Raw genomic sequence first — 54,747 nt, 5'->3', positions numbered from 1 at the left:
GGATAAGTGAGGCAGAAGAAGAAATCCAACATAAACATTCCATTTAGATTGCCTAAAATGAAGATATTCTTTGTGTGGAACAGCAAAGTGACTGAAAGACCTTTTCACCTCGTATCATTTCTGTTTTGGGGAGAGCTCTCTGAAGATTGTTCAGGTCTTGCTATAGAAAAAAACTGTGACAGTAATTATAAGCCATGTAACGCTCCAGATATGTATTTCTATCCTTGAAATAGCATGCTGGTTTTCATAGGCTCCTTACATCTGCCACCAGCCCAGCAGCCTGTGCTAGAAGGGGCAGGTGCTGGGATGGGCAGAACCAGTCAAGTTCAGCTTGTGCTGTACTGTCATCATGCTGTCAGGTGATGCAATTCATTTCACCTGTCCAAATTTCCATAGTCTTGAGGTTGTGCTGGAGTTGCCTCATTTAAGACTTGACATTTATCAGATGTGGCAATTTTTAACTCCAGACCCAAGCAATTGTTAGTAATAGGCTAGAAAATAGCTGCAGTTAGAACTGTCTCGGGCTGTTCATTAATTTTACTTAAGCCATCACCCATTTTTAAAAACAACTTGTTTGCCAGTCTTCAGTCAGATTTCTTCATCCAGTATAATGCTATCAGGCTTTTATTTTAAATGGTATAAATACGAGGTACCACTAACTAAGCAATAAGTCATCCCAGATACATTCTGCCTTTGCACTGAAAATGGTAACAGTAATATTATCCCTTTTTACTTCATCATGTCCTGAAATTAAATCTTAAAAATTATGGTGTGCTATAAGCATGTGTGACCTGTATGGTAGTGCCCTGTACATGAACCCCATCTGCATGTGGAGTCATTGCTACCATCACAGAAAAATCTAGCAAGAAAAAATTTAAAGAACAGAGTAGGTTTTTTTTTTTAAAGTGACTCACAGCAGAAATACACATGGAAAGAAACAGGTTACCAAATAAAGCAGAATTAATTTTACTGAATTTAGTAATAGTAGAAATAAAAATAAATTCATTACAAGCAGATTAATGCTACTGTTTGTATATTGCTGTGTAATCTTTATCCAGATTAAACTGGAGATCTGCCTGGGATTGAAGTTAACAAGATTTAGTCTGGACTCAAAAGCCAATCTGCACTGTCCTGCTGTCTGCTTGTAAATACATCCTGAAATAAGTTACCATTCTTTCCCCAGCATGAGAAATGTGAACAGTTCAACATAGCTTTCCCTTCTGTTTCTCATGTCATAGTGTTTGCATCACTCTGTGTACATCCAGTCAAGAGCAGAGTGCCACCTTTAGCCATAACACACTAGGGAAAGAGTAACACTTAAATAATGACAATCAGCCTTGCATCACCATACCCTGAAGATATGGTAGTGAACAGGCTGGTGACAGTGGTTTGAACTGCATGTTAGTGTGGTGTCAAATATAAATATTCCTTTTATAAATGATGTTTCAGACAGTAAATTATTCAATGAACCAAGTGGAAATCAACTCTTAACTCACACCATAGGTACATTTTTAAAAAACCTCTTGAATACAGTGAAGTGCCTTAAAAGTGCATTCTCTCTTTACTTCTGTTTGTCCCCAGGTGCTTCAAGCTCATCATTATTCCCTGCAAAATATAATTACGTTTGAGATCCAGCAGCAACTGTGTTCCAAAAATGTCTATTTTAGTAATTTCTTGTGCTCTTACTGTAAAAGGAATTTGCCATTTATAGTTTTTTATACTGGGAGTTTTTGCACTGGACTTGGGGCTGGAAACCCATAGCAAGCCAGACCTTCAATTCACTGGCCTGAGGTAGCAGGAATCTCTATTCAGACAAAATTGCAGATAAAATTTGTATCAGCAAGCCTTCTGCTGAATGATAAAACAACTCTTCAAGGGATTATCTGGTGTAGTCTGAAGATAGGGCCTAGATTCAAATAAGTAAATTCACTCTTCTGAGCAATGCCATTGAAATTCAGACATTTTCCTAGACAGGGCTGGTTGTGAGTAACCTCTTGGACTTTACAGAGTTTTTGAAACTGTAGATATGTTTATTTTAAGAGTTTTAACTTTTTTTTTTCCCCATCTCCTTTCTGTGTAATAGGTAGGGATGTATGCAGAAAGTCCCACAGAGTGTGAGGAAGAGGTTAACCCAGTGCCCCAGGTGCCTGAATGTAAATGTAGACAACTAATAGTATGTTAAAAGTGTGAATAAATCCACAATTTCCATACAGCCAGGCCTGTGGGGCCTCATTTTAAAGACTGGGAACGGTAGAAATAGTTAACATGAGGAATGAAATCATCCCAGTTTCCAGTTAAAGGTTATCCCAAGCATTGGCTTCTAAAAAATATCTGTGTACTGTTTGCATCTGGAAAGGTACAATTACAAATGCTCCTACTGAGCATTCTAAAGCTTTAAAAAGCAACTGTTTTATGCAGTGCAGGTACCAGCTCTGTATAAGGACATCCTCCACTCTCCACTTACTGCAAAGGAAAAAATCCCATTGAAAGCCCAGAAGGTAATAATTTTTTTTTAAATGTTCAGGAAATGCACTGTCTCTGTGTCAGTGTGTATTTGTATGCACTGGGGCTGAAAACCTTTAAACGATGACTTTTGGTCAGGTAGACATTGAATCTCTCCCCTTTTACCAGGATATTACAGATTCAGTGTGAATTTTTGAGCAGCTGCTGCCTATTTTGTGGTAGATGCATGCAGTGTTGTAATCCATTAACACCTGAGCAGTTCCATTAGCACAGATAGAATGAGGCAGGTACCTCAACAATTATTCCACCTCGCCGACATCATCTGCATCAGCAGCGCCTGGGGAGGCACACACCTCCCTCTCCATGGCAAAGGAAGGAATTACCACACGCCCTCTGCGGAGTCTCAGATCTGTTGTGTTTAAAGAAACCCCATTACCTGATCCAATTCCCACTGCCAGCAGTTCCATGCCATGTATTTCATTTCATTTTGGTAGAGTTACTCCTGTTTTCCAAGGTTTACACAGGCATCTTGCTGCTTTCTTAAGAAAATAGGGGTTTGTAGGTTTTATTAGGATAACTGTTAAAGATTGTGGCCACTTGATATTCCTTTATTATTTTTTTTCCAGTTTCATTTCTTCTACTAATCAAAAATGTGTATTTCTCTTACGTTCGTATTAAAAAATACATTGTGATCTAATATGGCTTTAGGATCATTTAGCCCACAGACACTAAGCTGAGTGTCCAAGGGCATCATCAGATTTCCTGCAGATATTACCTGTCTTGCTTAACTTGATGGTTATTTTTTTTGCTTGACTTTGTCTTCTAATGTGAAAATTTCATTGTATAGTAATGTAATGCTGCTCCAGCATAAGCTTTATTTAATAAGGTACATCTATAACCTTTTTCCATCAAATATCTGTGCTGTTGTTATTGTCATATATCTAGCAGCTTGTGAATCAGCATGAATGTTACTCATATGCTGTAGTTTTCTGTATCAAAAAGCTAAGATATACATATTTAATATCTTATTAAAAGTCCAGTACATGAAGTAATTATTTCAGGTGTTTATCAACCAAATCTGTCATTTTGTCCAAATATATTTAATACAGTTTGTTTCAAATGTGAATTTCTGGGTTCCTAGTGTAACTCCTACAGCTTTCTGGTTTCGCAGCAAAATACATCAGTTACAAGAAGCTACAGAGACATTACAGCACAGAGAGGAGCTGGAAAGCCTTCGGTTTCTGCCAGCAGAAAATATCCTGTGATGTGACATTAGCAGCGTTAGGAAGAAGCCACATCCATTCCATAGCCTTCCTACTGTGACAGTGTCTGCCCGTACCTTATTGATTGGCATTGGTTATGATACTGTACACAGCATGATCTCTGCAATTTCTCCTCAGGGCAGACTACACAGCCCATAATTCCCCATGATGGGGCACTCACCCATTTTAGTTCTGGTAAAGTGGTGGGATTTTCCAGACTGAACAGAACTTCTTCAGGGTTCAAGCAGTTGTTTATATTCAAAATTATATAGATTACATTTTAATTAACTTCTTAATAAACTGTCTGCAGACTAGCTGGTTCCTTTAATTTGTGGGGGCTTTTCACATGACTAGTTATTTTTTAACAAGCTCTAGTAGATAATTATGGGATATAAAGTATCTCCCCTTACTGTAGTATATTAATTTGATCTTCCTGCTACTTTCCAAAGAAAATGCTAATTTACTGTAACTCCATTTTCTGCATCATGACTGACAGCTTTACCCTCCCTGCCCACTGTCTGCTCTGTTTGGCTCTCAAGGTTTCATCTGGTCCAAGTTTATATAAGGAACTTTGCCTCTTGTCTTTGTCCCCACAAACAAAACAGGTTCAGTCAAGAACTTCAGCTTATAGCTTCAGGCATACTCTAGCAATAGGGGTTTGTGCCAAAATCAGTATTTTATAATATAAACTTGGCATAATGGGAAGTGATGCAACCATTGATATTCTCTATTCAGAGGTAAGTAGCTCGGTGCAGCCGAGATGATACTGGAGACCTCCACACTGCTGCACTAAGACTACAGCAATGTCCAGTGAGAGCTTGGCCAGATGAACCCACTTGTGCTAAGTCATGCAAAAATGCAGACCATTTGCAAGCACATGTGCAGTGGATTAGCCTTACTGATGAGAATATTTCCACTTTTTTTAAGTATGGCTGACTGTGAGGGAAAATAAAATTAAGAAATTGCATCAGGGTTATTGAACCCTGGGAGACACAACCAGCAGCACATGCAGGTTTGCCAAAACTAACAAACCAGCACATGAATTAAAAAAGTTTTGCCCAAGGCTACATTCATAGGATTACAAGAAAAACCTGTTATGTTGATAGATGAGAATCCAGCTCTTCATTACATGTGCTGCATGTAATCCTACCCTAATAGCTCTTCTGGGGGGAACATCACTTACAAAGCTCAATGTTTGTAGCCAGGAATGGAGGGACATGATTTGCAGCCACTATACAGCACTTAACCACAGTATCTCCCAAAGGCATATTTTCTTTCTGGGTTTGGGCATCTTTCCAGATATAAGTCAGATGCGAAATGCTACCTGTGTAACATAAAGCTATAAATAGGTTTAGTGTGGAAGAGACCTCTTGAGATCATCTAGTCTGTCCTCCCTGCTCTGAGCCTGTACAACAGGGTCAGGTTGCTCAGGGCCATGTACAGTTGGACTTTTCAATAGTTCCAAGGATCGGGAGTCCACAGCTTCTCTGGGCAACCCCTTCCAGTGTTTGACCACCATTATGGTCATTTCTTTTCTTACACCTAATTAGAATTTCTATTGTTCAAACTTGTGTCCTTGTCTTCTCAAAGGTAAAGAGAAAAATGTTTCTTCAATAGTCTTCTGAAATAAAAAATAAAGCCAAATAAAAAAGAATTAATTTTGTCTAAGCTGTCTGAAGGAAGCAGAAATTCCTTGCAATATATCTGGGAGGATCTATTTGCAATTTTTTTCCTTTACTGTAGGACTGATAATTACTAACTATCTCTGGAACAAGATAGAATTCATATTATTTCAAATCTTTATCAGCTTAGTTTGCCTCGTGATAATTTTAGTCATCACATTTGCTTGCACACCATTTAAACATTAAGTCAATAGAGCTCCTCAAGAGGATGTAAATTACAGAAAATATATTCATTATTCCAGTTTTGAACTGTAATTTTAGTTGCTTCCAGGGCACGAGAGGCTAGGACACTCAGATAGTCTTAAAATCTAGATAACACAGATGCTGACAGCAAAAATTATAGTCATACTTAATGACCTTGCATGGCATTGCTCAGCGCTCCAGATTCCTGGGGAACTATTTCCTGTTCCTTCTCAGACCAGGCAGGTTCTTGCCTTTGTCCCATACCACAGACAAGCTAACAGCCCTTTGGAGAGCTGGGACAAGGCTATTGAGTGGACTAGAAGGAATTCACTGTTTGTCACTTACTTCTAAGCATTGGGCAGTTTGGTTGTAGCAATGGTTCAGCCCCAGCTGCTGGACATAGAATCATAGAATCATTTAGGTTGGAAAGGACCTATAAGATCATTGAGTCCAACGGTTGACCCAGCACTGCCAAGTCCACTACTAAACCATGTCCTTAAGTGCCACATCTTCAGGTCTTTTAAATACCTCGAGGGATGGTGATTGTAGGGATAGTTTGATTTTCGGAAGAATTTGTAATGGGAAAGCTAGGAACTCAGTTTTCCCTAAGAAGGCTTTCTGCCTAAATGGTAAGTCTTTCTCAAAGGCAGTTTCAATGATTTCTCTCTCCAGGCTAAACCACTCCAGTTCCCTCAGCTGCTCGTCATCAGACTTGTGCTCCAGACCCTTCACCAGCTTTGTTGCCCTTCTCTGGACACGCTCCAGTACCTCAATATCTTTCTTGTAGTGAGGGGCCCAAAACTGAACACAGCATTCAAGGTACAACTTCACCAGTGCTGAGTTACAGGAATCCTGAAGAAAAGAGCACTGGCCCGTGGGGCAAAGGAACCTGCAGCTGGTGTCACTGTGAATTTGGAGGTGCAAACACTGCAACAGCAGACAGTCTGCTAGCACACAGCAAACGACACTCCGGACATACTGGGCTGGGCAGGTGATGGGTGCAGTGTGCACGCAGAAGTTGGAAGAAGTCTCATGTGTGGCAGATTTCATGCACTTCCGTCAGGAACACAGCAGTCCTACCACAGTGTGCAGCACAGGCACTGCCTGCTGCTGCTGGTTCTGATGTGCAAAATCATGTTTCCACTGTACCACATAATACCTGTGGCACCAATATTGCCTATTGCTGTGAAGAACTGACTCTTTCTCAATATATTTGAATTCTAATTTTTTTGAGAAATGCTGCAAAACTTTTTCCTTTCTCAGCTCTACTTCAATCACTTCTAAATCTCTGAGTTGAAACAAAGCCGAAATATTCTTGTATAAGCTGTAGTCATAGGGGAAAAGATGATTATGAATTCTTGAACAGTAAAAACATGATTTTCTATTTTAACTCTTTCTCTTTGTTGCTATGCTATTTTTTAAAAAAACTTTATTATAAACTTGGCAAAGCACTGGTTTTATTAGGAGTTTATATCTTGTTGTTTCAGAAATATATATTTTGGCATCCATGAGAAAAAACTAATGCCAGAAAATCTCCATTTGTACATACGTGTTTGCAAACATTAGACAGCAAAAGCCACTGAAGATTGTATTCAGTTTCTGCATGGCCTTTTCTGGGATATTTTCTACTAAAAATGAAGAATGTTACCAGCTGGACATTAAGTCCTTCCAATATCCAGTTCAGTTCACTCTGGAACATCTCTTGAGGGTAGGCCAATGCCCAAATTCATATGCAGGCAGCATCTGCCAGAAGATGTGACAAAGGCTGCCTGACCTCCACAATTCAATATACAAAAAATAATTGACCTTCCAAGGCAGGTAGATATTAGCAAGAAACCACACATCTGCACATGTGGATGAGACAACTCCCTCCACTCCACACATGCTGCCTTGTCTAACAGGCTCCAGTCCACAGTTGTCGATAGTCATGCTATGCCTAACAGTCTTGTGGCAATTGGTAGGGCAAATCTACCCCCTCTATGGGAATGCAGAGCTGCTCCCAGGAGGACACTTCCTGTGGTGCATTGTGAGACTTGGATTTTTGTAGCAGGCTCAGGGGCAGAAGTTGTGTCAGTCCGCCAAGGCATATGGCTTTGCAGGGCCTGCACACTGTGGTTGTGTTTACTGGCAGCTGTGGTTTGGGACACTGGATCAGAGGGACAGTTCATCATTGTGTGAAGGCATTGAGTATGGAGACTGAACACAGAGCATATGATAAATCTGACAAACAAGGCAAATGCTGCATTCTCATCCATCAACACTTAAGGAACAGCAGAACAAGACACAGCATGGTAGGTGGGACAATACTGCCTTGCTGACATGGGATGACCAGTAATGGCTCCACAATGTCTGGAGGATGGTATGCTGCAAGGGAGGTGCTCTAGCCTTTCGAGGCCATGGTACATGACTGAAGAAGTCGTGACTGAAGCCACAAATGGGCTGTCAGCAATTTTCTTTGCAGATCAGTACATTTAGAAGATTCAGGGTGGGGTTGTCCTGTGCATGTGGAACACAAAAGCAAAATGGCACTGGCTTGAAATCACCTGGATGTCAAGACTGTACATACAGCCATGACTTGTTTTGGTTACAATCCATAACTGCAAAACGAAAGGTAAATATTTTTTTGTGGAGCAGAACCTACATGCTTATGGATCCCTTAACCAAACAATGTGGTTTCATAAGAACTACAGACTTAAGGCTAAAGCAGGCAGTGGAAATTAGGGATGCCACATGTGCTCAAATTCATACCACATCTGACAATTCTAATGAGTAATTGCTCACTGCAAATGCATGTGCTGTTTTGTGGATTGTGAACTGTTGTTAGACATGTTATACTGATATCTTACAAATTTTAAAGTGCTTTTGCCTTTTGGGGCTTTTTATTTGAGCACTACAGGGATGAGGGTGCTGTTAATCTTTATGGAGTATTTTGTGCCTAATTAATTGTAAGGACCTAGGTAGCTGAGGGCTTTTCTTTACAGAATAAGATATCAATTAAAATGTAAATCTTTACAATTGCTGTCTTGGGGACATAGGGATCCCTATAATTGAACTGTGTAGATTACTCACTCTGTTCAAGTACATTAATAATAATATGTTGGCAGAGCTGCTCCTTCTTAATTCCTTACAATTAAATGGACAGTACCAAGTGTTAAAAACAAATGATGACCTGTGTTCATTTTGTCACTGTATTCAAGAGGGTTAAAATAGTTGTGTAGTTAGAACAGGTGATTGATAATAACAGTTAACGGTGCCTATCAAAAAGCCTGCAAACTGCATGAACAAAAACTGATGAAAAATGCAGGAGTTTCACATACCTCCTTGTTCCTTTTCATTTCCTTTCCCTTTTGCATCTTTACTTGGACATGTGATGCAGGGCTGGCTACAGATTACCTGGATGAGAACTGTTTCCCCCTTTCATTTGCTTGAGCTGTCCCTGGAATTGCCTTTTGTCAGTAGCAAAAATGTAAGCATCTGTTAAGCATCTGCAGAGGAATGTTTGCAGTGAAAAACACATGAATCTCTCCAGAACAAGACAGAGACATCTGACCCCCACTGCAGGGAGAGGGGAGCTGTGTACTCATAACTCCATACATGATCACAGATCAGTAAGAAAATGCTGGAAGCTGCTTAGGGTGGTTGTGAAGGTGTTGCTGCCCCTCACCTCACCTCGACTCTCCTTATTCCACAAACCTGTGTGAAGTTCTCTCTCTGTTTCTCCTGCACTGCTCTCCCTCCTGGAACACAGCCTCTCTCTTTTGCCTCTGCGGCAAAATATTTCACAGCTCTCTTCCTAAAGCCCCTCCAAGGTAGCAGCAGGATGCTCAGCCTTCTGGCAGCACAGTTTATCTTGCAGATCTCAGAGTTCCCAAAGAACCCATCCAGCTAGAATTCCTTAACAAACATGCAAGAAAAGGAATCCCTCCAGTAATACTTCTGTACGACAAGATATAGGCTTAAAACCTTCCTCTTAATACACCATTTATTTGAATGCTGAAGAAATAGCAACACAACAATTTAGCATAATGGAATGGTCTGCATAACTGTAAAATTACAACACTAGTGTTTTTCTTTGTTTTCCATTGAAGAAAATTCTGACATCCTGTAGCAGAGGAGACAACATGATATCCTAGAGGTTAGAGCACTTCCTTGTAAGTGAAAAATCTGAGCCCCCTTCAGCCTGAAGAAATTTGAATCTGTTGTTCTTAATAAAGTTCTCAATAAAGCATGAGGTGTTCACCATCCACCCTGCTGCAGAGCCAGTGTGCAGCAGAGTGCAAGAAATGGGACTAGGGAGAGGGGACAAGATATAGGGGACGTGTGTGTAGTATGGCAAGATGAGGATCCCCAGCAGTTTATTAGTTCTGAAGAGTTTGGTTCCTTGCTCCAGATTATGTATTTTAGCTTGTGATGCTCAAACAAGCAGGACTAGCAGCAAATATCCCTTCACTTAGGGTTTAATAAGAAAAGAGCCATCACCATGTCCTCTGTACTTCCTTGTTCACTTGCATTACAGAGTTTACTTCAACTTTAAATGTTCCTTGCTACAATGAACTGGAATTATGACTGCCTTCCATGTGATATTTAATACCCTGCCTGGCAGGATGAAGCCTTTACTTTGCAAGCTTCAAAGTGGAATTTGAAAGAATGTTGCTGATTGCAGTCTGTATTGAGCAAAGCCGTTCAGCGTGTGCTTTGCTTTCTTTTATCAGAATTTAAAATTTTGAAGCAAGAAACTAAAACAAGCAACAAGCTGTCTTCTGACTACAGAAAGATACAAGTGTAAAGACACCATCCAGTCAGTATTGTTGTGGTTTAACCCCAGCTGGCAGCTCAGCCCCATGCAGCCACTCACTCACTCCTCCACAGAAGAATGGGGGAGACAGCCGGAAGAGTAAAAGTGAGAAAACTCGTGGGTTGAGATAAAGACACTTTAATAGGTAAAGCAAAAGCCACACACACAAGCAAAGTAAAACAAGGAATTTATTCACCACTTCCCATGGGCAGGCAGGTGCTCAGCCATTCCCAGGAAAGCAGAGCCCCATCACATGTAACGGTGACTTGGGAAGACAAACGCCATCACTCCAGACATTCCCCTTTCTGCTTCTTCCACCAGCTTTATATACTGAGCATGGTGCCATATGGTATGGAATATCCCTTGGGTCAGTTGGAGTCTCAGCTGTCCTGGCTGAGTCCCTTCCCAACTCCTTGCGCACCCTCAGCCTCTTTTCTGGCAGGGTGGTATGAGAAGAGGAGAAGGCCTTGACTGCTGAAAAGGTGGTAAGCACTGCTCAGCAACAATGAAAGCATCACTGTGTTATCAACACTGTTTTCAGCACAAATACAAACCAGGGCCCTATACTAGGTACTGTGAAGATAATTCAGACTACCCCAGCCAAAACCAGAACAAATACCCAATGCATTTATGTCTTTAGACTCCTCTGAATCCATACAATCTGCCAAAATTAAATTCAAATAGATTTTAAGATGCTGTTTTCTTGTTGACTTTTTTTTTTGTTTTCCCCTTGGTATTAGTTTCTATACCTTCAATAGGTTGAATGTGTCTTTAGTCTCACACTGGTCATTCCATCTCCAGGTCCCATGCACTATCATGCCAACCTTTTTAACATGGATGCATTTCCTGCCACAAGCAATCCATATGCAGCTGCAGTCTCTGCTATGGAAGCATTTCAGCACTTGTGTCTCACTGTCTTCAGCCACAGTATTGAGCCCCCACAAAACTTCCACGTTTGGACTCCACATAGCACCACTGCAAGCTCTCTTGACTCCACAGTGATCGGTGTCATAATGACAGCAGAATGAAAGCACTAGGACCACATCACAGGACACCAAAGTTCTCCCTGTTTCATTTTCTTCATTGTTGTGAATAATCACTTGGCATATTTGGGGGAAATTAAATGGTTTTAGTTTTTTGCATACAAAATAGCTTTTAAAATAATGATCATGGTATCTTATGTGTCTGACTCTTCTCTCTTAGACTGGAGACCTTACCTGTAACTGACTAACACAAGAGACTGATACTACCTTAATTGGCTAATGAACAAATGTCTAATATTAGCAGGACTCATTCACAACTGTATCACTATGAGCACAGCAATTCTGAGTTCCAGTTATATTGCCTGTTACCTCTAGTACTAAGTGACAATTACTATGAAGAAATCAACTAAATCACATGCAAGCTCCATCACATTACAATTCTATTGCCTTTCCTTCTACACTTAGTATTAGGGCATAACCCCATCCCTTCGCAGCCCACCCTTGCATACCAAGTCTTTTGGACATAGACCTGATTAGAGTCCAGCAGGTTGTCCCAAGTGTGTTGTCCACCACCCATAGGTCAGCTTTACCACTGGAGGTATCCACACTTCTACAACCAGAATATCCCACGCCTCTTTGTTCTCCACAGAATTATACCTAATGCCTATTTTTAAATTATTTCCTGGGTTTTTTTCCTATTTAATTATTTTAATTCCTAGTGTTTATTTTCCTAAGCCCACCTTGTCAACAACCTTGCATCTCTATTTCTCTGCCTAGAGTCCTCCCACAAAAATGGGACCTATTTAATGACCTGCCTCTAATTATTTTTCCTCATTAGTGCCAATTCTGCTACATCCACCTCCAAATTTGATATTTCTAACACTGTTATCTAGGCAGTTTTGACACAATGTGGTATTTGCTCATCCTATTAATCTAGATAGTCCCAAGACTCCCTTCAGCCTGTTTCATTCAAGCTGATTACATTTCATCTATACCATATGCTTTTTGAACAGAAATATGTTATCTTACTTTAGCCTTGACTTCCCTACTTACTCTTGATTTATGCAGAGACAGCTTGCATACCAGAGCAACCCTTTTTGTGCTCACACAACCTCTTTGCCCTTGAACAGCTTCAGTCATCCTCCAGGTTCCTATGGCAGCATTAGCCCATTTTGAAGCCATGTTTGAGCCTCTGGCTCAGTAAGGCTGGAAGGAATGTCCGTTGAGGAGTGGCTGAGTCCTTCAGGCTTGTCTAATTCGGAGAAAAGCAGGCTGAGGAGTGACCTCATTGCTACTGAGGAGGGTATGTGGAGAAGGGATGCTGATCCCTTCTCCCTGGTATCTGGTGATAGGTCCCATGTGAATTGTTCACAGCTACACCAGGGGAGGGTTAGACTGGACATTAGGAAGCATTTCTTACCAAGAGAATGGTCAAACACTGGAAGAGGCTTCCTAGAGAGGAGGTCGATGCTCCAAGCCTGTCAGTGTTTAGAGGTGTTTGGACAATGTCCTTAATAACATGCTTTAACTTTTGGTCAGCCCTGAAGTGATCAGGCAGTTGGACTAGATGTTCATTGAAACTGAAATGTCTGTTCTACTCTAAACAACCCCAGAAGAGACCCAGTATCAAGGAGATGTGCATTGCAGCAAAAAATACTTCACTGATGTCAGCAACAGTATCACACCTTACTGTTAAGAGTCACTTTTTCTTTCCTGGAAGCGCAGAGCCTCCTGTTACTGCCAAAACCTCATTTCAGTGCCAGCAGCCACAGCCAGACTGCATTGCCAGTTGCCACTTTTCACTATCATCCAGCATCTCACTTCACTTTACCACCAAAATCCTAAGTGCTAAGACCCACTGTCACAGCTTATCTGCCACCTGCCCGTTCCCATTGCCAACCCTACAGTCTTGTCTCACTGGGAGCATCTGCAAAGGCATGGCTGCTCTCACCAAAGGTGTGACTTCTGCTCACACAGACAGACAGCAGCACTGCAGAGCTGTGGCAGCACTAACTCCAGTCTGGCCTAGTGAGAGCATCCCTGACACCACAAGGAGTAGCTGGTCTGTGCGAGGGCCACACCACCCCTAAGCCACTGCTCCATGAGTGATGTGATTCCCAGACTGGGTTGATAAGGTAAAGACCACATGGATTAGGGTCACAGCCTTGGCTGAAGGCAAGAAACGCTCCACAAGTACTTCCCAGTCCTTCTGCTCCCTGACAGTGTTATCAGAGAAGCTGCGTCCTTTCCATAAATTCAGCCTGGGGAATGCATGAAGGAGTCATGGTAGCACAACTGATGTTAAAGCTACCAGATTAAAAGGCAGCAATTCCTAAGTGACTGAGAACTGACTAGAACAAGGACAGCACACAGTCACCCTTAGGGAGATGGCTAAGCTGGGACAAGCTGTAATATAAGAGATAGTGAGTGGGATTCATGTGTAAACTCTGGACACCCACAGTGTGGAAATGATTCATCTCATTTTGAAGAGGACATCTACACTTGGTCACATGAACTGCACCATTACATTTAGCTGTTTCTCATCCTACATGATTCAGGAATAGTGCTCTGCAGTATCTTGCTCAGATGCCTTCATGTTTGAATAGATAAATCTCACACTGCATCTAGAGGTAGTAAACCCTCTGCTTAGAAGGCAAATTCTACATGCTACTGGTCTGTCCCCCTGTCAGAACTTGTAATCAGTCTTTCATTTTTTCTCACTTGCTTTTGAATTCTAAACCTTCAAAGCTTCAGAAAACAGGATTTTAAAAAGGCACACACTTTACCTTCAATAAACAATATTTTCTATATGATAACAACAAATTATTTATTCAAACTGTCTAAAAAAATAATACTTCCTTTTTTGATCTTTTGTTAGAATTAATTAGAATTCCTTCACATGACTTTCTACTTTGATCTGTAAATCAATTTCTGACCCTACCAGCAGCTTGTGAAATATTTATTAGCACAGGAATATTATCACAGCCTGATTATTGTCTAGATCACCCATCTAGCAGCATACATACCAGCATGTTATTGCTGAGAAACTTGGCTGTGGTGTTTGTCTGTAAATTATGACAGTAATTTTCCATGTCCCGCTCTCTGCCCTACTACAGGTTTCTGTTTACCCATGTTTTGGTCTGACAGTGCTGTTCCATCTTGTCTGTCTCTTTGGCTTGCTGTACAGACATAATCTTGCCAAGCAGGGTTATAAAATCAATATGGCTAAATCAAATAATGGTATTATAATGAAGCAAGCTTCAAAAGATAAATTTTATTCACTCGTGGATGTCATATTTATTTTAAAAGTAGAGTGTCTGATTTACAGTTATTCTTCTATGCCTTGCATATTAAATGTGGAACTAGATACAATTTAGGGGGAAGATATAATAGATGTCTACAAAAGCATATGCATCATGGAATAGATGGACAGGTATTGATCCAAATACCTTCCCATTAAGGCACATCTAATTTGATGATTTGTTTATGTTTGAAACAAACAGAACAAGGTGGTTTTGACACAACAGGCTCTAAACCTGTGGAATTCCTTAATAGAAGAGGCTGCAGATGCCAGAAATTTGCACAGTCCCAACAGAAGACCAGAAAAAATATCCTAAGAAGAGATTATTAAATTAAGGGGTTATTAAATGACCTCAAGCTCAGGAAATTCTCTCAACATTGTTGGCAGCTGGGACGGTGCTAGGGAACAGGCATGCCTTATTTTAACACTTCTTTAATTGACCACTTACAGCCACACTTGGAGATATAAGGGACTAGATGTCTTCTCCTAAGTTCTTAAAATTTGTACATGCTTACACCAAGCTTCCTCAGAAATGATTACTGGAGCTGGCATTATTTCCTCATGGAAAAACATAAGGAAGCATCTAGAGTCAGCATCTAGATAGCAGACAAATGCTAAGGGCTTAGGCAGGGGAAGATAGGAGGAATTAAGTAACTGGATGGGCAAAAGAGAGGATTCAAAAGGGGATGACATAATAAGGATTGGGGAAATGGTCTTTCAGCCATATTCTCCGTGAGCAGGACAAGTCTGTCAACAGTAGAAAAAAGCATGGTGAAACGATGACGATATTGAAAGTTTGAGCAAAAGTTTTTTCAGAAGATCAGCTGTACTTCCTCAGTACTACTGTACTGTACTCTCCTATGCTCAATATCACCCCTCTGGCAACAGCAATAACAAGGGCATAAGGTATTTTGGTTCTTTGTTGTTGGAATGGAAAGCCTGTATATTACGGGCTGATAAAATACACAGCCCAAATAAAGCTATAGCAAGAGAAATTGGTGCATCTAGCCCTTATTGCAGATAGGGGGCATTATTGAGCCTTGAAGCCTGACGCAGCAACTGTCCCTACTTCTCCTCACATGTGGGGGACAACACAAGCTATACTCTATTCCCAAGATCACTGCACCAGGATCCTCACTGCTCTGTCTCCTGCCTTGCTCTGCCTGCTCTGCTGCCTGGGATACTCCTTGTGACCAAGAAGACCACACTGCAAGCACCCACTGTACCTGGACAAGGGGGTAAGAAGAGAGTACCTCTCCTCCCTGTCTTCTGCCCATGAGGCAGACACTGTTTGTTGGTCATTACAGAAATCCAGCAGAGGTACAGAGCCCATAGAGGATGAGAAGCAGGGAAAATGGAACAAGTGATGGTAACAGCTTCAAGTTTAGGCTCTCTTGCCTTCTGATCCTTGGTGATCTTCAGGAGCATGTGGCACCAACAGTTTTGCGTCTGCTGCCTGGAGCCTTCTGTAACAGTTCGTTTGGATACATGTCCGGAATAAAGACAAGTGCCAGAAATATTCAAACACACAAAATATCTTTTATTACAGTGAGAATAAAAATAATAGTAATAAACTTAGCAAGAGGAATTAAAACCTAAAAAAGGATACAAAATAGCTACCTTATCGGGTGGCATTAAAACAAATACTACGAACAGCATTTAATACAGTATTAACTAGTGAAAAGGGATACCAAAAAAGGATCTTAACACAATATTATGGATAACACGATATTGGTTAGTAAAAAGGGAAACTAAAGGGAAAATACTATAAACATAAAAGGGGAATTAAAGGAACACTAAAAGGATATTAAAAAGTTTGTTCTCTCAGTTGCTTCCTATCAGAAAACTGTGCTTACCCACACAGACAGGCCAGGGCTGTCAGGATCTGCAGCAGCTGGTTGGTACCCATGCTTAGCGGGTGTCCCTGCGGAGCAACACAGTCTCGGTGGCAGGATGAGTATCGCTCTACTCAGCAGTCCTGACACCCCATTTTTATCAGTTCCACATTACACTACGTAGGGCCAGTACACAGTATAAGGTGATGCCTGAATGGCAGCCAAACACCGCCTGTTCATTACCTGATGGCAACAGTCTGCGCATGCCCCACTTGTAGGGCAAGGGGCGAGCGACCCCTGCCCACATAATCTTCCTCCCATCATCATCTTTCTCACTCCTGTGTATGACCTCTACCATTGTGTTTCAAGGGTAGATGTATCTATCTTGCAATATGTAGCAAAACCAAGGAAGAACTCAGCTCTGATAATAGGGGATATCAGGCTGACTTGCTAAAAAGCACAATGGACCTTACAATTAGCTTGTGCCATGAAGTTACATTGTACCATACTCTAGCTGGTTTCACATCCTAATATGGCTCCGTTCTCACACCTCTATGCTCCATTGATCATCTAATTCAAAAGTACCCCCCTTACACCTTCATCAGAGCTGTCACCATCAGGACATCCTTCTTGCCTTGTTCATTACATCTCTGCCTGGATGGAAGGACCCCTGCTAAGAAGTATTATTTAAAGTTTGCATCCAATATTGAAACTTGAATAATCAGCAGAAGCCTCATATTGTTCAGTGACTGGGGAAAGGAAAATTTCACAGTGAAGAGGAAAATCTATGCCTTACTCATGCAAGTTGCAGATAACAACTGCAAATCTTTGAGATAAATATGAGCAATATTTGTTGAAGCCTATCTCTGGTTTTCATCTCAGTACTGCTAAATATAAAACATATAAACAACTTGAGAAGAAGGAACTGTGACCTGGAGCTCTTGTCTGAACAAGAGCTGGCTGTGATGCAGCACATATGCTGTGTAGTCCAGCTTTTGCCCAGAGTGTTAATGTGTGCTCTGTTCCAGCCTGTTTCAGAGGAGGACAGCAAGGTCTGTGAAGATACAGGCCTGGACCCCATCAGGCTGAAAGGCAACCTCTGCATTTCTGGCAAGTGCTCTGCCCTTAGGCTCTTCCAGCAGGTGTGTCCAACCCCACCTGTGCTTCAAAAAGACAGCATCAGGACGGGTTTTCTAATGGCAGCACCTAAATCCTGACGTGCTTGCAGGTCCAAGACCCTCGGGGCACAGCCTGCTCGGGTGCGGGTTCCCCTTTCCCTCACCACCACCCGCTCCATCGCTGTGTACCCGGGCCTGAGCTCCGCTGTGCGCGCGGCAGGGCGGGCGGGGGGATGGAGAAGGGAAGGAGCTCAAGCCTCCTCCTGCCGGGGCCACCCGCTCCCGCTGGGCCCCTCCAGGACCTGTCCCTCCGAGCCCTCTCCGGGCCGCCCCCGCCGGCTGCGAGCCGTGCCCCCCGGGCCGCGCGGCGCATGCGCGGTGCGGCCGCCGCGCGGTGGCTCCTGCAGGGACGCGGCCGCCGCCGCCGCCGCCCGGGGCCGCCGCCGCAACGTGTTGCGCTCCGCAGCCCCGCATGGGCTGTGCTCTGCCTCTGCCTCTGCCTCTGCCTCTGCCTCTGCCTCTGCCTGTGCCGCACCGCCTGCGCGGCCGCGGCGCTCCCGGCCGCCCTGCTGCGGCCGCGCCCGGAGCCGCAGGCTCCAGCTATTCGCTTTGATGCCTTAAAGGACCTCTGCAGTTCATGCCGGGCTGCTCTCGCCGCCTCCTCCTGCTTCTCCTCCCCTCAGCCGCTGCGAGCCCCTTCTTGAACTGCTCCGCGCGTTACCGCCGATCGGTGCAGGCGGGCATTTCCATGCGAGCGCCAGCCGCCCGCTGCTGTAACCAGCATCAGCACGTCATCCGCCTCCCGCTCCGCACCCGGGGCGATTTTATTACTCCTGGAGGTGCAGGGACATTTTTTCGGCAGGAAGGTCCAGTGTAACTTTATTTGCGGCTTCCGCTGTTCTGTACCAGCCATCGGTTTCGCTCAACATCCTCCAAGAGCCGAGGGAACCGAAGTTGCCAGGTAAATGCCCCCTTCCTTCTCTGCAGCACTTAGGGAGGCGGCTCCGGTCTGCCTGGTTGCATGGCTGCGGCGCCGCTGTTGTACAGCGCGGGTTGCGAAGCGGAGGCAGCGTTTAATGGCACAGCTGTCACCGGCACAGCTCATGTCGCCGCCCGTCTGTCATGACACGTCCCCGCAGGGCTGCGGGGAGCGGGGGCTGCCGTGCCCTGCACAGCTGCCGCCGCCGGATCACCCCGGCCCGCCCCGCGCTGCCCGGGCCGGGGGAGCGCTCGGTGCCGCTGCGGCAGCGCAGCCCGGCCGGGCGCCGCCGTCACCGCTGTCGGTGTTGTCCCCGCAGGCCGGGCGGGCACCGCCCGCAGCCAGCCCGTCCCCGGGGAGGCCCGGCGGCGTGAGGCCGCCCGCCGCCGCTGCTTATGCAACACATCATCGATAACCACCCCGACATGGCCACGGCGCTGCTGGCAGGCGAGAAGCTGAAGGAGCTCATCCTGCCGGGGCAGCAGGATGACAAGGCGGGTGCACTGGCGGCTCTGCTCCTCCAGCTGAAGCTGGAGCTGCCCTTCGACCGCGTGGTCACCATCGGGACCGTCCTCATCCCCATCCTCCTCGTCACCCTCGTCTTCACCAAGAACTTTGCCGGTAAGGGCGGAAGGACGGGCAGGGCCGTGCCCCAGTGGCTGCTGAGCGGGACCATTGGTGCTGAGAGGTGTCTGCCAGCCCTCGCCTGGGCAGGCGGGGACGGCGGCAGGGCGGCAGCAGCCACTGCATGAGAGCCACCTGTGCCGAGGACGCGGCCTCTGCCCCTCGCCTTGGCGGGCAGGGGAGTGGTGTCGACGTGGTGGCCGCTCCCTGACGGGGGTAGTTGCTGCCTCTCGCCTTGCCGGGCAGGCGAGCGGTGGGCAGGGGGTCCCCAGCCACCCTCCGGGGCACTGACCTGCAGGGAGGTGTCTGCTGCCCTGCAGCCGCTGAGAGCCAGTGTGGGTGACACAGGGTGCAGGTTAATGCTCCTTGAGGTGGATCCTGAGCAGGTCCTAAGCTGGATCCTGGCTGGCGTCAAGCATTGTCCTGTTGTTACTTCAGACGTCTACAACATGAGTGTTAACTGGCCTGCTAGGGAGAGGCCGATACTGTATATGGAGCCACATGCACAATGTACTTTGCAATATTATCACAGTGGAAATCACCAGTGTCTCTTCCTCTTGACGGCCTACATCTTGCATACACCCAGTAACAATTTAAAAAGCCTGGTTTGATTACCCATCACCACCAGTCTTGTAAGGTCACATTTTCATGAGCCTTGAAAATTGCTGATCCAGTAAACTGTTATGACACCTTTTGGGCCACTAACACAAAAGGCCACAAAGCGTTGTTTTGCTTTGTGAAGTATAGGCTTGATGAGTGTAGCTGCCAGCGCATGACTCCTTTTAATGTCCCTTTAAGCTCCATACTGAAGATCCATGGGAAATTATTAGCACTTTAATATATGGGATGGACCTGGAAGTCTGTACCTTGTGAGGTTGGTAAGAACCTCCCTGCTTTGGGATTGACTTCCAGCACTTAATATCCCTAATACTTGTTTTCTTTATGAGATAAATCACCTAGAAGAATAACTGCTTGCAAATGGAGTCTGGAGATTTTTTCTTAGTTATAGTTAAAACTTTTTCAATCTCCCTCAATTTTTAAAAAAATACGGTTATTTAGATCAAGATTTAGATCAGCCACAATTAATAAGAGCCTCGTTTTTTTGATGGTCATCTGGGGGTATCTTGGAGAAACCAAGTTTACAGGGCACATGAAAACCAACTCTTCATAGCAACTGAAGGACAGGATTCAAGGTCACCTTTGGGGACTCTCTGTGGAATGCAAAAGTTTTGAGATTAGGTAAGCTAATAGAGTGCATCCTTACTTATATATGTGCTTTCATATTGTTTGAGATGTACAGTTTTGAACCTCAGTAGGCCTAAACTCAACCTTGGGTGCAGGCAAGGTCATGTCCCCCTTCATGTGTGTTCCTTTACATAGTGCTTCCTAGCAGAAGCCCTTTGATGACTCACTGCTTGTTCAGACAGAAGTAACTTGCTCCATATGAACTAGTCATCTGAGACTGCAGATTGTGGAGGAAGTGTCAAGTCTAAGAGACTGACATTTATACAGTGGATGTCCCTCTGCGCAGCTAAGCTGTGGTCCTCACACATACATGGAAGAAAGGGAGTCTACTGAATTTACTCGCATCTGCCTATATTTCTGCAGTTGAGTTTATTTTGTGCTGTGGAGACTATTCTCTAGGTTGACAGTTGCATTCCAAATTTGTTTTTCAGAAGGGCTTAAGGCAATATCACTTATGTCTACTTATGGACTGCGAATTCTGCTTTGACCCAGTAAGAGCAGTAGCCTATTGTATCCTGCCAGGGCAAAGCTTATAAGGCATCGCAGAAAACACCCTTATGTCTCTGGGAAAACATGGGGTAACATTCTTCCCTCATATGATGTCATGTGTTTGTTCAGATGGTCTGCAGTTAGAAAAATAATATGAGAAAAAAAGAAAAAAATGCAAATACAAGAGAATGTAATATAAAAATTCGAAGGATCTGACAAAACTAAATAGATTCTTTTTCAGGGTTGAGTCAAAGAGTTTGGGGTTAGTAGATTCAGTTCTCCTTCCACAGAGTTCAAGAGCAAAACTTTTATTAGTTTTAATGTGATCTGAATCAGATGTCACTCTTTAACAGAACAGTTTTACTCAGCCTTCTTTAATAAGTCAGGCTTGTCCAGAGACACTGATGCTGGAAATAACAGTTCAGCTGGATACATGCTTACTGCTGATTCTGCGGTTTGTGTTTTTTCACCCATGCACTGTCACTGATCTTAAAAAACATCTGACTTTGCTTTGGATACTGCTACTTCTGTGCAATTTAAATAATAGGTATGGAAGTTCAAACTTTGCTGATAAAATTGAGTAAGGTATCTACTGCCCCTTTATTGTGAATATCGTAGTAGCTTCCCAAACTTTCCTTTGGGCACTTGTATGCTTATCAGATACTTATTATTATTCCTCATTCTGTTAATGATGTCCAGCGGGAAGATACCATCATGCCACTAAACTGAAAACAACCCCCTTTTCTGGGGGCTATCATCATGGCTGGGCTTCACTAACGAAGATTTGGGAAAGGTCTCTACCCACGTTTATCACAAGCACGCTGGTGGCTAAAAAGGCCAATACGAGATAGGCATGTCCGATTGCAAAAGGCACAGCTGAAAGACTCCTTAGGTGGTAAATTCTGCAAGGCACGGTTCTTTCTGTGTTGCCTTTTTTCCTTGAGAGTGATCCTGCGTGCGTTCTCAAAAGCATCAGCAGCGTTATAGATGGTGTGTCTCCAGACCTCCGGGTTGGAGACCAGAGTAGACCAGTTATGATGATCAATATGGCCAAGGCTGAGATGTTGTTTCAGGGAGTCCTTGTATCTCCTCTTCGGAGCTCCTCTCTTGCGGCAGCCGGTGGCAAGTTCACCATAAAGCAGGATCTTAGGGAGGCGGTGGTCCTTCATCCTTGAGACATGCCCTGCCCAACGCAGCTGTGTTCTCAGCAACATGGCCTCAATGCTTGTGACTGCTGCTTGTTCTAGAACAGATGTATTAGTCACATAATCTGACCAGTGGATGGGGGCTATACCATCCTATTTAATCAGTACTGGTAAAGCTTTTGGAACAATGGCGCATGCACTCGAGACATAAAAGGGTAGTTGTCTAAAAGCAGTGGTTTCTCACAAAACTTTTTTGCTGAGTACTGAAAGAACCTGCATAATGAGTGGGTAGAGGAGATAAGAGCCTCTTATATCTCTGATCTACCTTTGAGCTTATGTCAGTGAAAAGTGTAGCTTAAAGTGCAGTCAAGAGCAACTGTACATTTGTGCAACAAGTGTGGTGGCAGCTGCTTGACCAAGCAGTGTGGGTGTCCTCCCCTGGGGGTGTGCAGAAGGCACCCCATCATCACAGGAAGCCTGGGCATCCCAGGGCAGCAGTAAGTCTTCTGGCGCCAGAGGCTGCAGTGAAGCATGTTTGAAAGCAGAGTTCAGTCCTGCAACAGAGGACAAAGAAAGAGCGTGTTGTTTATTTAAAAGATTGTAATTAACAACCTTAAAAATCATTGCATCTCTAGTATAATATATTATGTAGTGCATAGGACAGAGATAAAGTTATTTATTTAATTTTGTTGTTTTAGTGCAATCATTGTTTAGGTAAATTCATATGCTCTTCATGAAAGTGATTTGTTTACCCTTGCATTGGAGTGTTCTGATCTTTACATCTCTTTTGAGAAATTAAGTGACAAATTACTGCTTTAAAAGGCAAGACCTAATTGTTTAGTAGATACTATGCTGATGTTTTGAATAAATCACAATCCATCTGAACTTAATGCTTTACAGAAGACTTTAAATTAGGTATTGTGCTTTTCTTCTATTACATGTATCATAAAATCATAGAATGGTTTGGGTTGAAAGGGTCTTTAAAGATCATCTAGTCCAACTACCTGCCATGGACATGGACATCTTCCACAAGACGAGATTGCTCAAAACCCTGTCCAACCTGGCCTTGGGAAGGGACATCCACAACTTCTCTGGGCAGTCTATTCCAGTGCTCTCCCCCCCTCACAGTAAAGAATTTCTTCCTTGAGTCCAATATAAAGCTACCCTCTTCCAGTTTAAAACCATTGTCCTGTCATTACAGGCCCTGCTAAAAAGTCTGTCTTAAAAGCCCCCTTTAAGTACTGCAAGGCTGCAATAAGGTCTTCCTGGAACCTTCTCTTCTCCAGGCTGAACAACCCCAGCTCTCTCAGCCTGCCATCAAAGTACTCCATCCCTCTGATCATTTTCATGACCCTCATCTGAACTCACTCTAGCAGATCTTTCCTGTGCAGAGGGCCCCAGAGCTGGATGCAGGACTGCAGGTGAGGTCTCAGGAGAAGAGAGTAGAGGGCCTCTCAACCTGCTAGACATGCTCCATGTTTTGCAGCCCTGGATGCTTGGTGTCTTTACAGTCTTATTCAAGGTTTAAAAAGGGCTGTCATCCTTGGTTCACTTTAGCCCTATAAATGAATCTGTAACATAACCAAATTTTATCGAGTAATAAGATTTTGTTTCCAAACTTCACTTCTAGATGGCAGTGCATTTGGGGTGCAGTTGAGCTCTCTGCAGAGTGAAGGGCATACACACTTCTAGGATATGCTCCTGAAAATTAAATTCAGGCTGTGAAGGAGGCAGTAAGAGTTTTATCATTGATTTCAATGGAGACAGGAGTTTACTCTGATGGCTGAAGTAACATGATTCTTTCAGTGGCCCTCACTTCCTAAACTTTTTTCATAAGAGGAAAGAAAGTCACTCAGCTAACCTCCTACATTGTTATTTCTGAGTCTCTCAATTCTCCTTTAATGTTTTTCAAGCAAACCAGTGTGATTCCAGAAAGGACACCCCTAGAAAGTTAATTAAAATAAATCCATATTTATACTGGGCGTAAGATCATCATGAGATCATCATTTAGAAGCGATATTCAGCTACCCAACACAAAGAAAGCCCACATGAGCACACACAAGAGAAGAATGAATATTGTTTCCCTTTCTAGAACTCACCTGTGAACAAACTTGATATAAAACCTGCACATCCTCTGTTTAGGACCAGTGTATGTTGACCTCAAGGATGATAAGGAAAGTTTTTGAGGCATTTTTCTCTGACCGAGTGGGTGGATCTGTATTTGAGTTTCCTGGTTTCCCGGAGTTGGTAAAGGTGACTACAGAAGGCAGCACAGGCTAAGGGAAACCTCTCCTGTAGCAATGTCCTTGTTGAGATAACAGTGTGTGCAGTTGGTGGTCCCAAGAGAACTTTGGTTTGCTCTGTTTTTGTTTAAAGCACTTTTTAAAAGTGCTTTAAAGATAACAATTACATTTTTTATTTAAATATGAATGCCCGTGTGTTTGAAATTCTGTCAGAACAGTGACATGACCCCCATCACACCCTATATAGTCTTAGGCATCTGCTGGAGCACTCATGCAGGTGTATATGCAGTGCTTTGCAAAGGTCCGTGCTTGTGTTTGACTCTGTGAAGGTTTGATTTCTCATACCTATCTAACTTTTCATTTCCTAACAGCTTGAGCATTTAGTTATTCCTGTGCAAACTAGAAGTTAAATGCAACCAATGTGAATGGAGAGTTCAGATTTGATAGTACTGTGCTGTCCTGGGGCATAAATAGGTGATTATACCAGGTACTAGCTGGTGGTGAAGCAGATTTTGAGCCTGTGAGTATAGGTTGTCACTTTCGTCTCTTCATTTTAGATGCATTGGAGCCTGCTGGATTGTTCCCTTTCCTATGATAAAAGTTTTGATGTTCTTTTTATTTAAAGTGTTTACTTGTTAACATAAGCCAACCTTAGGTTAATATTTGGTGAAAAAATGGTAAACCACCAAACTTTTAATTAAATGTTAGTAGGTAAGGATCTCACTTATGTAGTTCTAGTCCACCTACAGTTTGTGTTGGTTTTTGGCAGTGGTTTTTAGTTATAATGTTTCAGTATTTCCTGTCAAGACATGGTCAGTCTGGAGTGGTATGGATCTAGATAAAAAGGTATTAGTCCTTTAAAACACTGCCTTACCATTTTCACTTCCTTTCCAAAATGCACAGAATGTGGAGTATTAGACAGCAACATTCATTGCCAGTTTGAAGTGGGTCTGTTAGATGTGCCATGAGTTTTTCATCCTTTACTCTCCCTGTTTTTACCATGGTACTAGTACGCACAAGCCACAGCTACAAGTAGGATGCTGCTGGGTCAGCAGGTGCTGTGTTCTGTCCTCCCTGACTGGCAACAGTGCTACAGGTGGCAGCCTTTTGTAGTGAAGTGTCTCATGGTATTTGCTGAACTTCCAAGACACTGTTCTACAATCCAGTAGTTTAAGACATACTTGACTTTCATGATGTGCTGCTTAATTTGTTTGTATGACTTCGTGTTTAGTGAGTAGTTTAAATATTCCAGTTCAGTGTTGTGCCGGGTCCAGAAGCAATGCCATCAGTAATGTCTGTGGGAAGTTCTTCGTGCAAGGGACCAGAGAGTGGTGGGCCCTAAAGGAGAATACATTGCTGTTTTTGTTATGTGTTATCTCCACAATATTGAAGTATTTTCGTTTCAAAACTGGTGTGGTCAAAGCATTGCTAAGTCATATCCCTCTTGTACAGTGCCTCATGCTTTCTATTTACAGTGAATTTTTCTTTCCATGTTGCAGTCATGTTTGCTTTTCTCTCAGAAGCTGTTAAATACCAGTACTTTATTAAAATAAAGCAAAGCAATCATCTAGTTGATTTTTATACTTTAGTCAAAAGCCAAGCTGTGGCACTGATTTCCGTGCTAGGTTTATAAAACAGTGCCTACAAAATACAAAAAAAGTTGCTCAAAAATACTGTATTTCTATGTCTCTTAGCAGTTACATAGCTCAACCTCTACCATCCTTCTGCTAAAAAATTTTCATGAGAAAGCAATGGAAAGAGACAGTAAGTTAAATGACTGAAGGGTCAGTTCAAGTTTTTGTGTTTTATTTTCTGTTTTGTAATGATTTACATAAGCAATGCTTACTTCACTGTGTAGCACAGTATATGCATGAGTTCAATGTCTTCTTTACTTTTCATGCTACAGTATGGTTGAAACAGTATATGCTGCAGATTTCTGTATTATGAGATGGAGTTTTATTTTGTGTTTTTGGTTAGCTTTTCTAATTTGTATTTCTGTTTCAAGTTGTGGCAGGATATTTTCATATGCTTACTTAGGTGACTTATCTAATAGATGACTTTTGATCTTGTTTTCCAGTTTTTCTCTTCAACTGCACTTAAAACAACATACAGTAAGAAAGTAAAGATGAAGTTTTTCCAAGTGATTATTCTTAGTGCTATGAGTACAGGGCCAAAATGTTTTGTGTACCTGATGACACCAGTGCAGAAATTGTTTGTGAGGTGATACTAGCAGAGAAAAGAGAATTTGAGGAGTGTCTCATTACCCTTAAGTGCTTTCTAAGCACATATTCTTAAAAAGGATTAAATGATACAAGCATGGGCTGGCTGCAGTTCAGCTGCTGGCTGTTTGCATTGCTGATGGGATTTTTCCAAAGAGTAAGGGCAGTTTACTCACATACAAACACGAGGTGTGCACAAGATATACATGCTGGGACTTTGCGAGTTTTGCTAATTTAAAGATTTGCAGTTACACAGGTGAATGGTAGATAGAAAGTATTCTTGAGGAAATCCATGAGCAATACATGTGTAATCACTGAACTGCAGTTCCTAGCAGCTACAAATATTTTCCTGTCATAAATTCTGTTTCTCGAACTTCATCGACACACATACATCATGTTTTGTTATATAGTCTTTAAAGACCCTGTTTGTGCTACTAACCCCTTCATTTTTTCAAGTGTCATATATGTGAAGAGGTCCAAAATGTGGATGAGTTTTATCTTACTACATCCTTTCAGATAACCAGCAATTTGAACAGATGGTCAAAAATATTTTTGTTTAAGAGCTACTTAATTTATTCACCTTTTGTCAAAGAGGAAAATTTATGAATAAATAAGGGTAAGGTTGAGTCTGTTTTTTAAACCTACCCTGAGTCATTTGAAGCTCTCTGTTGTCTCTAAACTAGATAGAAATCATGCATCCATGATGCAGAGGAAATCTCAGCTTGTGTGGTTTCTTAGAGCTGTAAAATTCTTCAAGAAGAATCTGCATCGTCACTGAGTTACTTGGGTTCTGTCAGTATTAAAAATAACTGCAGTAGGCACCCTCAGTAGGTATACATGTTTAATTACAAAAGCAGAATAATTTCGCAGTAGGCTGGCATGATTTGTGTAGAGGTGCCATTTGTTTTACGTGATACAGGATTTGTTCTAAGAAAAACATTGAATTCAGTGCAGATATTTACATCATTGGGGATTTTGTCCCAGGCATGTATTATACTCTTGCATTTGAACTGGGAAATGCAGCAGTTCATTATGATAGCAAGGTTTGGGGATTTGTTTGCTTTTCTTTAGTGGCACCGTGCCTGTCATGCAGATTCACGGTTGCTGGAGCAGTGCTGCAGCCAGGTGCTGAGATGCATGGTGTTTTTTGCAGCTTAGAGCTCAGTGACTATTTCTGGAACATTTTGGTTAAATGCTCAAATAGTTATTTCACATTTTGAGGTTGGGGTACCTTATCTTCTGAAAGATCCATATCTCTTCAGGAGGTCAGGAGACCTCCACACTGGAACTGGCAGAGCCCCTGGGAGCTGCCAATTCTCCTGGCTCTGCTGTGATGAATCAAAACAGTTGTGATACATTACAAAACCCAATTTCTCTACACATGGAGGAACCAGTTTTCCAAAAAGCAGTAGACTGGCCATCTCTGCCCTATAAATACTATGTTATTAAAATAATATTATTACCTAATGAGCAAACTATTGGTCTTTTCCCTCTTTTTCAATATGAAGTTTTCTGGGTGCTGTGATTATGGCAAGAGGTACTTAATACAAGCCGTCTTTTTTATTTCTAGTCATTAAATAACTGCGGTGCAATAGAACAAACCTACTGTTTCCTTTTGCTTCCTGTGGTTGTATTTTGCATTTGACTCTTGGTTTAGGAAGCCACCCTTGTATCATCAATTTCACTGGATTTTCATAATTCATTTCACTTCAGCATTTATTCTTGCAGTTTACTTTAGGTATTTCTGTAGTCCACATTACCATAATGTCTGTGTAGTTGCTTTGGAGTTTCATCTCTAGAGGACAATTTTTGAATTGGCCAACATTATTTTTTTAATCTTCGCAAAACATTAAAACATTATTTTCACACCTTACCACTTCTACTATGCGGCAGATCTGTACACCACCAAAATTCCTCTCACCTCCTCATGTAAATGCTAAATTTAGAAGTAAATGTTATTCAGATCTCTTTTGTAGGACTGCCTGCATGGCTGAATTTCATTAATTATGTTTTGATGAATACATTCCTTTAGATTCAGATCTAACCTTCCCTCAAATCTTGGCATAATACGGAGCTCTTTGTACAATCACAAGCATTGTCATTTCCTTCCAGGTGTTTTCTGAATGCTCACAGAGCTCTTTTGAGCACAGAAAGAAATGCTGCTAGTGAAGTTCAACAATACACTATAAATAAGCTCTCTTTCCAGTGTTGTTACCACTATCCTGCATGGCCATCACATGGTGGATGATAATTCATCACTGAGGAAAATTCCTCTATAGGAACAGCCAAATGGATTTCACTTAGGTGTCTCTGCGCCTTCTGCATAATAGTTGCAGTTTCTGGAATAACCTTCTCCAACAGCCTTCAACATATCAGCCAAGTTGGAGTAGATACCTTTTTCTCCTGACTAACCTGAGCAGGTGTTACAAGTCTTTAAGCCTCAGATTGCTGGTAAAGGAACTTCAGCATACCAGCCACTTTTAAAAGAGCCAGTGTTTATTACATATAGGGAATATAGTTCTGTAAATTTATATATACACTAGGAAAGTGCATTGCTAATTTATTGATTCTGCAGATCTAAAATGTGTGCAGTTCAAGCAACAGTCTTGCAAGCAAAAAAAAACCAAATTGGAAATACAGGGACACCTGCTGCAGCCCTTGCACTGCAGTTATCCCTATGGGTGACCCAGTACCTCTACATCTTTGAAGCTGCTTATTTACTTCTTACTCATTATGATTAATCCTTGTAGAGTATAGGCCAGTAAAACTTAATAGGAGCAGTGGTTTCCTATCTCATTTCTTTAGGGACCTTCTTTTCAAGATTTTTTTCTTAAACAGGACAAGTGGTTTCAGAGATTGGGCAAAAAAGGCTATACCTTACCTTGCTGATCATGGAGAAATTTGTACCTTAGGAAGACTTCATGGTCATGGAACCTGTATTCAGATTTGGAAGGAATATTCCCTAAGAAGGCTAAAGGTATTGTCTTTTTGTTTTGATAAAAGTAATAATTCTTAGTAATTAGCTTGCTGAGTTAAGGCTTACTTTGATGGATGTTTTCTTATTCATATGACTAAACTTAGTTAAATAGGACTGTATGACTACAGTTGATACACAAAAGTAGTTTCAGGGATCCATTCCTATGCTGTACTAATTTCTAACCTTTAAATAAAGTAGTTGAAATAAACTAGTTAAGTTAAGGGAGCTTTTCCTTTTGTTGTCAGTTAATTCGGGTATTAGCCAACATTTGTTAAAATCACATTCAAGGCAGAGTTACATATTCCCTGTGGACTATGTAACTGAGATGGAAAACATGTATACTGCTTAGGTAATGTTTTACTTTCTTAGACTACATTTGCAGCCTTAGTAACATGAATGTTTTTTATCCATTTTTTTTTCAGAGAGAAGAGGATCCAGGACATTTCTTCTTTTCCTTTTAAAAATTGCTGAGAAACTACTAAATAAATTATTTCTGTTTCTTAAAATAAACAGTTTGCTACCTGCTTTCTTGTGCCTTTTAGTACCCAAGATGAATGAGGCATGCATATAAGATTGCTTACATGTATTTGACACAAAGTAAGGACAGCAGTATGATTAGGAACACCCTTGTCAAATACTGGCATTTATTGCTGAATTCAGGGAGTTTCTAAATTATTTTGTCTGTTAGAAACTTGTGCACTGGGAATGATGGGCAGGGAGATTCGGAAATTCTACCTAAATGTTGAATTACTCCTTAGAGACAAGTGGAGAGTACAAGGAGTGCTTCAGAGATCTTGACTGGCTTGCCATCTTTTCTTCATAAGCAGGTTGGGCACAGGTTTGAGGATATTTAGCAGCCCTCTTCAAGAAACAGATGCCAGTTGCTAGGAAGCACTAGGCTAGGGTGAGTCTAGAGTATATTTGACTCAGTAAGTGCACTTATCAGTATACTTACCTGATACTTAGCTCGAGTCTCCAGTATGAGGGTTTAGGCACTTGTCATGGGGCCAGGAGATCCAGCCTGTTCCACAGCCTTTAAACACCAGTTCTGCTGCCTATACCCATGTAGGGCCATGGTGGTAAGGCTGAGTATTTACTTCTAGATCCTTGAAGAACTTTTTGCACAGGAGTCATACTTACCTTTCCCTTGGTGTAGCAAGCACAAGAATTTTCATATTTTTTTCATATTTGAATTACATTTTCTGAAAACTTTCTTTTTTTTCTGTCTGTGATTACAAAATTGTACTGTTTCTTCTGCGTTACTGATTTACTGCACTGGAATCCTGAAATCATGCAATTCAGTTGGAAGATTAATGAGGTGTGATTTCTTTTTCCAGAGTAAATTCTAAAAACTGGAGGCCACAGGAGACGTGCACAATTTGTTATTACAGTTTATATTTTGCTTTGGGTAACTATACTTCATTCCACTGGGAATGCAGTAGGTGTAAAAAGTCATTTGCCCTGTTACATAGGGACGTATACTGTTTATTACTAATATTTTCTTTTCTTACTTTGTAATGCCTACCAAAGCATCTAAATTTGTTGTCCATATTTATTTAAATAATTTTTGCTCATAATAATATTTTAGAAGCTTGAAAGTGACCCCACTACAGCATCAGTTCTTCAAAGAGAGATGCACATGCCAGATTTTATGCGCTGTGAGTAATCCCATTGGCTTCAAGGGAAATGCCCAATGCTTGAAGTTTTAAGTCTTTTTAGGAGCAGGTCTTACTTTTTATGCTTTTGAATGCTAAGAGATTGCCATTGTTGTCTTTATTTTTAAGGGGCTAGTGAATGTGTTAGGTGCAATTCACTCACTTTCCCCGGAAGACCTGTAAAAACTTGCATGGACAATGGAGAGTGATACATACCTATGGTGAAGCCATAGGTATGTATCACTCTCCATTGTCCATGCAAGTTTTTTTCAGGGTGAAATAAGAGTATTAGTTGAAACTTTCTATATTTATGAATATAGAACTTTCTATATTTATGAAAGTTGAAAACAAATACATTTTTTAATATTACTCAAGCACAAGTCCTGTGAGGAGAGGCTGAGGGAGCTGGGGCTGTTCAGCCTGGAGAAGAGGAGGCTCAGGGGAGACCTCATCACTCTCTACAACTACCTGAGAGGAGGTTGTAGCCAGGTGGATGTTGGTCTCTTTTCCCAGGCAACCATCAGCAAGACAAGAGAGCATGGTCTCAAGCTGTGCCAGGGGAGGTTTAGGTTAGATATTAGAAAGAATTTCTTTACAGAGAGGATGGTCAGACATTGGAATGGGCTGCCTAGGGAAGTGGTGGATTCTCCGTCCCTGGAGATTTTTAAACAGAGACTGGATGTGGCACTTAGTGCCATGGTCTAGTAACCACAGCGGTACTGGATCAAGGGTTGGACTTGATGATCTCAGAGGTCCCTTCCAACCCAACTGATTCTATGATTCTATGATTCTATGATCCGGTGTCAGAGCTATGATTTTAACAGTCTTACAGCCTTTTTTTTCATACTACTTACATATCAGGAGAACACTGTTAAAAAAAAAATTGATCTGCTGTACCTTCTTGAAACTGTATTAGAAAGGGCCCTCACTACTAAGTGAGTTATCCATGTGAGGAAAACTTGGTACTCTGCTGTCCTCATCAGATCTGCATATTGAGATCCAGCTGTATGTTTTTGCCAACTTTCATAACAAACAAGATTAGTTATTGACATACTGTTTTTTAATTTATTTGTGATTGACACAGGTTGCAGTAGAGGAGAAACAGTTCCATACCCTACTATAATGGGATCAGACACATTCAGGGTGTTTGTTAAATGCTGCCATCACCTAAGAGGTAACATTCACAAAAGCTACTCAAACTTGGTGTCGATCTGGCTTGGCAGCTTCTTGTCAATGAAGAGAGAGATAAGCTCTTCCGCCAGGCAACACCTAAATGAGTCTTTTGCTTTGAATCAGTTTGGAAGGGAATTCCTCACTTCCATTGTCTGGAGCATATTCTAGAAGAGTGAGCTTCTTAAAGCCAATGCTATGCTTTGTAAATCAAGTCCTGTGCTGAGAGGGTTAAACTAAATATCCCTATGGAATAACTTTACCTGAATTAGTGGCAAAATGTAAAATGACATTTGCTGTCTCTACTGGTTGGGACAGCCCCCCTTTTCTCTGAAGCAGTGGCAATGGATAGGGTGCAGCATTAATCTCTTAGTGTATCCGTTCAGTGTAAATGTAAATGTTAAGACATTTTGTTTCTTTTTTTATTTATAAAATAAATATATATTGACTTGTTGTATAAATATACAATTTTGGCAAAAGTCACTCTAGCTTTCAGGTCTCAGTGAACAGAACTGGAAGAACTGTTCCGTTTATTTGATAGTTGCAACTGATACATCAATCAAAAAATAATCCTTATGAGTGATTTGTATGAATACTTGTTGCTGTTTTCCGAAGTATTCGTGATGTTGAGACCTAGGAGAAATGAACCCATGTATGCCACAGGAAATTGGGTTTCCTATTGGCAAGTTCACCCAATTAAAAAAATTTCTACTTATGAGAAATGTAGCATGCTGCTTTTTTTATTTCCCCATGGGAACATTTTCACATAGGAATCTGTCTGGTCTCCTGAGAAATCCCACAATAAGTCTTTGATAGTAGGAGATGAAATTTTTTGTATGCATCCCTTCATGGGTAGGGTTAGGAGGGCATGTAAATTACCGAAATCAAGGGACTCAGTGAGCATTTTTCTTGTAACACGTCTGTAAATACACAAAATAGTCTAAATGGGAAGCTGTGTAACTTCAGAGTGCTTTAAGCTCTCCTCAGAGATTGAACTTAGATCATTTTAAAATAGTCTTCAGAAGTGATATTAAAGAATTTGCAGGGCTTATTCACTGTGCATGCTGTCTTGGGTAGCAGCATTTATTCTGTCAACTCTGTTTAAATTGGTAGTATTTTTAGAAAAGAATTCTCACTGAATCACTTTTAAAAAAAAAACAACAGAATTTTTGTGCAGCTGTCAGCATGTAGATCTCTGTAGGTCACAGAAGAGGTTTATACCTCCACACCAAAGAACTAGCTTCTGATTTGCTCACATGTAAAAAGCAACTGGTCCAGTAAGGAGTCATCTTACTAAGCCAGAAAGATTAGGGGGTTTTGCCTGCATATTAATTTTTAATATTCTATTTATTGTTATCAAACAACATGATACTTTATTATTTTTTTTATTATTTTTATGATTAAGAGAACAGTGCCACCACCCTCTTCCAGTGAGCTGTTCTTGATCTGAATTGTAAACTACATTCAGAACTGGAGCAGGCTTGGCATTCTTGAGTGATTTTCAAGTCAGGAGAACATGCCTTCTCCCTATGGGTCTCATTTTGGGAGGTTTTTTAAAGGTATACCAGAACACTGTAAAATATAGTCCCTTTGTTCTACCAGCCAAAACATAAAAACATGGTCTTCCTCTTTGAATAGGGTTTCCTCATAATGGTCATTGTTCTTTAGGCAATTAATACTGCTCTAGTTTTCACAAGGTTTTCTATCTTTCTTTCATGTATTGCTAGAAAAATCTGATTGTATAAGAACATAATTTATCTACCAGGTCAAGACAAAAGTCCTTTTATCCCACCATCCTGCTGATGATGGTAAAAAAAATACTTATCAAGAAGTGTTAAAATAAACAAGCATACAGCATAATTTCCTTTGATAAACCCTTCCACCCTCCAGCAGCCTGCGATTAAACATTTCTTGAGAGAAAAATTGCATCACTGTGTATTTAATAATCCTTGCTATACTTTTTCTCCCATTACTTTGTCTGATTGCTTTCTTGATCCGCAGTATTTGTTTCTTCCATAATACTGTATGACAGTGAGTTCCACCATTTAATTACATGTTGTGTAAAGAAAACAGTGTTACAGTTTCTAATGTAGAATTAAATTTCCATAGCAAGAAGTTGGTAACACACCAGATTCTGTCCTGATCGATCACACTTTAATTCAAGAATGTTACCCAAGAGGGATACAATTGACTAAATCCTTGTTTGTCGTAAGTTTCAATTTTTTTTTACCATATCAAATGAATAGACTTTGTCAATAAGTATTAAAAACATTGCTTTCAGCTACATCTAACTTTTTTCTATTTGGAAGAATATTTAGCTGGGATGAACCTTAAATTTCATCTAAATTTCAGTATTTGCATGGAACATCCTCAGCTGCTGACCATGTCGTGAATATCAGGTCTTTTAGCTTTGCAGAGTTCAGGTCGCAGTTGGTTAGGATATTGTTTTCAGAGATTTAATTAAACCAAAAGACGTATTTCTTGCTGACATTTTTAGCTCAGGTTCATTCTAAAACTTTCAGGTAAAAAGTTTGGCCTTGGGCTTTGCGAGGATGTGTGCAGGCTAAGCTGGTTAATAGACATGGAGGGCTTAATGCTCATGTAAAGATACGGTAAAATAAAATTGATATAATTTGAAATGTTTATTTTCCAGAGCTCCTTTTGTAGGTTAAATGCACAGCAGTGACTTTTCTCTCTGTTATACAGAGGAGCCAATATACTGTTATACACCACACAACTTCACCCGCGATCAAGCCTTGTATGCCAGAGGATATTGTTGGACAGAATTAAAAGATGCCTTGCCAGGAGTTGATGCCAGCCACTGGCCCTCCTTGTTTGAGCATAAGTTCCTACCTTATGCACTGCTGGCTTTTGCTGGGATAATGTACATTCCAGCTCTGGGCTGGGAATTTCTCGCCTCCACCCGGCTGACTTCAGAGCTTAATTTTTTGCTTCAGGAGATTGATAACTGCTACCACCGTGCAGCTGAAGGGCGGGCACCAAAAATAGAGAAACAGATTCAGTCCAAAGGCCCAGGGATCACCGAGAGAGAAAAAAGGGAAATTATTGAGAATGCAGAGAAGGAAAAAAGCCCTGAACAGAACTTGTTTGAGAAATACCTGGAAAGAAGAGGACGAAGTAACTTTTTAGCTAAGCTTTATCTTGCAAGGCACCTATTCATCATCTTTTTAAGCATCATACCAATCACATACTTATCCACCTACTATGCTACGCAGAAGCAAAATGAATTTACATGTGCTCTAGGAGAGCCTCCAGACAAAACTAGCAGCTCCAAATTGCACATCAGAGTGAACTGTAAGCTGCCGTCTGTCCAGCTCCAGCGGATTATTGCTGGTGTAGATATTGTTCTCCTCTGCTTCATGAACTTGATAATCCTCATCAACTTAATTCACCTCTTCATATTTCGGAAGTCTAACTTCATATTTGATAAACTGAACAAAGTTGGAATAAAGACCAAGAAACAGTGGCAGAAGTCCCAGTTTTGTGATATCAATATTTTGGCCATGTTTTGTAATGAAAATAGGGACCACATAAAGTCATTGAACCGTCTGGATTTTATTACAAATGAAAGCGATCTGATGTATGACAATGTGGTGCGCCAGCTGCTTGCAGCATTGGCCCAGTCCAATCATGATGCTACTCCAACTATGCGTGATTCAGGGATCCAAACAATAGACCCAAGTGTTGATCCAGCAGACATTGATGCTAATGAACAGCTCATCATTAAGAGACCAAGGAAGAAGATGAAATGGATCCCGACTACCAATCCCCTTCCTCAGCCATTCAAGGAACAGTTAGCCATTATGAAGGTTGAAAACCATAAACCTGATAAACCGAAGCCTGTGAGGAGGAAAACAGCAACAGACAGCCTTATAGCTCCTTTGTTAGAGTCTGCTGCAAAAACCTCACAGCAATCGTCTGCTCATAAAACCGAGCCAAGTGCTATCCCAAGCACAAGCAGTGAAAAAAAGCACACACGGCACTTTTCCTTGGATGTTCATCCATATATACTTAGTAGCAAAAAACCCAAGCCAGAGGTTCAAGCCATCCCCTCGATGCCTACATCAAAAAGCCAAGAGGGTGGATTTTTAAACCAGGAAGAAAATGTTGTAGTTCACGTTACCTCCTCTCTCAAAGGTACAGTATGCCATAATGCCCATACCACCTCCACAGACCATAATGTGCATAGCAATCTTCAGGAACTCAAAGTTTATCTGAACGGTTTGACTTGCCTTGCTAGATTTTGGGATAGCTAATAATCTCAGGGCTTATAGGTCTCAGAAACAGAGGTTCTCTCTCTTAAAAAGCTATGTGGAGGGTAAGGATTATTACAGTAGAGCTGTACAAAACAGGATGCAGGCTGTTGATGTGGGTAGTTTTTTAAATGTAAGCATGACCACTACAAATGTGGTCATGCCTTGCCAAGGAAATGAGGAGCGTTTGGCCCCATGATACCCTTCATTCTCCACCAGCACCTGGCACATTTCAAACATGCCTTATTTTCAAGTCATATGGAAACTTCCATGGTAGATGAGCAGTCCTCTGATCAGTAATAGCCCCTTAGGAGCATGTGGGAGACTAGTAATGGCAGTTAAAGCTGCCTGTAGAACAAAAATCTCTAACTACCAACTCTTACAAGTTGGCATGTGTTTGTCACCTAGGAAGTCACAACTCAGCTCATTGACATTGTCCTTCACACAAGAGATGCTTTAAATTGTCCTGTGTCTCATGTGGACCAGAGGATTGATAGTCTGAAGTGTGGGTGCTGGTCAGGGATTCAGGATTTCTGCCATTCCCTTCCTGTGTGGCCTCACAGGAGATGCTCTTTCTGTGCCTCAGTTTCCTATGTGTTTCCTGGAAAGCCTGTCCCTGTCTTAACTCAAAAGGAGTGTTTCAAATATATCAATAATTACTAGGTGCTAGAGTGATGAGGAAAGCCATTTGAACATTAAGAAAAGTGATAGATCAGTAGATAAACTGATAGACAGATATCTTCTTGTTTATTTTTGTAAGCTACTGACATAAGAAAGAAGCACTATGCAGTTGAAGTTACAGAAAAATCTGTATGTACTTAAAGCAATGGCTCTCATCTCATTACAAGCTAAGACCTCCCTCTGGGCTTCGACAGACTGACATCTACCGTCACCCCACTGCCCAGCAAAGAAGTGATTTGAGGTATAAAAGTTTCTGTCACTTCCGAATCCCTATGCTCCTTAGAGCCCTCCAACTCCCCAATATGCATGTGAGCTATTCTACAGCATTCCTTATCCAGTTACCTGCTGTGATTTCAACTCCTCAAAACTACTGGGGTTTTCTGGTCTCAATTACCTTTATCTAAATTAGTGCTTTAATATTTTAAGGGCAGAAAATAATTACAGGAGTTTTGGGGCTCTGTGACTCCCCATTTACATTAAAAAATTTCAGCTTTGTTTTTGAGTTAGACCTACATTGCAGTCCATCAGGTAAGGTAGACTTATAATTTCTGGAAAGAGACATCAGTTAATGTCAAATTGCTGAGTTCTTTCTAAAGACAAGTGGCTTACAATATGTAACCACTAGTTTTTCCCATTGAAACTACCAGTGCCTTTTGTATTCCATCCTGTGGATTTCAATAGTCATAACGTTTGTCAAAACATTAAATCATAATATTTATAAAACACCGGCCATACTGTAGAGGGGAATAAAATATATTTTTCAGTTGTTTTTTTTCATCATTTTACAAAAATATCATTCACATAAGAAAGCATGAGCATGCGTAAAAAACAGCCAGATATACAAACCCCATTTGTTGTTTGTCCTGTTTCCCTGAGCGTACAACCCTGTTGTTTTGAAACAGTCCTGTTGGATTTCTCAAGGGTTCCCAAGAAAATTCAGCTCAGGGTCCACTTCTGATCCCACTGAAATCGGTGGCAAACCTGCCAATGACTTTTATTGGTTCAGGACACTCCTGACTGAGGGACTGGAAGGGTGACAGACTACCTGTCCTTTAACTGGCTGTTTTGTTTTCTTCTAGACACCCCTCATCCTGCAAAAGAGATCCTATACTCATCTGAGACATGCAGAACTGTGCCTGCTGCTGCAGCTTTTGTCACATGTAACCACAACCATATAGCCACAACTGCTGCTGCCACCAGTATGGCTTTGAACCAGGTCAAACCAGAGCCAACACCTGCACTGAACTGCAACTCAGCCCACCCTTTGCTGCACATCAACACACTGTACGAGGACCATGAGGAGGAGGTTTCAAACATAATGGACAATGGGATTCACTCACCGACTGACACGGGGGAAATTCTCTCCATCCCTACCCCAAAGCAGATAAGGTTGGCAACGTTTGACGAGCCAATGGCAATCGTGAGCTCGGTGGAGTACTGAAGGCCCCAGGCTGCCCTGCTGGCCCCTGTGGCTGGGCCCGAGACCACTGCAGTGCAGAACATGGTCCCCCCAGCAATGCAACTCACTGCATGAGCATGGAGAGTTTTCACACAGACTGTAGCTTCTGCTGATAACACCAAACAGTTTTACAGGATCACATCATGAGCACTGTCAGTTATTTGCGAAATAGAATAAAGAAAATCTGGTGGAAATAGACCTTTAACACTAAGACAACCACTAGCTCTAGCTCTAAACTATAGCTTCCTGATTTAAATGGGAATTAGCACAATTTATGAACATTAGGAGTCTGATGGCTTGCCACAGCAATTTTAGTGAGTGTTTAAATCCTTTGCATTCAGAATTACTGATTAAAGTTAAAACAACTCGGAGGTGAGGTATACTTTTTTAATGGCAGCAGTTAAATAAGAGTTCTTTTCTAAGCAGAGAGGATTTTTTTTTTTAAATTCAGGATTTTGAAAAAATTATATGCAAGCAAAATTTGGTTTTGTTTGTTTCTTTAGCTCACTGATGTTGGGCTTGATGGAGACTTAGCTGAAAGGGCCTTACTACCACCAGCATTTCAGTGCAAAAAGATTGATACACTCAATCTCTTGCATTTATAAATGAAAATACCTGAAGTATGCCCCGCCCTTTAACATGCTTATATGTTTGATGGAAGATGATTAAGAGTTTATTTTTTTAACTATATTTTACCATGGAAAAAATTACTTTATTAACTTTTCAAACCAGGTGTTACTTTTAACAAAATGTGTAGAAGAGAGTCATTGTAACTGCTTATTTTTTCATAGTGTATTTATGAACCAGGTTAGAAACTTTCATGGGTGCTTCACTGATACGAAAAATCTTATGGAGGTCATTACAAAATATCTTACAAAATATGAAACCAGCAAACCTGTTGTCAAATAACACACAGTTAAAGTCTATGAATTTAGTTCTGCAGATTTGGCTAGTCCTTGATTCAGCAAACACTTAAGGCCGTGGGTGACACTGAAATGACTCGTGTAAAGCTAAGCACACACTGAAATGGCTTTGCTGGATCCTGGCTCTAGTGCAGGCAGACAATAATCCTGCGGTATGTGCTATCACTCTGATTCAATATTTGCCATCCTTGGCTCAAAGCACATCTTCATGCCCATCTTCCTATAATTACGGTATGTGTGATTTAATAGAAAACTATAGTATAACTAAAACATCTATTAAAATTGTATCATGCAATAACCATTCTCAGCAAAATTATAGTGAAACAAAAAGTGACTGTGTTAAAATAATATTCCTAGCTGCATTCAGAATTACAGACTGTGTGTGTTTGCTTCAAAATTATGTATAATGGTAGAAAAAAATATGCAGCACAAATATGGGACTGAAATCTTGAGTTTATTTTTAATTTATTACCTCAGACATGCATATATTATACCAATATTTAATGAAAATAGCACTGAAAATAAATACCTATTATTCTGAATATTTTAATGTGTACTACTTCGTAGCATAGTGTTACAACACACCTCTAAAGCAAGGTAACCAATATTCTTGTCAGTAGATCCCTAGGGCTGGATTAGAGTGAAATGACACTGAATGACCTGTGTGTACTTATGAGGCAGGCTTATTTTAAAACAATTTGGTTGCAACGGAAAGGAGGTAGGTAGCCATTTTGGTTCTTTTCTATAAAATTATAAAATTGTGATGAAGAAAATACATAAGAAGAAAGAAAGAGAAGGAAAGGACAAGAATAGATAGTGAAAAGATGTCACCACCTATGGATCCAGCAACGAGACTTGATCAGTGCAGTTTCAATGTCTGTGTCAGAGTCATCATGGCAGTCGATCCATTGGGGTTAGGGCCCACACAACAGAGTTCAACGGCTTACATGCTTTCAGGCTCATGTGGGAATGCCCCAGTAATTCCCCAGGGGAGAGCTTTTCTTCAGCGATCTTTGGTGGTTTGTGGCCCCTTCTAATGACATGGCCACTGTTTGGCCCTTCTAACTGTTCCACTTGTGCCTCCTTCCTTAGGGAGGAATACCTTCAGGCTGGCATGTGAATGCCCCCTCCTGCCCATACCTCCCCTGGGAGGGAGTTTTACACTGTCAGCCTTATCAGGAGAGGGGAAATTGACATGATAAAGAGGATTATCCCTCTCCACAGGATCTCCTTCTTATCGACCTTTTCCCTTACTGGCAGGAAAACACTTTGTTTAAAACATCAATCCTGGTTTATCAGGGAAATGATAGCAGGACTCAAGCAGCCCATCCAAACAAAGTTCTGTCCATCACACTTAGTTACATACAATTGGGATTTTATGATAAGCAGTATGCAGGACATGTGATTCACATAATGTAAAGCCACCATTCCCCCTTACATCAGTTGTGCCCAGCCTTTTTGGCCTGAACAGCCCAATACCAAAACAGCAGCAAGGCACAGGATGCATACTGCAGACAGGGAAGGGGGGTTAGGCACAGCTGGAGGACCTGGCAATAACACCCCGAGGTCTTGGAGCAGTGTGGCATGGAGCTAATGGGGGACGTGGAGTTCGATCCAGGGCAGCTGGGAGATGATGACTGCAACGGCTCCTACTGGCTTGTCTCCTTTCAGCCATGGGAAAAGTCACCCGTGTGACTTTTAAATAACAATCTGCACCTGCATAGTCAGGGTCTTATTCTACCCAAGGTACAGGAGGAAGCTTCCACAGCCAAGGAGTGGGGCATCACCTGGGACTGCAGGCAAGGTCTCTGCTGCCTGATGGGTTACTGCCAATCACTCAGAGTCACCCGAAAGCAATGGCACGGAGTCTGGAGGTGAGTAAAATGCCCCACTACATCCTATTCATTTAGATGAATACTGTAGTTAGAATTCATTTTTTAGACAAAACCGTTATAGTTCAGGACTTCAGTTAAACACCAATAAATATTTAGAAAAAATATGGAAAATTGCCATACGACAATCATGAAATTCTTAATAAAGGCAAAGTGAAAGAATAGGACCTGGAGGCCAGTTTTAAAGCTATATAACTCCCTTATACCACTGTACTTTCAATTGCCAAAGGCAGTGTGGTGAATTTCTTCCTGGTTGCAGCAGCTCAGCTGACAATGTTACAAATGTATGGGGGAATCCTTGAGGTTGCCTTTCCACTATCCACTTGGTACCATTAAGTACTACATCAACCATAGAGGTCTGTAGCTGAAGTGATATACCAATATATGCACATACCAGTATCAGGAAAAGCAGACTGTCTCAAAACTAAGGATCTGAACTTGCAAATGTTCAGGTTGAAATGTACTTTGAAAATAGCTACATTCAATAATTGGAGGGAATTTCATTACTGAGAAACTACAGAGCCAGGTTCTCAGGCATGATGACCTGATGAGGCAGAAGAGTTGCCCACTAAGGTGTTCGTGTTCTGTATTCATTCAAGAGCAGGACTCAAGTCACTGTCATTGTCTGTGATACTACTGGTTACTGGTTTCTATTGATTTAGGGTCTGTTGCTGCCCTTGTAGAAATCAATATTGTGTTTGACTGGACTGACAAAGAAAGAAAGGAAACCATATGGTTTACCTCATCCCTGGGACAAGTGGAACTCACAGAACACCCACTTTACTCATCCTTAACCTGTTGTGTTACAGGAGCATTTGCACCATCATCTTTCATAAGCCTGCAGATGTCGGGCACTCAGCTCTGAATGTTAACACAAGTAACTACTTGATAAGGGCAGGATGGTGGCCCAGACACAGTGTTTCAACGACCAAACAAGTAGGGAGCAAATGCAGCTTCATCTTGGCTGATGTGGGGTAAATATCTGATGCAGGCACATAGCAAACCCTGCCTTGCTGAACTGAAAGGAAAATTTTTGTGTCTTACCCACCAAAAAGGACTTACCTAAACTGAATGACCAAAGACAAGGAAGTTGAGATAAGGCCTCATTTTTAAATGTCTCTTTAGCCTGAATTGCATTTACATCTCCATCTGCCTTGTCTCTTCCTAGCGGTTTCAGCTTGACAGATCTGATGACTCATATTCTTCAAGGCTGTTTTCCCATTTATTTCACAGGAAATAGGACTGCATGTTGAGAGCACAGAAACCCTTTTCTTCAGGGTACTCTTACTCAGACTACATTTGACAACCAAAAAGGAGAGACAAGTGTGTCAGAAACATCTTTTGAGCTATATTTAGGCTGTGCGAACCCAGCAGGAGATCAGCTGTTTCTGTCTCACAGCAGCTAGAGAAGTGCTTCTGTTGGGACTTTTTTAATGCAATAATGATTTTTAGTATTGATGTTACTAACATTTAGCTGTACGGAGTAAATGTACACATAAACACACATAGATTTATATATATTAACTATATACCTACAAATTGTATATATACATGTAAATATGCATCTTGCATACAAATGTTCATCTTCTGTACTTTGCTTTGTAAATAAGCTGTACTTAGTCATTTCTTTTCATTTCCCATTATCATGCAGTAGGCCCAACCCAGCAACATTATGTGTCTTTCTGACTCCACTGGGATTTTCTGATGCTCAGCATGCCTGTGAGGACGCTCTGGTCCTGCAGAGTTAGGTGTGCTGGGTTGATACTGTCAGTGAGTCAGGCCCTGATCTTGGGAGCTGAGCTGTTCTCTGCATTGTACTTCCTATGACTCCTTGGCACCAAAACCCAGGGCAAAATTTATCTCTGTGCTGGGGACCCAGTCAGTATAGCTGACAGTTATTTTGTGCATCCTTTGTATCTCCCGAGCTGGCTCCCAAAGCCAGTGTTGGACCCAAAGCAAGTGAAGCAGAGTTGAAGCTTCTCTTGCATGTCCCAGCCACCAGGTTATCTGCCAGTTAAAAGTACAGCAGGGTTAGAGCTCACAGACTGTAATAGAGACTGCACTGAGGGAATTTCATCTCCAGCTTTAAGCAAGCTTGTCACTGCCCTCTCAGGCTTGCATCAAAGGGAGCACTAATGAAAAGCTAAGTCTGAGAGCATGAGCCCAGGCTCCTAAAGCCACTGATTGAATGAGAACTGGAGACAGCCTCAAACGCACTTGACCTAGCACTGCATAGGGGAAAATTCTTGCCTTCATATCACAGTCATAGAAGAATATTAATAGGAATAGTGAAAATCCAGCTTTAAGCACAAGAAAGTGAAATAGTTTGTCCCAAAGCTACTCAATCTATGTCTAAACTATCTAATCTAAAGATAAGAACACGCCAATGTCCTATCTGCCATCATAACCAAGTCAGGATGGTTTTGGGTGCTGCAGGAAAGGTCTTTGAATTCTCGTCCTATTAGAAAACACTTCTTTTTTTAATTCTATCAATATTGTGGAATATTTATCAAGGAATGTTTCACTTTAAAGAAACAATGTGTTTTCTCATTAAAATCATTCTGCTAAAATACATGCCACAGAGCACATTGGGAGTTTTAAACAGAACAATAATTTTGAGACACCTTCCAATATTTTCTGGCTGTTAATGATGAATATTTCACTCTGTCTGTAAACAGACTGTAACTAATGGCAAAACATTCTATGTACTTTATTTACAAGTCACAAATCTTCTGGTTTTGCTAGTCTCTGAACAGTTTTCAAGTGTTTTTAACTGTTTTGCAACAGTGTACAAACAAAAATATTGTGAATGACTGCCACCCCAGTGAGGATCTCAGGGCTCCATGAGTCAGATTCAAGGAAACTTTGGCCTGACAATCCTGTTGTCCTCAGTGGTTTTTGATGCTTCTGAATTTTAATGCTTTACTGACTTGCTATTTGTTCACAGAATGGATTTGCCTGGAGTCAGAGCCAGCTTTAACTGAAAGAAGTTGTTGGGCCCCCTGCTGCACTCAAGAGCAAAGATGTTTACTGACTCTTGCTTACCTAATTTTTCTTTATAATCACAGGGCTCATAGCAGTCACTAGTCTAGCTTTCCACAAGCACATCCAGGGAGAGCACAGACTACAGTAAATCCCTGAAATAGGAATGCATGATTCACATGCAAAATCTGATGTCTTGCATGAAATGAGACAGAAAATCACCCCATAACCCACTGCACTGCAGATGGTTGCCTACAAAGAAAAATTACATGCTTAAAAGATAATACCAGTTTTTGCTCTTAGAGCTTTTATACCATGGCAATAACCCCATGGCAGTTTAGCAGTTACTGCTCTGGAATAACAAGCCTGTGCCCAGACCCTGGGGTGCACAGCAGAGAAGACAGATGGGTACATTTTGTTGCTGAGGAAAAGAGCTTCTGAGAGCAGTTCAGGAACTTCTTTTGCAAAGTGATGGATGTGTTCATCCATGCAAACTTGGAAAAAGGATTTACCACAATGGGGGCTAAGAAAACTATGTACTATTTGTCCTCTAAGTACAGTCCTGCAGACTTCACATTGGCAAATTTATCCTGTTATTGGAAGGGCCTGCACAATGTAAAGGAGTGACTAGATGTCTAGAATAAATTAATAGTTGGAAGAAGGGAAGACTCCAGGGAGACCTTATTGTGGCCTTTCAGTACTTAAAGGGAGATTATAAGAAAGATGGAGACAGACTTTTTAGTAGGGTCTATAGCAATGTGACAAGGAGTAATGGTTTTAAACTAGAGGAGGGTTCAAAGGAGAGTTTAAACTAGAAGAGAATATATCTAGATTCAGACTAGATATAAAGAATTAACAGTTCAAAATAACAAAACTGAGAGCCTGAGAAACCAAGTATCTCAGAAGAGCAAAGAGATGCTTCACATGACAACAAAAGCAGCAGAAAAAGGAGCTTCTGGGAAAAGCTTTAAATATCATTAGAATGACTCCAAGGCAGTGACAGAGAATATTTTAATGCCTGGGAAAAAGACATGAAGGGACAAGAGGATGATGGAGGTACTGAAGTATCTCTTCTATAAGGAAAAGCTGAGAGAGCTGGGACAAAGAATATAACCTTTCAGCTACACAGGTGGTGGCTGTCAAAGGCATGGCATTGGGCATACCTAATGTCTCTGTCCCTGTGCAGACCCCCGGCACCAAGCTTCCTTAGACAACTCTCCACATGACCACGTAGATTCAAGGGATTCTCTGCTGTGGAAAGAGAGCATCAGCCTGGGAAACATCAGCAATACAGTATATATGCAGATAGGTATTTTCCCCTCTATATTCAAGATCTTTGCAAAAGTCTGCTTAACTCTCTTTCACACAGGTTTGTCAGAATGTCCCACAGCAGCAGTCAAAGTATTTGTCTTTAAGCCTGTCTTTACTTATAAAGTTGCTGGCTTGGCCTGCCACTACCTAATTTGCTCTAAATCATCAGTTTCTACTCAAGTACTGGGGAGGCCTGGTCTCCTGCCATGAGTCCTTTTGTTTAAACAGAGTCTCACATTAAAGTAACCACAGGATTGGAACCAAGGGCAGATCCAAGAGTAAAGTGTTGGAAAGAGGCATTTGGCCCTAAAGCCAGAACTATTTCTTTACCTTATTTTTCCCTTTTACCATTTAAATGCAGGTTTATGTTACATTGAATTTCTAGGAAACACTAGAGGAAATATGGGCTGGGAAATGAAATGTCCTTTGTAGGCACGCTCCTCTTCTTCCCAGCAGACCAAGTGTCTCCACTGGAGGTTCTGGCCCTGGACTTTAAGCAGTTATAATTAAAACTTTATGGCTTTTTGTTTTACTGTTTCCTCAGCAAATACATGTTAAAATAGGGATGTCATTTTCAATACAAATGGGAATTTGATTTTTGATTTTTACCCTAAGCACTGAAACCAAAATCCATAAAAGATTATCTAATTTTTGCAAGCTTAAGTAGTATAATTAAGTATTGTGAGTTGTGTAGTGAATTAAGAAGTGTAAATCTCTTGGATTTTTATAAATGCTTCTTGTTTGGGCTAACAGTAAATTGCAAGATACTTGATGACAGGTTTCATGAGCAAAACCAAGGCAGAAGACTTCTGATGAGATAACTTGCTAGTTTAGCACATGTTACTTCCTAGTGTTTGGACAGCAGCAATGTGTGGGAGCTGTCATAGCAGTACAATGGCAGTTCTGACCCATAAGCCAGCAAGCCCACAGCCTGTGAAAATGCAACTTTAACCTTTCAGTTAGGCTTTGCTGCTTGCCCGGGCTTAGAGCTGCCCCTCCTTGGAGGGGTCCTGGGCAAGCATTGAGCAGCCTCAGCTTTTTGGTCATTAAAACACACTCTCTGTTCAGGGGGGTTGCTCACTTCTTTGTTTCTGCAGGCCAAACCATTACCAGTGAGAAATAAGAGCCCATGGATCTGCAGCCTTGGCTATACAAGGCATGAGGACACTGGAGGGATCACTTGACCTGCTGACTTTCTCAAGAGGGCTGTCGATGAGCAGAACATGGGTGAGTCAGGGCCCAGAACTGTCAAAGGCAACAGGCATCCTCCAGGAAGTCAGACAGCCAAAGGTCATGCAGACAGTGCTTGTCCTTTGTTGGGCAGGTCACTGACTTGTTTCTGTTCCACCCCCCTTCATCCGAAGTCCACAGTCTGTACCATCCCTGCCTGCTAAGCCCTCCTCTGACATTCTGCCCTGTTTCTCTATCATATATCTCTTTGCACAGAAAACTGTTCTTCCCAAAGCAATTCCTACAGGTACTGTGCCTAGGCTTTACTTCTTCATTAGCCATTAATGCAGTGCCACAGGAGCAGATCAGTAAATTGAAGCAGTCAGTGTTCATTTGCTCACTGCTCCAGCATATGTGGTCTGGGAGTTTAAATTCAGATGATATTTAGTGTGCTGTCCTGGACCAAACATTCCTGCCAGGCATGCATGTAAGAGTTGTCAAGTATCTGGACCCTTATTGCTCTACCAGGAGCTGGTTTGTACCTCAGGAAGAATCTCCAGGGCTGTTCTCTCCTGGAGAAGCTGCAATCACAACAAACTCACTCTGCAAAATGAACCAGTACACAGCTGGGAGGTTCATCAGGGAATTTTCTCTGAAATCACACTACTCCTCCAAGCCAAAATGCCAAAGATGATGCTGTTTTTGTTATACTCTCTTCTCTCCCTCAGCCATCCTCACAACACTTTACTTCTAGAGCTACAGATCCTGTATTTGCTGGGAAGTACCTTGCTCTGCCTCACCAGAGCAGCTGCCCAGGTGAGCTCACCACCACAGCTGGTACAGGAAAGGCTGCAGAACCCTACCATCAGTGAAGTAAACAGGGAAAACCAACAGGTGCTAATATTGTTCACCAGTTCTGGAAAGCCAAGTGCAGTGGAATTTACCCGTTCCTCTGCAAGGTGAATTCTGCCTGAAGGGTAGGATTATACATATGCACCATCCTCATCTTCAGCTTTGCCCATTGAATGTGGTAACATTCGGCTACTGTGAAGTAAAATCAGACTATGGATTTATAGTATATTTACTACCTCTGTGTGGCAACTATGTGTGTGTTTCTCTTGACCCATGCTAAATGTTAAATAAATCACTTGTTGCTGAAGAGCAAGCTTTGCTTTACCATAAGATGAACACATGCGACTGGCTACCCCAGAGTAATTAACATCTCCTAAGTCCACTTCCTAGACTCCTGCACCAGTCTCCTGTGCTCTCTGGAGCTGACTCCATTAGGAAACACCTCAGAGACAGGAACACTAATGTCTTCACTGAAATGTTGAAATTGTAAATGTTCATTTGTTGGTTTTGCTTTGGAAGCCAGAAACCATGTGATAAGTGATACCAAATGTGTCCAAATAAGCTATGATTGTACTGAGCAATCTATCGGATTCAGAGTAATAAATGACTACACAAATAACTGGCTTTAATGATATTTCCTCTGTAGATTTATAGCAGAAATAAAGCTCCAAAGCATTTGGCTCCCAAGGATCACAGGAGAGACCTGTTTAGCATGGATGGCTGATACACACAAATTTTATGGCATAGGAGTTGCCACACCTGAATGCAAACTGAGGATTTTGTAGTATCGTTTCCATTTTTTTCACCCTGAATGTTAATCAAGAAGCAAATGTATAAATAAGATAACATTGTTTCTCTTAGTGGGCTGGCAATCAGCTAATCGACTTACTTTGTGCACTAGGTAATATGTGCTAGTCCAATTATCTCTTACTCGTGGAGAATAATTCTTAGTATTTAGCAGAACTGTTATTCCAATGATACATTACCTCCAAACGTTTGTGTTAAAATATCTTCCGCTTGATAGCTCCCTTAATTGCCTTCTGAAATGTTAATATGTATCTACCCTTTCGTTTATGTATTAACTATTTTTAATCAGATAGTTCAAAGACCAAAGCTTTACGAATTAAATTGAGTCAGCTCTCCTCTACATCATCCCTGACCATTTATTTTGCAATTACTTGGGCTGGACCAAGAGCTGTTCCCGCTGTATTGGGAGTCCTGCTGGACAGTCAGGATGGGCTTGCTTGTCTTCAGCAAGGCAGAGGCAGCAAATGCCTTGGCCCTCGTCCTCAGAAAGGTTGTGACTGAAAGGCCACCTTCCTGATGAGTACCCTCCACCACATCAAACTTGATCAGCTGAAGCCTGTACTTCAGTGGTATAACCAAGCCAATTCAGGTAGAATTTAATATACACTGCTTTATTCAGACACAACTGGCACTGGACCATTTTTATAATCTAAATTATTGTCATAATTTGTTTATTAAGGTTAGCCAGAGAGATCTGAGAGCTCATTACTTTAGTACATGTCAGAGAAAAAAAATAAAAAAAAAAATAAAAACACCATTGTGAAATATTTTCTCAATTAGTGCTTTTTCTCTGTCTCCTGCAAAAATGTTGTGATGAAAACACCTGATGTATGCAGAAAAAGGAATGTACAAGACGGAAGGAGAGAGGACGGCAGGTACTCTTATGAAATTAGTAAATGAAAACTCAGTGATAACAAAAACCTCCAGCGATCCAACAGCGCCCCCTGCAGGCCACGGTTAGGACTGCGCCAAAGGACAGAGAAGTATTCAGTCAGACTTTTTTTGTTGTTTTTTTTTCGTTTTCTAGGTTTACTGTCTAGTTTTCTTGTGTTCTGTTACTGTTTTTGACAACATACATATATCTTTTAATAAAGGGTTGTTATTTCTTCTGTTTTTTCCACACTTCCTCGATTAAAGCCCCTTAATTTTGAATTTACAATTGCTGAGAGAGAGAAGTTTGGTCTATCTCATAAATCCTCCTCTTTAGCAAGCATTCCAGTCTCATCAGACTGTGACACATTCCTCTATGAACTAAGTTTTCATAGACCTTCCTGCATCACCTCTCTTTACTGTCCCCCTTTCAACACACTGATGAACACTGCGGATAATAGATGCTGCTTTTGGGAATGGGGTTAGGGAGTGGAAGCTCCAATAGGTTTTGTTGGGATATTAAGATTGTCACTTGTCTGTTTTTATTATGCACATGTCTGTCGCCAGCTGAGCTCCCATACACAAAGAAATTCATCTGGGCAAGCATAACCTCTCCTTCTCTGAGGGATTTCACATTTTTTAATTCAAAGGTAGCAACACAGACTGAACATACCTACACTCTGTATCCCGATCCTTGAAACATCTTCCTCAAATGGTATGTACAAGCCTGCAGACATCAGGCTCCTGCCAGGCTGCTTTGAGGCTCCCAGATCAGGATTCCGTACCTGTCTCACCTGCAGGAGCTGTTCCAGCAATGTTCTGACTACTATCTGAGGCTGCACTAAAAAAGCTACAGTTCTCCACCTCTGGAATTTTCAGGGTGAACTATGTGAGTACAGGCAGGTACACTGATTTATCCACCAGCTGCAACAATTCCACTCCCTTCCCATAGCAGATATGAAGTGAGGAATTCAGCTCAGTTCTTACATTCCATAGAAAAATATACAATTAAAATGTACTTAGCAATTTTGGATCAGTGCATACAAACTTTGAAGTAGACAGATTTTCTCCCCTTTATTCTTAAGAGTGCAGTGCTCTGAAGTGGAATGAGCCTCTTCCTCTCAGCACCAGCTCTGCTTCCCTGTTAAAACTGTCCTGTTTATTAAGAATCTTGCAGTAAGAAAGATTTTCTAGGCAGTAAGTCTGAGACTTTACTAAACCAGAGACCAAGCAGAGGATCTGCTTGTACCTGAAATGTATGTAGGTGAAAGGTGCTGTTCAGTATTCCCTTGCTGCCTCCTGAGAGCCTGACAGCTCTGCTCAGCCTCAGGCTGACTGACCAATGCTCTGTGCAGGTGGTAAGTGCAGGTAGCAGCATTCCTACAGGAACAGCTAGCATTTCTAATTAGCTTATGCCAGCTCCTCCCACTCTCCCCTTCTCTCCAGGAGACTTTAATAGTGTTGACAGGAACTGCCTTCAGTACACGCATGGAAGTGTCTCCATTAACTTCAAAACAGACATTGATCACAACCATGATCTCAGCTGGAAATTAAAGATGCAAAAAGGAACTACTTTCTATTCCCTCTGATAAATTAATCTGAAAGCTGACATTTTGTATGTGATTTAACCAGTCCTCAATAGATTCATGAAGTGTCCAGTTTTGCTAATTAATATTCACACAGAATCCATTACTAAGATCATTAGAAAAGATAAAATATTATAATTTTAAACTTGATTATGTGTCATTTTATTGTTTAATACAAGTATTTGTTACAATCTCAGCCATTATCCTGGTAACTAGTATCAATAACAGGCTTCCTAAATGAACTATAAGAACAATTAATCAGACAATATCTTAAATGCACATGGCATTAATTATGTTCACCCAGTGGCAACAATTCAAATTCAAGCCTTGCCTGAAGGTAGACTCAGAAATTGACAAATACATTTTTAACAGCTTAAAGCTAAAATCGCCTTTTATGTAATTTCTTACTAAGAAATAATCATAGTATTGGTCTGGCAAGTAACTTGCAGACACAGTCCTTTATCTAATTTTTTTTTTATACGTACCCATTTTTTGTTATTTGTCATCAATGAAGGGAAAAACACATCTTTGCATACGTTGTAAAGTCTTTTCTATCAGGAGGTTCATAATCAGTTTCTAGAAGAAATTTACATTTTTATATTGCAACATGAAATCTAAAACTATCACAAGTGCAGATGACAGAAATAGAGAAAATACATTTCAAAAAGCTTATGTAATAGGATCTGAATTAACCTCAATGATGGACAGGGAGTAGAAATTCTTCTTTTACTAAGCTATCTGGAAAGGACACCCTCCTAGCAGTAAGCAGCAATGTTTGTTCTTTAACTATCACAAGTAATATGTAGCTAAAAACATTCATCCCTTGTGAGCCTTCACTCACAGCTTTGATAAATAACTTATTAATATTGCACGGAAAGAACTCAGAACACTTTCCAATATACCTATCATATGTGCTTTGTGTTTATGCTAATTTATTTTATGGATTTAGAGTACTCCCAGTGGTACTGCAATGAAATCAGTGCAGTTATTTTAATTGGATTTACCTTGCCGGAGGAAAGGTCAGGTTTCAAAGAAGAACAAATTATTTCACCTTTCCCTTCATCAGTCAGACTCGTCTCTGATGTGTACATATGAAGCTTAAATTTCCATCTCTTTCGTTGACTGACAAATTTGCTGCATTCTTTCTGGGAAAAAAAAAAAAGAAAGAAAGAAGCCAGAGTAACCATCAGCTGCAAGCATTTTCAAGCTGCATTTAGAAACCACTTTACTCATTTCTGAAGTGCAATCACCCCGAGTGAAGTAAAATGGCTTTTCTAATAGGAAGCACTGACAGACAATTTCAAAGCAAAATTTCAGGGAGAATGGAGAGAAGTCAGGCTGTAATTACACCTGGTGAAAATTACCCAGACCGAAGGCTAATAGAACATCTCTTTTTAAGTCCCACGGGAACGCTTCAGGGACTGAAGGCAGCAGAGAATTCCCAACACGGGATAGGAGCAGATGACATGAAACAGAGAGACAAGAGCAGATGTGCTGAAGGGCCAGAGATGATGTAAAGGATTTGGGCAGTCACCACGCAGACACTGGGGCTGGCTCTGTGTGAGCTACCTCCAAAACGCTGAGCAGGGTAACTGCTCACTGAGGCACAAAACTGCAGCTGTGGGTTGGGCTGCTTTGGGGCCCGAGCCTATCTCTGTGTGGCCCCACGGGTCCCTGCTTGCCCATGTCAGCCCAAGCCAGCACTTACTCGGAGTTTCCACGTCTGTACACAATCTGTCACATTCTCATGCTCTAAATTATCTGAATAAGTAGATTCATAGATATCCAGGGACCTCAACAGTTCCCAGGGAAATTAAACTGCTCTTTCTAGACAGGCTTTGTTGAATCAGTCTAAAGCTAAACTCCTTTTTGGAAAATATTATTTTTGCGTAAGTAAAATTTATACCAATGTGCTAGGAGAGCAGTTTCACAACTGGAATTACGTGGCTCCAGGTAGTATAATAGAGTGCAGCTGGCAGCTCAGCCCACATGCAGGATGGAGCTGCAGCCACATTGCTGCTGGAGCCAGTCCTTCCCTGAGGGTTCTGTGTCTCTGTCTGCAACAAGGATTAAACATGTTTTATTTGTACATTATCTGATGGGCAAAGTCAGTCTCTGAAATGCTGGATATTGGATCATGTAGTGCCTGAGCACAAGCATAAGTGACCCATGAAACTAAAGGACATTTTCCAGTATTCACTCAGGACAGCCCAAGTTTCCCAAAGGTAGATCAGCCTGGAAAGTCCTACCTAGAATGAAGAAATCACTGGTAGGTGGAAGAAATACCTGAAGTAAAAATACACAAACAAAAAGAGTGTAGGTTGAGTCCAATGAAACAGAAAAGTGGTGGTGGTGGTTTCAGCTTCAGGTTTTTTTCACATCAGAGAACAAGATACAAAACAAGAAAACAAAAATAATCCTATATATGTGCTATATCTTAAAATCTTGAAGGAACTGAAACCTTACAACATCGATGATTAGAGCAGCTTATAAAGAGCATCAAACAATATTGCTGTGGGATCTGCAAGGATCTGTCTGTTCCTAGGTTTTGGCAATTTGAGTCACTGTGAGGAGGGACCAACCTGTAAGGAATCATCTCTTTCTACAGCTGTTGTCACAGAGGGGATCCTCTAACACTTCCCCTCAGTATGTGGTCCAAGGCTGTTTACTGTGAGATCTTGGAGGCACACAAGTCTGCTGCCCTCCGAATCTGAAACCATCTAGATTTGGTAATGCACTGAGTGAGGGTCCACATGAGACAGCTGGAGTCTGCCTCTGTTCTACATGACTTTGGAGGGGCCTCCCAGAAATCCCAAAGGATATGACATGGTATCCAACTGATCTTCCCCTTACTAGTTTTTGGATATGTCCATTGCATTATTAAAAACTTGCTGGAGTGTCTCCAGCTGTATGGGCATTTTTGTCTTTTTAATAATACTAATCAATACATTTTCAGAAAGTCAATATAACAGCATCAAAATTTAACAGCCCAAACTTGCCCATTTGATGAATATGTGCAGTCACTAGGTGACTAAAAACTGTTCAGCCTGATAGTCTCTAAAAAGGGACAAAAGAATTCCTTTTCAAACACAGAATCTGTAAGAAATGACCGATGTTTGCATCAAGAAAAAATTCATGTCAGTTTTCCAATATCTGATACAATTATATCAAGCACTAACTTTTTATCACATGAAAAGGGCCTTCTATGAAAACATGCCCATGCACAATTTTAATCTGAATGACAAGTAGTGTTGCAAGCAGTGATTTCTCCAACCTACCACACCTGCTTGGTATTTGGGGCCATATTCATGGTATCATCCCACAGTGCAAGGCAGAGATTTGAAAGAGAGGGAAAAAGCAACTTAACAAGGAACTGTATAGTACAGTTCTTTTTGCCAGAAATGGCATTAATAGTAGTGACATACCTGGGCTGTTAAAGTGCAAACATTTTCTTACAGTCCAGCTTTACAAAACACGTAAGATAATCTGCCTGGAAATGAGATGCCTGGGAGCAAGGTGAACAACTGGTTTCTTGTCTGTTCTTTACATAAGAGGCTTTATGTGCTCTACTT

The 54,747-nt window shown here is 41.4% G+C and overlaps 1 protein-coding gene across 4 annotated transcripts; it reads left to right on the top strand.

The window, feature by feature from the left end:
• The first annotated feature begins 18,005 nt into the window (after positions 1 to 18,005).
• PANX2 (pannexin 2) lies at positions 18,006 to 40,247 on the top strand. Of its 4 annotated transcripts, XM_051795611.1 has the most exons (5): positions 18,006 to 18,583; positions 18,921 to 19,222; positions 35,075 to 36,526; positions 37,491 to 37,564; positions 38,403 to 38,518. In XM_051795611.1, exons 2-4 carry the CDS (start codon positions 18,997 to 18,999, stop codon positions 37,520 to 37,522), a joined length of 1,710 nt encoding a protein of 569 aa, XP_051651571.1. In that variant the 5' UTR covers positions 18,006 to 18,583; positions 18,921 to 18,996; the 3' UTR covers positions 37,523 to 37,564; positions 38,403 to 38,518. The 4 variants fall into 4 exon arrangements, 3 of the variants coding, with proteins under 3 accessions (XP_051651571.1, XP_051651569.1, XP_051651570.1); XM_051795609.1 differs by lacking the exon at positions 37,491 to 37,564 and having other exon boundaries at positions 38,403 to 40,247; XR_007905919.1 differs by lacking the exons at positions 18,006 to 18,583; positions 35,075 to 36,526; positions 37,491 to 37,564; positions 38,403 to 38,518 and adding exons at positions 29,405 to 29,543; positions 29,966 to 31,397 and having other exon boundaries at positions 19,087 to 19,222.
• The last annotated feature ends 14,500 nt before the right edge of the window (positions 40,248 to 54,747 follow it).

The sequence above is a fragment of the Manacus candei genome, unplaced genomic scaffold, assembly GCF_025592945.1.
Source record: "Manacus candei isolate 608988 ecotype Guabito, Panama unplaced genomic scaffold, ASM2559294v1 h1tg000043l, whole genome shotgun sequence".
NCBI classification, from domain to species: Eukaryota; Metazoa; Chordata; class Aves; order Passeriformes; family Pipridae; genus Manacus; species Manacus candei.
The sequence above is the reverse complement of the archived record's forward strand: the minus strand, read 5'-3'. Positions and strand labels throughout refer to the sequence as shown.

Coding starts and splice junctions, on each gene's coding strand:
- PANX2 (XM_051795609.1), top strand. CDS start 18,997: ATGCAACACATCATCGATAACCACCCCGACATGGCCACGGCGCTGCTG. Junction 19,223..35,074: donor CTTCACCAAGAACTTTGCCG/GTAAGGGCGGAA, acceptor TCTGTTATACAG/AGGAGCCAATATACTGTTAT. Junction 36,527..38,402: donor CGTTACCTCCTCTCTCAAAG/GTACAGTATGCC, acceptor GTTTTCTTCTAG/ACACCCCTCATCCTGCAAAA.